The sequence below is a fragment of the Nicotiana tomentosiformis genome, chromosome 11 (genome assembly GCF_000390325.3).
Source record: "Nicotiana tomentosiformis chromosome 11, ASM39032v3, whole genome shotgun sequence".
In the NCBI taxonomy this organism is placed as follows: Eukaryota; Viridiplantae; Streptophyta; class Magnoliopsida; order Solanales; family Solanaceae; genus Nicotiana; species Nicotiana tomentosiformis.
The window spans coordinates 97,623,994-97,696,082 of NC_090822.1; the positions used below are offsets into that span (position 1 = coordinate 97,623,994).

At 40.9% G+C, this 72,089-nt stretch overlaps 2 protein-coding genes across 2 annotated transcripts; both read right to left on the minus strand.

Moving 5' to 3' along the window:
• Nucleotides 1-3,295: 3,295 nt before the first annotated feature.
• LOC138901898 (uncharacterized) lies at nt 3,296-3,976 on the minus strand. Its single transcript, XM_070189696.1, has one exon. It carries the CDS (start codon nt 3,974-3,976, stop codon nt 3,296-3,298), a length of 681 nt encoding a protein of 226 aa, XP_070045797.1.
• An 8,453-nt stretch (nt 3,977-12,429) lies between these two features.
• Nucleotides 12,430-14,341, minus strand: LOC138901899 (uncharacterized). The gene is made up of 3 exons (XM_070189697.1): nt 14,264-14,341; nt 13,102-13,167; nt 12,430-12,873 (listed from the first exon to the last, which is right to left on the minus strand). Exons 1-3 carry the CDS (start codon nt 14,339-14,341, stop codon nt 12,430-12,432), a joined length of 588 nt encoding a protein of 195 aa, XP_070045798.1.
• Nucleotides 14,342-72,089: the final 57,748 nt, after the last annotated feature.

A 72,089-nucleotide genomic window follows, 5' to 3' on the forward strand; every position in this document is an offset into this window, starting at 1 on the left:
TCTTTAGTTCTCAATCTCCGAACCTGTATGTCTAATATAGCAATGGGAGTTTCTTCATATGATAGCTTCTCTGTGACCTGAACATCGCCAACTTCCATGATTCTAGAAGGATCTCTGATACATTTACAGAGTATAGACACATGAAAGACTGGATGTACAGACTCCAAGTCTGAAGGCAAGTCTAACTCATATGCTACCTGGCCTACCTTGCGTATAATCCTATATGGTCCAATGTACTGAGGGCTAAGTTTTCCTTTCTTATTGAACCTCATGACACCTTTCATCGGTGATACTTTTAGGAATACCCAGTCATCAATCTGAAAATCCAAGTCTCGCCGTCGATTATCCGCATAAGACTTCTGACGACTTTGAGCTGCTAATAGCCTTTCCTGTATAAGTTTAATTTTCTCGACTGCTTGTTGTACCAATTCTGGTCTTACTAACGTAGTTTCCCCAACATCAAACCACCCTATAGGCGACCTACACTTCCGTCCGTAAAGAGCTTCGCATGGAGCCATCTGAATACTGGAATGGTATCTATTATTATATGCGAACTCAATAAGCAATATATGATCATCCCAGCTACCCTTGGAGTCTATCACACAAGCCCATAACATGTCTTCAAGTGTCTGAATAGTACGCTCAGCCTATCCATTTCTCTGGGATGAAATATTGTACTAAGACTTACTTGAGTCCCCAATCCTTTTTGGAAGGACCTGCAGAAGTTAGCTGTAAATTGAGCTCCTCTATCCGAGATAATAGATACAGGGACACCATGCAGTCGTACTATCTCCTTAATATAAAGCGTTGCATAATCCTCTGCGGAATATGTAGTCCTAACAGGCAGAAAATGGGCTGATTTTGTAAGCCTATCAACAATCACCCATATAGAATCGAACTTACGCTGGGTACGAGGTAAGACTACGATGAAATCCATATTGATTACTTCCCATTTCCAAGTCGGAATCTCCATAACCTGTAATAATCCACCGGGTTTTTGATGCTCAATCTTGACCTGCTGACAGTTAGGGAACTGAGCAACAAACTCCGCTATATCATTTTTCATTTCGTCCCACCAATATACTTCCTTGATATTATGATACATCTTTGTCTCTCCTAGATGGATAGAATAACAAGAATAGTGAGTTTCTCCCATAACCTGCCGACGCAGCCCTACCACATTAGGGACACATAATCGTCCTCAATATCTGAGGACCCCATCTTCTGTAATTTAAAATGATGTTTTTTCCTTCTGAGGGGTGGTATCCCTATAATGAACTAACACAGGATCCTTGTACTGGCGTTCCTTTACTTCAGTTACTAGAGAGGATGTTGCCGTATCGTGAATAGTAATCCAATATCACCTGAGTCCAGTAACCGAACTCCAAGACTAGCTAGCTGATGTATCTCATGGGCTATTCCCCTTTTTTTGGCTATAAATATGATAGGCTACCCATAGATCTACGGCTGAAGGCATTGGCTACGACGTTCGCCTTCTCCGGATAGTATAAAATATCAACGTCATAGTCTTTAAGTAGCTCCAACTATATCCTTTGACGTAAATTCAATTCCTTTTGCTTGAAGATATACTGGAGGCTCTTATGATCCGTATAGATATCAACATGAATGCCATACAAGTAGTGGCTCCACATCTTTAGTGCATGAATTACTGCGGCTAACTCTAAATCATGGGTCGGGTAATTCTTCTCGTGATTTCTTAGTTGTCTAGAACCATAAGCTACAACCTTACCATGATGCATCAGCACACAACCCAACCTAGTGCCTGAAGCATCACAATAGATAACATAACCATCGGTCCCTTCTGGGAGAGTTAGAACTGGTGCAGATGTCAATATGTCCTTCAATGCCTGGAAACTCCGTTCGCAAGCATCGGTCCATTCCAACTTTGCTCGCTTCTGAGTCAACTTTGTCAAAGGTACTGAAAGGGAAGAAAATCCCTCTACAAATCTCCTGTAATAACCTGCTAAACCGATAAAGCTACGAACCTCCGTCGGTGTCGTGGGTCTATGCCAAGTTTTACTGCCTTAATCTTTTGTGTATCAACTTGGATACCTTCACTCGAAATGATATGCCCAAGGAAAGCTACAGAGTTCAACCAAAAATCACATTTAGAGAATTTTGCATACAACTTCCCTTTTTGTAGAACTTTGAGCACAGTACGCAAATGATCTACATGCTCAGCCTCTAAACGAGAATACACCAATATATCGTCGATAAATACAATTACGAACAGATCTAAAAAGGGCCTGAACACACGGTTCATCAAATCAATGAATAATGCCTGGGCATTGGTCAAACCGAATGACATAACACGAAACTCAAAGTGCCCGTATCTGGTCCTGAATGCTGTCTTCGGAATATCTTCCTCCTTTACCCTTACCTGATGGTACCCGGACCTCAAGTCTATCTTTGAAAAACACTTGGCACCTTACAACTGATCAAATAAATCATCAATCCTCGGGAGTGGGTACTTATTCTTGATTGTCACCTTATTCAACTGTCTATAATCAATACACATCTGTAAGGAACCATCTTTATTCCTCATAAATAACACAGGTGCTCTCCACGGTGATGTACTAGGTCTGATAAAGCCCTTTTCAAGCAAGTCCTTTAGTTGTTCCTTTAACTCTTTCAGCTCTGCGGGGGCCATGCTATAGGGAGGAATAGATATTGGATGAGTATCTGGTAGTAGGTCAATAGTAAACTCAATTTCTTGCTCTGGTGGAAGACCCGGAAGCTCATCAGGAAAAACATCGGGAAACTCATTAACCACATGGATGGAATGAATGGTTGGTGACTCTACTTCCACATCCAAAACCCGAACTAAGTGACAAATACAACCCTTTCTAATCATCTTCCTTGCCTTGAGATAGGAAATAAATCTACCTCTCGACGATGCCGTATTACCTTTCCACTTCAAAAGGGGCTCCCCTGGAAATTGAAATCGGACTATCTTTGATGTACAATCAACGTTGACATGACAAGAAACCAACCAATCCATACCTATTATAACATCAAATTCTACCATAGCTAACTCGATTAGGTACGCTACGGTAGATCGACTATGAACCACTATTATACAACCTCTATATACTCGCTTAGCTACCACTGAGTCCCCAAGAGGTGTAGACACCTCAAAAGGTTTAACCAATTCAGGTTTTATTCCAAACTTACTAGCAACCAATGGAGTAACATATGATAAGGTGGAACCTGGGTCAATCAGTGCATACACATCATATGAGAAGACTGATAATAGACCTGTAACAACATCAGGCTATGACTCCTGATCCTGTCGTCCTGCCAACGCATAAATGCAGTTCTGAGGACCGCTCGAGCTAGATGCTCCGCCTATGCCTCTACCACGACTCATTGGTACTTGTGAACCTTTCCCAGGGGGGCGTACTGATGATGATGAACCAGCTATAGATCCTGCTGGCTGAGCTATGCTTGCATCACCTCTCATCGGACAATCCCTCATAACGTGGCCCAGATAACCATAAGTATAACAAACACCCAACCCCATACGGCACTGCCTGGTATGCTGCTTACCACTCTGAGCACATCGTGGCAAGGGCAGCCTCATTTGACTTGACTCATCCCTATACTGAGAACCTGAGGCCCTGAAATTCTGACCAGGCCCTGAATATGTCGAACGATCAAATCTCTTACCGCCAAACTGAGGTGGAGCGCTAGCCGACGGATGTGCTAGATACCTTGGGTATTGTGGTCTTTGACCACCTCGAAACTCACCATACGGACCTGAAGACCTCGCTTTCTTCTTCTGGACCCTATCATGCTCACAATCGGCCCTCTGCTTGTGCTTACACTCCTCTACACCCTGAGCGTATTCCTGAATATGAGTAATATCCATGTCTGGCTGAAGTGAGACCGGCATACAATCATTAAGCAAGTGCGGTTCTAACCCCATCACGTACCGGTGAACCCGATCCTCCATCTTAGATACAATAGTGGGAGCATACCTAGCCAACGAATCAAACTGGAGACTGTATTCTCTAACACTTATGTTACCCTGCCGAAGGGTCAATAACCTATCAACTCTGGCCCGTCTAAGCTCTGGTGGTAGACAATGACAAAGAAAAACTTCTGTAAACTCCTGCCATACTGCTGGAGGGGCATCCTCACCTCTGGATAATTCTCAACACTCGTACCAATTAACTCCAACATCTTGGAGTCTATAGGAATCTAGCTCAACTGACTCAGTCGCAGTGGCCTTCATTACCCTTAATGTCCTCTGCATTATATCAATAAATACCTGAGGGTCCTCATTTGGATCTGCTCCCGTGAATACCAGAAGGTCTAAATTAATGAAATCACGAACCCTCGCGCTGACAGACCTATCTGCATGACCAATACCTACTTCCTGACAGCCTGTGTGGCTACTAATCGAGTTAATAGCTGAATAACATCTCTCATCTCCTAACCCAGTGCATCTGGCTGAGGGGATGAACGTACAGGGGCGGGCACTAGGGCTGGTGCCCCTCAGAGCTCTCCTGGAGAGGGCGGGGTATGTGAAGTTTGAGATGGAATCTCACTATGAGACTCTCCCTGAGACCTGGTCATTCATGGCGCTCGACTAGTAATCTCACCAGCCACGGACTTTCCCTTCTGGGCGGTTGTAGTCTTTGGATGCATCTATGAAAATATAACTTATCGTTAGGAACATGAATTCTTATATCGCACGATCTAAGATAACAAAAGAGGATAATATCCTATATGTCCTGTAGCCTCCTGTTTATAAGTGTGGTGCACAACACACCCATAAACAAAACTCTACTAGACACGGTCTGTAGACAACCCTAGGACAGAACTGCTCTGACACCCCTTTTGTCATGACCTAAACCGATGGGCCGCGACGGATGCTCGAGTCCTACCTGTCGAACACCCTTAAGCGTACGTCTAAGATATAAACATGAATAGTGTATGTGAGGGAAACTTGCCCAAAAGACATATATAGATAGACATACGAAATACAGTGGGGCGGGCCGGCAAGGCTGCTAAAGACAAATATGTATACCCAAAACTGGAAGCCAACAAGGCCATATACTATCCAATTATACATAACTATCTACAGACCTCAAATAGAAAATACAACTGTACAAGGATGGGACTGGGCCACGTCATACCCGTATATGTATACAAGTATATCATACCAAAATCAAAAGCAGCTCCGGATCAAATGGATCACGCCAACTTTTGATGATCGGGGATTTTAAGAAGGGGGACCGTCGGCTTGCCTACCTGCACCTGCGGGCATGAAACGCAGGCCCCGGTAATAGGGTGTCAGTACGAATAATGTACTAAGTATGTAAGGTATAAAAATCAGTACATAAAAGACATAATTGAAACATGGAATAAAGAATTCTGAGGACTCACATGATTTTCTGGACCATTTCCACAAGGTGCTATGGAACATGGGTATAGTTAAGCCCAATGGAGTCGATTTTGTCACATATCTGATGACTGGTTCCGCCCGGAGATGATGGAACAAGTTGGGTGCAAATAATACAATTAATTCATAGTAGAGTCCTAAAACTACACGAACATAAGCATGATTTTAGCTACATACAGACTCTCATCACATCGGGTGCACATAGCACCCACATTTATTAGCAAATAACCATTTACAACACCTACGGGGATAATTCCCTTTTACAAGGTTAGGCAACAGACTTACCTCATTTCCAAGTCCTCTTCGAGGTCCACAATTCACACTAAAAGCCTCAAATCGGTGCCACACAATCCAAAACTTGCCAAATATTATACAAACTAATCAACATATGCTCAAAATTTTATAATTTAACCATTAAAGTAATTACCCAACTCAAATTGGAAGATTCCTAAAATTTGCCCCCCGAGCCCACATGCCCGGATTCTAGAAATATTTGTAAATAAATGTTACCCATAACCTCATGAATACAAATATATAATTTCTACCCAATTCCATAATCATTTATGTGGTCTAATCCCATTTTTATCAAAATCTAGGTTTTTCGACAAACTCCTGAAATTTCTATATTTTACATGTTAAAATCTACCCATAATCTATGTATTTAACTTACATTAGGTAGAAATTAGTCACCTTATAATGCTTGATGAAAACCGCTCTCCAAGAAGCTCAAATTTCAGCCAACACAATGAGAAAATGGGAACAATAAGCATAAGTCCCGACTTTAAGTCAAGACACTGCCTAATGACCCTTCTTCGCAATCGCGGAAGAAGCCTTGTGATCGCGAAGGCAAAGCTCCCTCAGGCCCAAAAACTCTTCACAGCGAACGCGAGGGAAGTCTCGTGATCGTGAAGGCGTTCCAAGCCTGTGTAATGACCCGACTGATCATTTTAAGCTCTAACAAGTCGTTCAACAATTTGAGGCCTTGAGTAGCTTCACTTAAGGTTTTATGACTTGTACGTGTGGTCGGAATTGAATTTCGGGAAGTTCAGAGTTTATTTGGAAAGAAAATTCTAATTTCGGAAGATTTAAGTTGGAAGAATTGACTAAGGCTTGACTTTTGAGTACACAACATCAGAATCATAATTTGAAGGTTCCAATAGGTTCGTATGATGATTTCAAACTTGGGCGTATGTTCGGGTTGAGTATCGGACAACCCGGGAGCATTTCGACGCTTATTATGGAAGGTTGGTATTTTAAAAGTTTAAGAAATTATTAAGTTTGACTTGAAGTGTATTTTAATATTATCATTGTCTGTTTGGGATTTCGAGACTTGAAATAGGTTCGTATTGTTTTATGACCTGCGCGCAAAGTTTGACATCATTCCGGAATGCTTTGATAAGAATCAGAAGCGTTCGTCTAAGTTTGAAGGTTGGAAAGTTGAAAGAAAGGTTTTGGCCGTCGATTTATAATTTTCATGTTGTTTGACGTGGTTTTGTGAGTGATATTGATGGGATTGGGTTGCACGCCGCAGTGGGTACTATTCAATCATGATGGGATCAAGCTGTATTCCATAGCATGTATGATTGACTCATGATGGGATCGAGTTGCACACCACAACAGGTATTATTGATTCATGATGGGATCAGATTGTGCGCCATAGCAGGGTTTATTAGCGTTTGGGCAGGATCCACCCCTCCGGAGTCTGACTTACCAGTAGTGAGCTCGTGTACCATATAGTGCTGAGTGACTGAGTGTGATAAGCAAGAATTAAGACAGTCAGATTGAGTACTTCGAGAGTGTGAGTACGTGAGGTTTTCATTGTGTTGCATCACATGTGACATGTATATTGACATGTAGATATAGAGATGTAATATTCCTCATATCAGTCATACTTGGCATATTTTATCTGTATCGAGCTTAATTGTTAAACCTGGAAGCATGTCTACATTTCTATACTGTGTACCAACAGATTATGAGATTTTTTGAGATATTATTGTCATATTTCCTGTTAAATTCTGCATTTGGACTGTATTGGCTAAGCTCGTCACTGCTTTCTACTCAAGGTCAGTCTTGTTACTTATTGAGTACAATGGGTTGGTTGTACTCATACTACACTATGCACTTCGTGTGCAGATCCAGGTACTTCCAGGCATAAAGGTTACTAGTGTTGGAGCTTATTTAGTTCGGAGACTATCGAGGTAGCTGCCTTTGTGTCCGCAGACCTTGACTCTCCTCCTTTTTCTTTTTGTTTTATTTATATTGTTCTACCTTTCTAGACAATGTTTCAACAGCCAGACCATGTTATTGTATAGATGCTCATGTACTTAGTGACACCAGAATTTTGGGGGATATTGTAGTAAGTCGCGGTATTTTCTTATCAGTATTTATGAGATTTTATTCTTGAACTTATATTAATATGTTTCCAAATTTAAAGTTGCGTGGTTTATTGTGATTGTCGGCTTCCCTAGTATTGCGATAGGCGCCATCACGACATGTCAGATTTGGGTCATGATAAGATGGTATTAGAGTCTAGGTTAGATAGGTCTCACTAGTCATGAACAAGTTTAGTAGACTCTTGCAGATCGGTACGAAGACGTATGAACTTATCTTCGAGAAGCTGCCAAAACCTTAGGAATACTTCATAATCTTGTCCTGCGAATTTATTGATTCTGGGAACTAAACTTCTGTTATTATATTCTCTCACATATGGTGAGGACACGTGCTACAGGATCGGGCAGACGGCCACCAGCACCACCAGCTAGGGCAACGAGAGGTTGAGTTCACGGTAGAGGCCGAGGTGCAACTCGTACAGTAGCTAGAGCAGCACCTGTAGACCCACCAATTGTACTAGATTCGGAGCAGATTCCAGATGTGGTTGAGCCAGTGGGACCAGCTCAGGCACCAACTATGCCCATTGTGATCCCAGTCCTTCAGGAGGCTATAGCCCAGATATTGACTGTTTGCACTAGCCTTGCTCAGGTGGTTTCAGTTCAGGCCGCACCATCCACTTCTCAGGCCGGGGGAGGAACTCAGACTCTCGTCGCCCGTACTCCAAAGTAGGTGGTGCAGGGACTTCAGACACCGGGGGTACTACTAGCCCAAACCGGTTGCAGTTGCTCAAGCCCAGGTGGTTCCCATTATGAGTGATGAGGAGCAGAAGAGACTAGAGATATTTGGAAGGCTTAAGCCTCCTTCATTCAGTGGGTCTGAGTCAGAGGATGCTCAGGACTTCTTGGATAGGTGCTAATAGATTCTTCGCACGGCGGGTATTCTGGAGACTAGTGAGGTCTCATTTACTAATTTTCAGCTGATGGGGGAAGACTTCAGATGGTGGGAGAACTATGAGCAGAGTAGGCCAGCCGACGCTGCACCACTTTCATGGCACGAGTTCTCCGTTCTCTTTTTGGAGAAGTGAGTGCCACCGACCCGCAGGGAGGAGTTGCGTAGGCAGTTTGAGAAGCTACCCCATGAGGGTATGTCTGTGACCTAGTATGAGATGAGATATTAAGATTTGACTTGTCACGCAATCTGGTTGGTTCCCACAGAGATGGAGAGGATTAGGAGGTTCATTGATGGCCTCAACTATGGATTGCACTTTGTTATGACTTGAGAGAATATATCAGGTGCTATGTTTGACGAGGTAGTTGATATTGCTCGGCGGCTAGAGCTGGTTCATAGTCAGAAGCGTAAGGAGAGGGATGCTAAGAGGCATCATGGTTCAGGTGGTTTCATCGGTATTTCTTCTGGGGGTCAGTTCCACCACAACAGGGGTCGTCCTTATAGGCCCACTCAGATGGCTCATCCGGTTCATTGTGGCGCATCAGCTAGCCATGGTTCATATAGTCCTCGTCCAGGTCAGTCATCTCTCAATGCTCTCCCAGCTTAGAGTTCATCTCGTGCTCCATCAGTTTAGGGTTCATCTGTGCCAGGCCCTCTAGTAGTTATTCTGGTTCTCGGGGTCCGCTTCAGTACTTGCGCCATTGTCAGAGAGGGGTTGCTTTGAGTGTGGATAGTTTGGTCATGTGAAGAGGCATTGTCCCCGGCTTTTAAGAGGTCCAGTTCAGCTTCAGATTGCGAATTCCGCACCAGTTACTTCACCACTCGCTCAGCCAGCTCCAGGTGGGGCTAGCATCTAAGTACTGCTAGCTTCTAATAGTGGAGTATCTTTGGAAGCTCGTTCATTATATTATGTACAATCAGAGTAGTGAAAAAGAAGGAAAGGGATAGCCTCACATACCTTGTATATACTTCCCAACCTCAAGCTATGAAAATGTCACGACTCCTTCGTCTACAATAAGAGAAATGATACTATCGTTATCGTTTAAGCGTCGTAACAATTATATATCGATTGCAACCGATTTTACGAGGAAATGACAGAAACTCCCCTATTTATATTACTTCCCACAAGTTAAAACAATCACCAAAACATCCCAAACAACATCAATAATAATCATATTAAGCCTCCCAAAATAGTCCACCAACCAACAGATTACTAACAGGCCTTTCGATAGATATCTCACAAGTTCTAGCTTCAGCGAATTAGCCACAACTTAGATAATCTTATATACATGTAGATTAAGAGGTTCCTTACCTTTAAACAGATTGAACAACTCCAATTTTACCTTACTTCACCTCGAAATATCCTTCCAATACTGCCACAAGAACAAGGAATCGAAACTAGCAATCAATTCGTGGTTTTCGGCACTAGAATCACTTTGGAAGACTTGAAATCACCTAGGCTTGATATTAAAAATATGATAGAGTATTTTTCAGAACCTAAACCACATAAAACAACCTCTCAAAGTAGCTGGAACCACCCAAAAATCAGCAACAACAAGAAGAACAAGAAACATACTAGCGCCACGGGATTCTCGAAACTTGATTTGTGTTGCTTGCCCTTTGTTTGGGTCTTGGATCATGAGAGAACCTTGAGAGAGAGTTTTTAGGTGTCTAGGGTCTGAATAAAGTGAATAATAATGAGTTAAAACGGGCTTAAGGTGTCTCATATATATCAATATATCTCAACCGCCTATGTGGGTCCCATAGAGAGCTGCTTGTGCAGTCTTGCGAAAATGCAAATATCTCTCTACTCCGACGTCGTATTGATGAATGGTTTAATGAGTTAAAATATAGACTCATAGATATTTAATTTAAGGTGTATATCACCCCATATTTCATAAATTTTAAGTAAAATTATGAACATAAGTTGCGACAACGTTTGTCGACTTTTGTTTCATAACTCGTTTGTCTTCAAGACTTATGATATGGATATTATATGATCAAATTACCTTAAAACACGACCTCGTGTTCATATGAAGAACCTCTAGTTTTACCCGAATATATGGGTTACAACATCCTTAATTTATTTAACTTCAAATACTTGTTAACCACTCTTATACACCCTTGTATCATTTAAGACCAATATGATTAACTTCTTATCATATCAAAGATAATGTCTTTTGGGATTTATGTGGACTAACTTACGGCATGATCTAACATACGCGATTATGAGTTGTAATACCCTCCCCACCTTAGGAACATTCGTGCTCGAATGTAAGGGTTTATCAGGAGTCTAACTCATCGTGGATTCCGACGGAAATTTCCGGCCGAGTTTCCCCTATAAAATGGACACTAACCAAATTTTCAATAAGTTAAACCAAACCTACGGTCTCACAAGGCTATACAAAGCATTATGGATATGTACATTAACTGAAGAGTATTCTCAAGCTATTGTTTACCTCATACAACAACAACAACAACAACAACAATAACCTAGTAAAATCCCACTAATGGGGTCTGGGGAGGGTAGTGTGTACGCAGACCTTACCCCTACCCCGAAGGAGTAGAGAGGCTGTTTCCGAAAGACCCTCGGCTCAAAACAAATAAAAAGACAAAATGACAAAATGATAAAAAGGAAACAATATTAGTATCACAACAACAATCATAGGATAAATAGGAACACCATGAAATCCAGAAGAAAGATGCAAAGCAAAGGGAGACAATATTAGTAAATATTAGTATCACCACAACAACCATAAAAAAAATAGGAACACCATGAAATCTAGAAGAAAGATGCAAAGCAAAAGCGATAGCTAGTAAATACGACATGCACTGAAAAGCGGAATAGTAAGCCACAACATTGCCAATAGCTATCTTAGACAAAAACCCTACATGGCTAGTCCCACAATGGTACGGAGTAAGGCACGGCTCAACTACCTCCTAACCTACAACCCTAATACTCGACCTCCACATCTTCCTATCAAGTTCCATGTCCTCGAAAATCTGGAGCCTCGCCATATCCTGCCTGATCACCTCTCCCCAATACTTTTTAGGTCGCCCTTTACCTCATAGAGCTATTTAATCTTCCATCGCGTCCTGTTTTACCCCAGCATCCTCGTTATCTTCAATCTAGAATAGGTAAGGGTATTTAGACTTCATCTCCTCTTCTGCTTCCCATGTCATTTCTTCCGTATTCTTGTTCCTGCACAATACATTGATGGAAGTTACATCCTTTGTTCTCATCTTGTGGACTTGTCGATCTAATATAGCCATTGGCAGTTCTTCATATGATAGATCCTCTGTAACTTGAACATCTTTGATAGGGATGACCCCGAGAAGGGTCTCTAATACATTTCCTCAACATAGATACATGGAATACCGGGTGGACAAATTCCAATTTGGATGGCAATTCTAACTCAAAAGCAACCTATCCAATTCGTTGAGGAAACTTGTATATATACCGCAGACTCAACTTACCCTTTTTCCCAAAAAATCATAACACCCTTCATCGGTGAGATCCTCAGAAAAACCCAATCACCAACCTCAAACTCTAGATCACGATGTCGGACATCGGAATAAGACTTTTGGATGTCGATCTTTACTTTTTGGCAATTAGGACACTGGGCTACAAATTTTGCAATAGACTTCTTCATGTTATCCCACCAATATAACTCCTTAATGTCATGATACATCTTTGTGGAGCCAGGATGGATGGAATATCAGGACTGATGAATCTCATTCATATTCTTCTCTCGCAACCCTTCCACATTAGTCACACATAATCGGCCCTGGTATCTCAGTGCCCCATCTCTTTCGATCTCGAAAGCCGTAATCTTACGTTGCCGAATGACCTCTATCAATCGTAATAAGGTAAGATATTCATATTGATGTGCTTTTACCTTTGCTACCAAAGATGATTCTACTGTATTTTGTACATCAACACCTCTATCATCAGAGTTTAACAATCTGATTCTCATATTGGCCAGCTGATGAAGCTCTTTAGTCAACTCTTGTCTACCTGCCTCAATGTGTACTAAGCTTCCCATTGACTTACGACTGAGAACATCTACCACAACATTGGCTTTATCGGGAAGGTACAATATCTCAACATCGTAGTATTTCAATAAGTCAAGCCACCTACGCTGTCTCAAATTCAACTCCTTCTGCTTGAAGATATATTATAAACTCTTGTTATCGGTGTAGATGTCAACACAGATGCCATATAAGTAGTGCCTCCATATCTTCAAAGTATATATTACTGCAGCCAATTCCAAATCATGAGTCAAGTAATTCTTTTCATGCTTCTTCAATTATCTCGATGCATAATGAATCACCTTCCCACGTTGCATCAATACGCTCCCCAAACCTATACCTTAGGAATCACAATATACCACATAACCTTCTATTCCTTCTGGGAGAGTGAGCACTGGCACATATGTCAATCGATTCTTTAGCTCCTGAAAACTACGTTCACAAGCGTCAGACCACTAGAATATGGTAGCTTTCTATGTTAACTTAGTCAACGGTGCTGATATAGAGGAAAACCCTTCCATAAACTGCTTATAATATCCTGCTAGCCCCAAGAAGTTGCGGACTTCTGAAGGTGTTGTAGGTCTCAACCAATTATTCACTTCATCGATCTTCTGAGTGTCGACACTAATACCCTCGTCAGATATCACATGGCCAAGGAATGCTACTGAGTTCAGCCAAAATTTACAATTTGAGAGCATAGCATATAACTTACTATCCTGAATGGTCTGTAATACTATCCGAAAGTGGCCCACATGTTCCGCCTCCGAACGAGAATACACCACAATATCATCAATGAATACAATCACGAAATGTCAAGATAGGGTCTGAATACACGATTCATGAGATCCATAAAAGTTGCTGGGGCATTTGTTATTCCGAACGACATCACCAAGAACTCAAAGTACCCATATCTTGTTCGGAAGGCTGTCTTCAGAATATCCTTCTCCTTAACCCTCACTCAATGATGCCCTGAACGTAAGTCAAACTTGGAGAAATACTTGGCACCCTGAAGTTGGTCAAATAGGTCGTCAATCCTTGGAAGTGGATACTTGATTTTATAGTAACCTTATTCAACTATCGATAATAAATACACATCCTTAACGACCCGTATTTCTTCCGCATGAACAAGACTTGTGCACCCAAGGTGAAGTGCTAGGCCTAATGAATCCCTTATCCAACAAGTCCTTCAACTACAGCTTCAACTCTAGCAACTCTACCGGGGCCATCCTGTATAGAGGGATAGATATCGGTTGAGTGTCAGGCAACACATCAATGCTAAACTCAATCTCCCTTTCAGGAGGAAAGCATGGGAGTTCATCTGGGAAAACGTCTAGAAATTTATTGACCACGTAGATTGATTGTAAAGTAGGCGGCTTCACCTCCACATCCCTAACGCGAACGAGATGATAAATATAATCTTTTGAGATCATCTTCCTTGCCTTAAGATAGGAAATAAACCTACCTTTCGACGTAGCAATATTTCCCTTCCATTAAATGACGGGTTCACCGAGAAAAACTAACCATCTTTGTACGACAATCAACGTTTGCATAGCATGAGGCCAACCAGTCCATTCCCATTATCACATCGAAATCAACCATTTCTAACTCAAATAAATTTGTTGAGGTTTGACGATTATAAACCATCACTGTGCAACCTTTATATACCCTTCTAGCAATCACAAAATCTCATATTGGAGTAGATACCGCAAGTTATTTACTTATCAATTTAGGTTCAATGCCAAACTTATTAGCCACAAAGGGTTTAACATATGATAATGTAGATCCTGGATCAATCAGCACATATACATCATAAGAAAACACAGACAATATACCTGTAACAACATCTGGAGATGACTTGAGATCCTGTCAACATACTAGAGCATAGGTTCGATTTTGAGTACCGCTCAAACTCGACACTGCACCTCTACCTCTACCAAGACTTGTCGACTGCTAAAAACCTCGTGCGGAGGTCAAACTAATGAGGAAGGACCAAACACAAATCCAGTTGGCTGAGCCATACCACCACCTCCTCTATTAGGACAATCCCGCATCATATATCCAGGTTGTCTGCAAGAATAGCGTGCATCAGCAACAACAAGAAGAACAAGAAACATAATAGCGCCACGGGATTCCCGACATTTTATTTGTGTTATTTGCCCTTTGTTTGGGTCTTGGATCATAAGAGAACCTTGAGAGAGAGTTTTTAGGTGTCTAGGATCCGATGAGAGTGAAAAAGAGTGAGTTAAAATGGGCTTAAGGCATCTCATATACATCAGTATATCTCAGTCGCCTATGTGGGTCCCATGAAGAGCTGCTTGTGTAGTCTCACAAAAACGCGAATATCTCTATACTATGATGTCGTATCGATAGAAAGTTTAATGAGTTGTAACCTAGACTCATAGATATTTAATTTGGTGGGTAGATGAACCCGTAATTCCAAGTAAATTGCGAGAAAATCTTATTAATATTGGACCTAAAGCTTAAGTAAAATTATGAACGTAAGTTGCGACAACGTTTGTCGACTTTTGTTTCATAACTTGTTTGACTTCAAGACTTATGATATGGATATTATATGATTCAAATACCTTAAAACACGACATCATGAGCATATTAAGAACCTCTAGATTTACCCGAAAATATGGGTTACAACATCCTTGATTCGTTTAACTTCTAATACTTATTAACCACTCTTATACACCCTTGTATCAGTTAAGACCAAGAGTATTAACTTCTTATCATCTCAAAGATAATGTCTTCTCGAATTTACATCAACTAACTTATAGCGTGATCTAACGTACACGAATATGTTTGTAACACCTTAGTTTTACCTGTTCATGTATCTACCCCGGTGGGCGATGCTATTATTGTGGACCGTGTTTATCGGTCATGTGAAGTGAGTATTGGGGGATTGAAGATTAGATTTGATCTCCTATTGCTTAGTATGGTTGATTTCGATATGATTTTAGGTATGGATTGCTTGTTCCCATGTCATGTTATTCTGGATTGTCACGCTAAGACCGTGACGTTGGTGATGCCGGGATTGCTAAGGATCAAGTGGAGAGGTTCTCTAGAGTATGTTCACAGCAGAGTGATTTCTTAACTGAAGGCCCAATTGATGGTCGGAAAGGGGTGTTTGTCATATTTGGCCTTTGTGAGGGACGTTGGTGCTGATACTCCTACTATTGATTATGTTCTGGTAGTGCGAGACTTTCCGGATATGTTTCCTGGAGACCTACCGGGCATGCCACCCGATAGGTAAAATTGATTTTGGTATTGACTTAGTGTCGGGCTTTCATCCTATTTTTATTACGCAGTATTGTATGACACCAACAGAGTTGAAAGAATTTAAAGAGCAGCTTCAGAAGCTTCTTGATAAGGGTTTTATTAGACCTAGTGTGTCACCTTGGGGTGCACCGGTTCTGTTTGTAAAGAAGAAGGATTGTACTATGCAGATGTGCATCGACTATAGGCAGTTGAACAAAGTTACAATCAAGAACAAGTATCGTTTGCCGCGCATTGATGATCTATTTGACTAGATTTAGGGCTCTAGAGTGTTATCTAAGATTGATTTGAGGTTTGGGTATCACCAGTTAAAGATTTGGGACTCAGATATTCTGAAGATGACATTCAGGACCCGCTATGGTCACTATGAGTTCCTTGTGATGTCATTTGGGTTGACCAACGCCCTAGCAACATTCATGTATCTGATGAATAGTGTATTTCATCCATATCTTGATTCGTTTGTCATAGTATTTATTGATGATATCGTGGTGTACTCATGTAGCCAGGAGGAACATGCCCAAAATTTGAAGATTGTTCGACAGAGGTTGAGGGAGGAGAAGCTCTATGCAAAATTCTCCAAGTGTAAGTTTTGGCTTAGTTCGATGGTGTTCTTGGGGCACGTGGTATCCAATGAGGGGATTAAGGTGGATCCAAAGAAGATATAGGAGGTTCAGAGTTGGCCCAAACAGTCTTCATCTACTGAGATTCAGAGTTTTCTCATCTTGGCCGGATATTATCGTTACTTCGTGGAGTGTTTCTCGTCCATTGCAACTCCTTTGACTAGGTTGACACAGAAAGGTGCTCCATTCAGGTGGTCAGATGAGTGAAAGAAGAGCTTTCAGAAGCTCAAGACTTCGTTGACCACAACTCTGATTCTAGTTTTGCCTTCAGCGTCGGGTTCTTATACTGTGTATTATGATGCTTCTCGGATTGGTATTGGGTGTGTTTTGATACAGGAGGGTAAAGTGATTGCTTATGCTTTGTGCCAGTTGAGGCCCCATGAGAAGAACTACCTTGTTAATGATTTGGAGTTGGCAGCCATCGCTCATACATTGAAGATTTGGAGGCATTATCTCTATGGTGTGTCTTGTGAGGTATATACAGATCATCATAGTCTCCATCACAAAAGTATCTAAATTTGAGGAAGCGAAGATAGTAGGAGATGCTAAAGGACTATGATATTACCATTCTGTATTATCCCGAGAAGGCTAATATGGTGGCCGTTGCCTTGAGTAAAAAGGCGGTGAGTATAGGCAGCCTTGCATTCATTTCGGTGCGTGAAAGACCACTTGCATATGATGTTCAGGCCTTGTCCAATCAATTTGTGAGATTAGATGTTTTGGAGACCAGTAGTTATAGATTATGTAGTTTCTCGGTCTTCCTTATATGATCGCATTAGAGAGCATCAGTATGATGATCCCCATTTGCTTGTCCTTAAAGACACGGTTCAACACGGTGATTCCAAGAAGGTTACTATTAGGGATGATGGGGTGTTTCGGATGAAGGGTCGGATCTGTGTGCCCAATGTAGATGGGCTGCGTGAGTTGATTCTAGAGGAGGCCTATAGTTCGCGGTATTCCATTCATCCGAGTACCACAAAGATTTATCAAGACTTGAGGGAGCACTATTGATGGAGGAGGATGAAGAAAGATATAGTGGGGTTTGTAGCTTGGTTCCTAAATTGTCAGCAGGTGAAGTACGATCACTAGAGGCCGGGTGGATTGCTTCAAAGGCTTGAGTGGAAAGGGAAGAGTATCACCATGGATTTTGTAGTTGTACTCCAATGGACTTCGAGGAAGTTTGATGCCATTTGGGTGATTGTGGATCAGTTGACCAAGTCCGCGCATTTCATTCCATTTGGGACTACCTATTCTTCGGAGCGGTTGGCTGAGATCTAAATTCGCGAGACTTTTCGCCTTCACGGTGTGCCAGTGTCCATCATTTTAGATCAGGGCATACAACTTACATCACAGTTTTGGAGAGCAGTGCAGTGAGAGTTAGGCACACGAGTTGAGTTAAGTACAATAATCCACCCTCAGACAAAAAGACAGTCTGAGCGCACTATTCAGATATTAGAGGATATTCTACGTGCTTGTGTCATAGATTTCGGGGTTTCTTGGGATCAATTTCTGCCGCTTGTAGAGTTTTCTTACAACAATAACTACCAATCGAGCATTCAGATGGCTCCATATGAGGCTTTGTATGGGAGATGGTGTCGGTCTTCGGTGGGTTGGTTTAAGCCGAGTAAGGCTAGGCTATTGGGTACGGACTTGGTTCAGGATGCTTTGGACAAGGTTAAGTTTATTCGGGATCGGCTTCGCACGACGTAGTATAGATAGAAGAGCTTCAACAATCGGAAGGTTCGTGATGTTGCTTACATGGTGTGGAGAAGGTACTACTCAGATTTTCACCCATGAAGGGTGTTATGAGGTTGGGGAAGAAGGGAAAGTTAAGCCCTCGGTATTGGGACTTTTGAGGTGCTTGAGAGGATTGGAGAGGTGGCTTACAAGCTTGCATTGCCACCTAGTCTATCGAGTGTTCACCTAGTGTTTCATGTTTCCATGCTCCGGAAGTATGTCGGTAATCCATCTAATATTTTGGATTTCAGTTCGGTTCAGTTGGATGGTGATTTGACTTATGATGTGGAGCCAATGGCCATTTTGGATCGGCAGGTACAAAAGTTGAGGTAGAAGAACATAGCTTGAATGATAGTATAGTGGAGAGGTCAGCCATTCTAGGAGGCTACTTGGGAGACCGAGCGGGAGATGCGGAGCAAATATCCATGCCTATTTGAGACTCCAGGTAGGATTCTAGACCTGTTCGAGGATGGACGTTTGTTTAAGAGGGGGAAGATGTAACGACCCAGCCGGTCATTTTGAGTGTTGGGGCCCCGTTCCCCCATTTACTGCTTATTTTGTGCTCAATTGTTGTTATGTGACTTGCCGGGGTGGTTGATTTAGTTCCGGAGATGCATTGGAATGAGTTGGGACACTTAGTCCCAAGGTTGGAAGCCTAAGTTAAAAGAGTTGATCGGATGTTGACTTATGTGTAAATGGCCCCGGAATGGAGTTTTGATGGTTCCGATAGCTCCATAAGGTGATTTTGGACTTATGAGTGTGTCCGGATATTGATTTGGAGGTCTGTAGATGATTTTGGCTCGAATTGGCAAAATTTAGAAAAATACAAATTTGGAGAGTTGAGAAATTTGGAGGTCCGTAGATGATTTTGGCTTCAATTATGACTTGTGTGCAAAATTTGAGGTTAATCGGAGTTGGTTTGGTATGTTTCGGCATTAGTTTTGAAGGTTAGAAGTTCATAAGTTCATTAGGCTTGAATCGATGCGTGATTCATGGTTTTAGTGTTGTTAGATGTGATTTAACGCTTTAATCGAGTTCGTATGATATTTTAGGACTTGTTGGCATGTTTGGTTGGGGTCTCGGGGGCCTCGGGGGTGATACGGATCATGTTCGATGCATTTCGGAACTTAGAAGAATTGCTGAAGTGTTGATACCTATGTTGCTGGTTTCCTTACACGCGATAGCAAATGGAGGTCCGCGATCGCGAAGGGTTATTTGGGTGACTGGGGAATATTTTCTATGCGGTTCCCAGTTTAGGTCTGCGATCGCAGAGCTATGGTCAGTGGTAATACGCGAACGCGAGGATCGTACCGCATTCGCGAAGAAGGAGGGAAGGTTGGCTGGAAGCCACGTGTTTGTTCATCGCGATCGCGTGGGGAGGATTGTGATTGCGTAGAGTTGAGTCCATGTGCATCGCGTTTGCTCTTGTGTTTCTGCGTTCAGGTAGGGTTAATTTTGGCATCTTGAATTTGTGCTTCGCGATCCCGAAGAATTTTCCGCTATCGCAAAGAAGAAACACCTGGGTAGAATATAACTTTTCAAAAACGAGGGTTAGAGTAAATTTTCATAATTGGACTTTGGGAGCTCGGATTGAGGCGATTCTTGGATAAATTTTCAAAGGATTGATTGGGGTAAGTGATTCTAACTCAAATTTGGTTAATATGCATGAATATATCATTGATTTCATAATTTAATTAGTGTTTTGGGTTGGAAAAAATTGGGCAAAAGTGTAGAAACATCATAAGCTTTAAATTTAGGATTTGAAGGTCGAGTTGTGATCGGAATTCAGTAATTTTGGTATGGGTGGACTCGTGGTTGAATAGGTATTCGAATTTTGTTAATTTTGTCGGATTTCAAGATGTGGGCCCGATGTTAAGTTTTTGACTTTTGTTAAAGAAATTAGTTTTTTCATATGGAATTGATTCATATAGTTTGAGTTGATTGTATCGAGTTGTTTGCAGATAGATTCGAGGCGTTCAGAGGCTGATTCGCGAGGCAATGGCGTATTGGAGTAGAGATTTGCACAACTTGAGGTAAGTAACACTTCTAAATTTGGTTCTGAGGGTATGAATTCTTGAATTACGTATTTTGTGATTAGTGTTGAGGCGACGCACATGCTAGGTTACGGGCGTGTGGGCGTATACCGTAGAAATTATAACTGAGTTGATTCCGTGGAATTGTGTAGTCATCTTATCTGAATTTATTACTGTACTCTATGTGTTAGAGAATCTGAACTGTGATTTATGTTAGAAATCATGTTTAGGCTATGTGCCGGTACTATTAGGATCTACATCGGTCGTTCTTTTGCTATTGAGTTATTTGCTTAATTTGCAGTTATATTCTCAGTCGTATTCGTCATTGTATATCATATCTTAGTCTCTGTTAGCATTTATTGTCACATCATATATCATTGTTTTGGGTTGATTGGAATGAGTGTTGTGAGCCGGAGAGACTGGAAAGATTGATGACTGGGTGAGGCCGAGGGCTTATTTGTGAGTGATATTGATGGGATCGGGATACACGCACCAGAGGGTACTACTGACTCATGATGGGATCGGGCTGCATGATGCAACAAGTATTATTGACTCCTGATGGGATTGGGCTACGCGCCACAACAGGTTTTATTCGCGCTTGGGCAAGATCCTCCCCTCCAGAGTTTGACATACTAGCAGTAAGCGCATATACCGTACAATGCCGAGTGTGATGAGCGAGAATTGAGACAATCAGATTGAGTACTCCGAGAGTGTGAGGTTTTCATTATGTTGCATCACATGTGACATGTACATTGTCATGTAGATATAGAGATGTAATATTCCTCATATAAATCATACTTGGCATATTTTATCTGTATTGAGCTTAACTGTTAAACCTGAAAACATGTCTATATTTCTGTACTATGTACCAACAGATTTTGTGATTCCCTGAGATATTATTGTCATATTTCCTGTCATTTCTGTGCTGTTAAATTCTGTATTTGGACTGTGTTGATTAAGCTCGTCACTGCTTTTAGCTCAAGCTTAGTCTTGTTACTTATTAAGTACATTGGGTCGGTTGTACTCATACTACACTTTGCACTTCGTGTGCTGATCCAGGTACTTCCGAGCACGGATGTTGCTAGTGTTGGAGCTTATTTATTTCGGAGACTATCAAGGTAGCTGCCTTGGCGTCCGCAGACCTTGACTCTCCCCCTTTTTCTTTTAGTTTTATTTATACCGTTCTACCTTCCTAGACCATTTTCACCAGTCACACCATGTTATTGTATAGATGGTCATGTACACAATGACACCCGAATTTTAGGGGATATTGTATTGAGTCGCGGTATTTTCTTATCAGTATTTATGAGTTTTTACTCTTGAACTTATATTTCTATGTTTCCAAATTTAAAGTTGTGTGGTTTATTGTGATTGCCGGCTTGACTAGTATTGCGATAGGCGCCATCACGACATGTGAGATTTAGGTCGTGACACACTAAAACTAGTATATTATTATAAAATCATGAATGTTAAAACTTTAAATATTGAACAACCAAAATATCCTCCAAATATTGATTAATTTTTTTGTCCTTTGGAAATTAACATATAAATAATTTTGTCTAGAATAAAATTGTAATTACATTTAAAACTTAATAGTTTGATTACACATTTACACTAGAACTCTGATTTCTACAAGAACTACGATTTCGAGCATTAACGTTTGGCCAACTAATTTTTGGGACTTCGAAACCTAATTGAGCTCTTCATTAATTTGATTCCCATAAGAAGTGAAATCCCCACTAACGCTTCAAAATACTCAATATATAGAGATGAAGATTTCTTTCTCATCTTATGCTTCCAGCTTCATGTGTTCTTCATCTCCACACATTAAAGATGGTAGTTTCATCTTCAGGTCATTAAAGTTAATTCTCTATTTTGATAGTCAATCTCCTTTAACGTGCTTTTATATGTTTTAGATCTTTAGGAAATAGAGGTAATGCACATACACCTATTAGTTTCTTCTTCTCTTTCTTTTCTCATGCATATAATGCACAGTTTTCCATGTACATTTTTATTTAGCTGTTTGTAAATTCCCAAAGTATAGGAATAATAGTTTCTTAAAATATTTGCCGAGAAAATAACCGTTATTTTTACTGTCACAACTTCTTAATGCAGATACGCTAGCCGAAAGCATGGGATCAGAGTAGTGAGTATTTTTTTTTCATCGATTAGTGGGTACTTACATATGACAATTTTGGTAAATTTTATATTTTAGATTATTATATGGTGTTATTTTAGTATACATTATATTGGTTGTTGATATTTATGCCTTTCTTTGGAGAAAATGGTCTTTATTGTATAGGAGTTGGACTATTTTGTTAATTACTGTATATCCCTTCATGGATATGGTCCTTAATATATGTAAAAAGTGATTATTTTAGTCCGAAACCCTAAAACTAACAGTTTCACCCAAAAAATCTCTTAAATTAACATAGAAGTCACTGGACTTTCTTTTTGGCTTTACCGGTTAAAATTTACTGCACATTTCTTAAAAGCTCAAAAGCATTTGGAAGTCTTGCAATAATACATCTCATGTAGTTAGGGTAATTGCTTGTCTTTTGCCTATCCCAACGATAAAGCCCAATAAGTTACTCAGTGAACTTAAGCAGTAAATCAATTCGTAGGATTTTCTTACCTCGTAAAGCATTTTCTTTTACAAAGAGTGAGAGAGAGATATTTGAGTAGACTAATGTGCTTTTCTTCTTCCTCAAAATGGAGGCTTTTGTTTGGATATGTCAAATTTGCAATGAATTATTAAGCAAGAAAAGATACTCAAGTAAATTATTATGTATTTAACTTTAAGATTTTAGAGGGAAATAATTTTCAAAAACAAAAAGGAAATGGGGGATGTATGTATTATTCCAACCATATGTGGCTTAAGACACCTCCCAAGATGACCTATTTGTTTTTTTCTCTTGAATCACTCTCCAGTATTGCTATTATCTTCTCATCCAATGGCCGCCTCTGTTTTCCGTCTTATCTTTGCAGCTGCCTTTGCTACCATTGTGTTGGGCCGAGGCATTCAGTACTAGAAAACTGTTGAAACTCGTCCACACCCTTTTGATCGAAATCGGTCAGAAAATAAATCAACCGATGGCGGTCGGAAAGGGGATAAATTGGTCGCAAAAGTCAACGAAAATATTTATCACAAATATACCAACCACCTTCGGTCGGAAATAGTGGTCCCACAATAAAAAAAACAAAATTTCCGACTGATGTCGGACTGGAAGTGGTCAATTTTTGACCAAGACCTGGTCATACTTGCATAATATCAACCAAAATAAGTTTTAATTAAAATTTTAAAATTATACCGACCGAAATCAGTGGGAAAGTAGAAATTATTTTTCTCCGCTTGGTTTTTAAATATAGCAAAAATTATATATATATAATTACCGACCGATTTCGGTTGGTATTATTGTTAGATTATTTGTTATTTACAATATCTACATATATTTACCAATACACACACTTGTGTATATATATATACATAATTTTGAATGTTTTATTCTCGATCACCTTATTAGTACTTTGCTCGGATAATTCATCAGTGGATCAATTGAAAATTCAATTATATTCGATTAAAACTTACTATAACACATTTAAAAATAAAGTGTATAATTCTATAAGATGTAGTGCTATAAACTTTGTTTTAATCTTCTCCGACACAATCTTGATGTCGTGTATATTGAGAATAACTATTTTGACAATTTGTTCAGTGCAGTGATGGATGATAAGAATAAGACAAAAAAAAACCCGAAGGCTAGACTGGTCTTACAAGAATATTGTAGGCGACCTGAATTACATTTGCAATCTGCGAACAATGGTAAGGTGTTCAAGCCCAAGGCCAACTACACATTCACTTTGGGACAAAGACGATAGATTTGTGAGTGGGTTGCAAACCTAAACATGTCTAAGGACTATGGTTTGAACCTGGCAAAACGTGTCGATATGGTTGAAGGAAAGCCGACTCATATGAAAAGTCATGACTGTCATATCTTCATGGAAACCTTAATCCCTATTGCATTTTGTGGTTTGCCTGAAAATATCTGGAAACCCATCAGAGAGATAAGTTTGTTCTTCAAAGACTTATGTTCTACCACATTAAGGGAAGAAAACCTATTTCAAATGAATCAGAATCAGAACATTCCTTAATTAGTAATAAGCTAAAAAGGATTTTTCTATGTGGTTTCTTTGATGTGATGGAACACCTTTCAATTCACCTTGTACATAAAGCACGACTTGGAGGGCCGGTTCAATGCAGGTGGATGTATCCATTCGAGAGCTAATGATCAAACCTTGATTTACTCTTGTAATTTTCTTTAACGTTATCGTCTAATATGACAATGTGTAGGACTATCAAAAAGTGTAAATGATTTGTTAAATAGAGGAACAGGATTGAAAGATCCATATGCAAAGCCTATCTTGCAAAAGAAAAACTGCCCTGTTTTGTTCTTACTACTTCGACAGTCATGTGCCATGTACTAGAAATAGGCCAAATCGGCACAATATCGTGATTGAGATTAATCCATTATATCCACCAATGTCCATATTCAATCAACCAGGCCAAGGTTCTAAAGATCGAACAAAAGGGCCTAAGTAGTATGGAGTACAAATCAGTTTCAAATCATGTGTTGCTAAATTGTTTGGAAGTTCAACCCTTTCTTAAGTAAGTGTTGACGAAAGATTAATTTACATGGACTATTATTTAATTTGGTTGATGCAACTTACACAATTTTCAATGTGTCGCTCGGTGACTTTGTGAGTCAATTTGGCCATGATGTTGTATATTCTATATTTGAGGTATGGTTTAAAGAGTGTGTAAGTGCATCGTACATACTTTCTCACATGTGAATATACATACTTGGTCACTTGTGAATATACTTGCTCACTTGTGATTTATTTAATACTATATGTAGGTCAATAATCTAAACAATGGTGTTAATCAATTTTTGAAAGATATATCTTGGGGACCTGCACCTACGGTTACAACTATGTCTACGTATTTTGTGAATGGTTACAAATTTCACACCGAGGAATGCTCCAAGTATAAAAAAAGCAATAACAGTGGGGTGTGTGTCAAAGGTGGTGAAGGCAACCAGGATGGGGAAAATGATTTTTATGGTGTGATCAAAGAGATTCTAGAATTATCATATTCAGGTTGGCCAAATAAGAAGATCATACTTTTCTGATGCAAGTGGTTTGACCCAACACCTAGAAGAGGTACAAATGTACACTCACTGTACAACATAATTGAGGTTAATAAAAAGAAGGAGTATGATCGCTATGATCCTTTTATAATTGCAGAAAAACATAGGCAATTGCATTATGCTCCATATCCATTGCGGAGGGATAAGGCTGATTGGTTGGTTGAAATCAAAACTAAGTATGTTGGTAGGGTAGAATTTGAAAATGTTCTAGATGTTGCTTACCAAAATGCTACCTCAAGCATTAATGACTTGGAGCATCCTCAACGCATATTAGAAGAAATTGATATAGAAGAAATAACAATCATAGAAAATGAGGACAAATAATCACCTAATGAAAATGCAATAAGTGAAGAGGAAGAATTTTCGGACAAGGAAGGATACTTCAAAGACGACTAACATGTTAGTTTTTTTAAGTGCTCTCAACTTATATAGATTTATATTATCAATTCTAACATTTTTTTTAATTCATGCAGATGACCGGTAGGGGTCGAGGTAGATTTAGTAAGGATAAGAAGCCTATTGATCATGATGATGGTGCTACACCATCGCTTCCTTCCACTCCACACTTGCATCCCTCCGCTACTGATGGCCGGAAGCTATCTTCTAGTCACACATATTTTCCACCATATCCATCTACTCATCAGACTACCTACCATTTGCCCTCCCAGCAATATTCTTACCATTCTCCACCACAGGGCCATACCCCGCTTCCTCCACATGATCCTGCATATAATTATATTGGTCCATCGAGTCACCAGTCACAAGGCCATGTGGTGATACGCTTGTCATCTACTCCATTTTATTCATCACCAGCTGGATCACATCCATCTAGATTTCAGCCAGCCGGATCACAGTAGGGGTCTGGATCGCAGTAGAGGTCTAGATCGTAAAAAAGGTGTGGATCACAACTATCTTTATCAGCGACCCCGTCTCCCTCTCCACAGAGTTCTTCTCCTAGCATTTCTAGACTTCGACTTCGGGATAGTATCGATGAGCCAGATGCCTCCCCTTCTGCGCACGCTTCAGATTCGTCGAAGGCAGATGATCCAGAGAAAGTGCGGTATGATCGTTAGACTACAAAGATAATCACTGAAACTCTTGGCCGGTTGTATGATGAACCCTATGCGACTTGGAGTGACTTCCCACCGGAGCTCGTGGAGAAAATTGTCAACCACGGTGGTCCTAAAAAGGGGATAGCATACGGCCTTCCAGAGAGATCATTTCGGCGCTACAGGGCTGGATTGCAAGGTATAGGAACTTCCGTCCAAGGCGAGGCAATTGATAGGTCGACTATCTCGTCTATAGAGAAGAAGATGGCAAAGCTAACAACAGAGCTTGAAGAGACAAAGGCTAAAGAAGAAAAGAGAGATAGACAATTTGATACCCTTCAAATTCAGCTAGAAAAGAAGGACCAACAATTTAATCTCCTTCAAGGTAAGCTGGCCAATCTTCTTGCTAGTGGTACTTTCCCCCTTCTCCGGTCTCGTGAGCCTTCCCCAGATGCTAGTCCTTCTCGTTGTGATCCTTTGAAAAATGCCGATGATGAATCTTCTAGTAGTGTAGATGGAGGTGATGCAATACAAAACACTTATTGAATGATGTTTGAACTTTTAACTTGTGAAACGTTTTGTTGTTGGGTATGATATTTTGTTAATATAGTTTAGTAGAGATGGCGATGATATTTTGTTAATAATATAGTTTTGATAGTTATTATTGTTGTTGTTATTGTTGTTGATATTGGTTGAATGAAAGCCATATAATGCTGCCATTATAAGTAATTTGTTGTTGGCAGGTGGTGTAGCTATAAAACAGTTGTATTCTGCAAAAATAATACCCAAACAATCGGTCGCCTACTGATCGAAGTCGATCAGAACTGTTCATTTGAATTTTCCAGAAATTCAAAGTTACCGACCGACTTCGGTCGGAATTTTTGAATTTAAATATTAAATATTTTAACAGTTCCGACCGAATGCGGTCGGAATTTTTAATTTTTAATTTTAAATATTTTAATCATTCCGACCGAAATCGGTCGGAATAGAACAATTTTTAAAAAAATTAATAATTAAGCTCCGACCGATGTCGGTCACTAATTTAAAAATAATTTAAAAATGTTTTCAAAATTACCAACCGAAGTTGGTCGGTATGGTTATTTTATGTCAGATAATTTGGTAAAACTGCGTTGAAATATCGACCGATGGTGGTCAATCCTCTATTGCGACCATTCATTTTTTGATGAATTGAAATCGGTCGGTTTTTGTTCGATTCTTACCGATTTCGGTCGGTTTTGATGGACGCTTTTTGACAGTTTTTTAGTAGTGATTGTTCAGGCCATAGAACCACTATTGTACCGAGGATCACAGTGTTGATACTTTGATTTTTCTTCAGAAAATTCCTTTTCTTGCTGAGGACAGAGAGGAGAATGAAGATTACATTGAAGGCAGATGGCAGTTATGCACCTCATATTTCTTTGTAAATTTTAAAGATTTTTTTTTGTCAAACCATTAGTTTTTAGGGTTTTTGACTCTCACGACCCAATTTCCCTCTATAGGATGTCGTGATGGCACATAGTCTCTAAGACTAGGTAAGCCTAACATTCATGCAGAAGTGACTGAAGCAATAATTTAAAGTCTCAAAACTTTTACAATTGTATAATATAAAATCTGCAACTCAACATATACAACTCCCAAAACCCGACGAAATATAAGTCACAAGCTCTAAGTAATAGTACTGAATAATTCTATACATTAATGTCTATAAAAGGGTAACAAAATAAAGAAATCAAGGTAGAAGAGGACTCTAAGGCCTGCAAACACTGGCAGGTATACCTTGAAGTCTCCACGCCCGGACTCAAATCACTAATGCCAAGACTGATAGGAGGTACCTGGATCTGCACAAAAGGATGTGCAGAAGTGTACAATGAGTACACCACAATAGTACCCAGTAAGTGCCAAGCATAGTCTCGGTAGAGTAGTGACGATGTCAGGTCAATGCCCTAATGGAATAAATAAAAGAGTGAACAAATGTAAGGCAATGTAATAATGACAGTACTGAAATTGTAAAAGAAGATAGCATATCAAGGTTAGCTACACGGAATTAAAGCAAATAGTGCAACACGGAGTAAGACAATTAATAATATGCTGACAAAACAACAACCAAAGACAAGTGCAAAACCGAAAAATGCCAACAAGAGTCACTATCGAGGTACCGCCTCGTAGTCTCAAATCACAAGAATAAATCACAATCATTCCTTATATCACTGCGGGAGCCTTTACATTTAGTTTTGAAAATTATTTTCCCGAAATAGTATCCCGTGTTTTAGCTCACCTTATCACACCACACGACTTCTAGTAGTTCCCCTACTAGCCATGCGTATCAAGCCCACCTTATCTCACTGCATGTGTTTCAACCCCAAAACGGTATACCACCGCATGCGTATTAATAGCAAAACGTATCATAAATCGCACCTCAAGTGCCCAATATTACAACTTGCCAGAGAACCAAGCAATAATAGTATTTTCACAGTAAAGAGCCCATGGCTCAACCACAATGTACAAAAGAGTCTCAACAATAACAGCCGGAATGATCAACTCAACAGAATGGTAATTCACAACTTAAAACCTTGCCTCAATGTGAATCACAACCTTTATATTTCAATACCAATTTCAACAATAAGATATTCCACAATTTAACAACTTCAATTAAAGAGTTCAACGATCAAATAATAAATACGGGATAAAGGAAACAATAACTTCAATTAACCATGTGGGGCAATTTGCATGTAAGAGAATAAGATAAGTAGACATGTGAAAATAGACTAGAAATGATGAGTATAACATGTTAAGGTAACTCAATTATGACTTGAAAGGAATCTAAATAGATAAAATCGGTAATTTTCACATTTATCCTATGTACACACTCGTAACCTTGCGTTCACGACTTCCACATATCACAATTATCACAACCAACACAAATCCTAAGGTGTAATCCCCCCACACAAAGTTAGGCAAGTCACTTACCCCGAAACACGCTAACTCAATCTACTAGAAGGCCTTTCCCTCGATTATCCAACTCCGAACGGCTCGAATCTAGCCAAAACAACTTCATATTATAAATATAAACTATAGGAAACTAATTTAAACAATGAAATTACGATCTTTGGAAAGAATTAAAAAGTCAACATGGGCCCGCACCTCGGAACCCAACCAAATTACAAAATCCGAACACTCGTTCGATAGCGAGTCCAACCATACAAGAGTTAGTCAAATCGCCTATTTATACTCAAATTTTAGACTAAGAAGTTTCACAAATTCTTCCCAAATTTCCAACTCCAAAACACCAATTTGATGATGAAAACAACAATAGATTCGTGTAATTTAACCAAAATCGAGTTAGGAATTCTAACCCCAATGATATCTCTGAAAATCTCCGGAAAATGCGCCTCACACCGAGCTCTCTATGTTCAAAAATGGATTATGAATCAAACCCTTGAAATTTCCCATTTTCTACCCAGCGAATCCGCTTCTGCAAGCCTGGGGTTGAACTTGTGTTGCCGCACCTTTGAAAAAACCATCACAGGTGCGGATTCTACTTAAATACAGGAGTTTTGCTTCTGCGGACCATGGATTGCTCCTATGAGCCCACTTATGCGAAGAAGGAGACCACCCCTGCGGTCCTGCCCAAAGCCCCCTCCTCCAATTCCGCTTCTGCGAAAGAAATGGCCGCTTCTGCGGAGGCGCACCTGCGCCCAGGTTTCCGCACCTACGATCCCAGCCCTGGGCTCTCCTTTTTGCTTCTATGCCTCACCTTCCGCATCCGCTATTCCGCACCTGCGGTCAATCCCTCTGCAGGTGCGATGACACCAGCAAGCCTAGGACTTCAGCAATGAAACTAAGTCAAAAATTGGTCCAAAACATATAATGGACCCCCTTTGAATATTCCAACAAGTACCAAAACATATAATGGTCTTACTCGAGGCCAAATATCACATGAAACAACATCGATTCTACGAATCGCAACCCAAATTCAAGCACATGCAACTATGAACTTCTGATTCATACCAAAACAACTCTGATTGACTTCAAATTTTGCACACAAGTCATAAATGACATTACGGACCTATTCCAAATTTTGGAATTGGGATCCGACCCCAATATCAATAAAGACAATTCCTTGTCAAACATTCCAACCTTCCAAACCTTTAACTTTCTAACTTTCGCCAATTCTCGCTGAAACAACCTACGGACCTCCAAATCAACATCCGGATACGCTCCTAAGTCCAAAATCACCATACACAGCTATTGGAAACGTCAAAACTCCATTCCGGACTCATCTACATAAAAGTCCAACTACGTTCAACTCTTTCAATTTAAAGCTCCAACTTAGGGACTATATGTCCCATTTCACTCCGAAACTCACTTGAAACCAAAACCAAACACCTCCCGCAAGTCGCATAATCACACTATAGCATATAAGAGGCGAACAATAGGGGATCGAGGCTGAAACACTTAAAACGACCAGCCAGGTCGTTACATCCTCCCCCTCTTAAAACAAATATTCGTCCTCGAACGAGTATAGAGACATACCTGAAGTGGTAAAAAGATGAGGATAATGGCTATGCATATCATGGTTGTCTCCCTAGTTGCCTCCTCGACTGGGTGACCCTTCCACTGAACTTTCACTGAAGCAATGTTCTTCGACCTCAACTTTCGAACCTGCCTGTAATGACCCGGGCCTATCATTTTGAGAGTAATAGCCCTGATCCCCTATTAACTGCTTCCCCTCTATTTTTTTCTGCTTATGTTACTTGTCGGGAGGTTTTTGTTTTGGTTTCAGAGAGTTTTGGGACACTTAGTCCCTAAACGAAAGCTTAAGACTTACGATTTTGACCGTAGTCGGAACTACATGAAGACGACTCTGGAATAGAGTTCTGTCGGTTTCATTAGCTCTGTTGGGTGATTTTGGACTATGGGGAATGCCCGGATTGTTCTTTTGAGGTTTGTAGCTGATTTAGGCTTGAAATGGCGAAAGTCAAATTTTTGGAGATTTTGACCGGAAATGGACTTGTTGATATCACGGTTGGATTCTGATTCCGGAAGTTGGAGTAGGTCTGTAATGTTTAATATGACTTGTGTGCAAAATTTGAGGTCAATCGGACGTGGTTTGATAGGTTTCAACATCGGTTGTACAAATTTGAAGTTTAAAGTTCATTAAGTTTGGATTGGAGAGTGATTCGTGTTTTTAGCATTGTTTGATGTGATTTGAGGGCTCGACTAAGTTCATAAGGTGTTTTAGGACTGGTTGGTATGTTTGGTTGAGGTCCCGGGGGCCTCGGGTGAGTTTCGAATGCTTAACGGATCATTTTGGACTTGTGAAAGATAGCAGATTTATTTGGTTTTCCTGTTGCAGGTTTAATTTTTCGCGTTTGCGAGGGGAGTTCCGCGTTCGCGAAGAGGAACTAGAGGCTGGTGGGATTTGTGCTTCACATTCTTGATGGAGGTCCCGTGTTCACGAAGCTCTAAGGTAATCGGTCTACGTGTTTGCGATGTGGTCTCGCGTTCGCATTGAGGAAGTTGGTCGACCGAGCCTCCAAGTCATTTTTCCGATGTGTTCGCGATGCTGGTTCCACATTCGTGTAGGGTCGAGTTGAGTAACCTTCGCGTTTGCAAGTAGACCATCGCGTTCACGACGAAAGATTTTAGACTGAAGTAATTTTGTGCTTCGCGAACACGAGGGTGTGGTCGTGTTCGCGAAGAAGGGATGCCTGGGCAGTATTAAAGTTTCCAAAAATGAAAGTTAGCCCTTTTTATCAAAACTTGGGTTAGAGAGCTTGGTTTTGGATGAGATTTTGAGGGATTTTCAGAGACATCGATTGGGTAATGATTCTTCACTTATTTTGGTTATATCCCACTAAACTATCACTAATTTCATCTTTTAATTTTGAATTTTGGTGGAAATTTTGGGAAAAATGGGAAAAAGTTCTTCAACTAAGATTTTGGGTTTTGATTGAGATTTTGATATCGGATTTGGATAATTTTGGTACGAGTGAACTCGTGAGTGAATGGGTATTCATATTTTGTGACTTTTACCCAATTCTGAGACATGGGCACAGGTCTACCTTTTGGGGCGGTTTTCTAATTTCTTGCTTTAGTCTTGATTTCATTAATTAAATTAGTCTATTATAGTTGTATTTATGGTATGAAATTGTTTTTGGCTAGATTTGGGCCATTCAGAGTTGGATAATCGAGGAAAGAGCATTCTTACTGATTGAGCTTGGTTCGAGGTAAGTGACTTGCCTTATTTTGTGTGGGGGAAATTCCCTTAGGATTGGGTACTATTATGATATGTGAGTAGCGTGTACATGAGGTGACGAGTACGTACACAAGCTATTTGTTGTAAAACCCGATTTAATTTACTGAGTAGTAACCTATTTTTCCTTTAATTTGAGTTATACTGTTTAAATGAGTATTAGTCTGTTTTCATTCCTAATTGAGCTATTCCAATATGTGTAGTTATCATGTTTAGTCTAATATCACATGTCTACGTGTTTTAACTGCTTATTTGAACTCTGTGAAGCATGCCTAGTTGATTCCTATTTTTCCTTGTTCTTTATCAGTATAACTGTAGAAATCTTTCTGTTAACTGTGGTATTTATCGGTTTGAGTTGTGTGTTTACTTTTGAGACTACGAAGCGGTTTCTCGGGAGTTCTCCATGTACATTTACTTTTGAGACTACGAGGTGGTTCCTCGGGAGTTCTCCTTGCACATTTACTTTTGAGACTACGAAGCGGTTCCTCGGGAGTTCTCCCTGCACATTTACTTTTGAGACTACGAGGCAGTAACTCGGGAGTTCTCCCTGCATATTTACTTTTGAGACTACGAGGCGGTACCTCGGGAGTTCTCCCTATATATGTACTTCGGGAATACGAGACGGTATCTCGGAGATCCCTGACTATTTACCCCTATGACGTACTGCTATTTTTGCTGTGTTTTCCTTTTGGTAAATTCCAGTCTCTTAAAATACTGTTATATTCCCCTGCTTTATTTATTATATACCAGTGGGCCTGATCTGACCTCATCACTACTCGACCGAGGTTAGGCTTGGCACTTACTGGGTACCGTTGTGGTGTACTCATGCTACTCTTCTGTACATGTTTTTGTGTGCAGATCCAGGTACTTCTTATCAGCCCCTCTATTAGCTGATAGTGCTTGTTGTTGTACGGATATTTCAAGGTACATCTTCCGCATTCGCAGACCTAGGAGTCCCCCTCTATTCTCCCCTTTGTCAAACACTTCCTGTGTTCCTTTTATTAAACTATGGTGTATAAAGATGCTATTTTCCTTCCATAGCTTGTGACCTACGATGTTTCGAATTTTGGGAAGACTGTGTATTTATAGAGTGTTGATTATTGTACATGCCGAGCGACATTGTTACTAGTTATTCAATTATCCAGTGCTGTTAGTTGCCAAGTTGTACTTTCATTTTGTTATTTTCCGCAATTTATTAGGCTTACCTAGTCGTAGAGACTAGGTGCCATCACGACATTATACGGATGGAGTTTGGGTCGTGATAAGTTGGTATCAGAGCTCTAGGTTCATAGGTGTCGTGAGTCACAAGCCGGTTTATTAGATTCTCGTGGATCGGTACGGAGACATCTGTACTTATCTTCGGGAGGCTATGGAACTATTAGGAAACATTATACTTATTTGATTCGTTGTCGTGCGAAATTTATTGACATAAAAAATTCTAAACTTCTGTATTCTATTCTTTCTCACAGATGGTGAGGACCCGTACCGGAGGATCTGATGACCAGGAACCCACGCCCTCTGCTAGAGCCGCGAGAGGCTGGGGCCGGGGTAGTGGTCGAGGATGTCCACGCGGTGCAGCCAGAACACCCGCACGAGTTGCTATAGAGAAGCCCCCAGTAGCTCCAGTTGGAGGGCAGACACCTGAGGTACCTGTTGCTGTACCAGCCCTCCAGGAGACTCTAGCCCAGTTTCAGAGCATATTCAGCACCTTAGCTTAGGCTAGATTGATTCCACTTGCTCTTGCCATATCTCAGGCCAGGGGAGGAGCACAGACTCCCGTTGCTGGTACTCCAGAGCAGCGGTTTCAAGTCTACCATGTTCTAGAGATTATACCGATGCAGTCGGTAGCTCCAACTCAGCCCGAGATTAGGGCAACAGTTTATGAGGCGGAGCAGCTCATAGTTGAGAGGTACAAGAAGTACCACCCTCCTACCTTTAGTGGATTGGTGTTAAAGGATGCCCAGGGTTTTCTGGAGGAGTATCCTCGTATTCTCCAAACTATGGGCGTAGAACAGACGAGTGGGTTTTCTTTTACCACCTTCCAGCTTAGAGGAGCAACCTATCAGTGGTGGCATGCTTATGAGTTGAGTAGTCCGCATGAGGTAGCTTCACCTACACGAACTCAGTTCTCGGACATGTTTTTGAGAGAGTATGTCCCTCAGAGCCTCAAGGACTCATGGCACGCGGAGTTTGAGCAGCTGCGCCAGGGTGCTATGACTGTGTCAGAGTATTTATTTCAGTGATTTGGCCCAACATGCACCGGCTTTGGTTGCCACAGTTTGAGAGAGGGTTAATCGGTTTATTGAGGGACTCCACCCCAGTATCAGGATTAGTATGGCCTGGGAGTTTGAGATGGATGTGAGTATTGCTAGGAGAGTGGAGGGCATGCTCGCTCGGGATAGAGAGGAGAGGGAGGCCAAGAGGTCCCGAGAGTTTGGCACTTATAGTGGTACTCGTGCCCAACTGCAGTTCGCCATGGTAGGGGCCATGAGAGTCTCTCCGTCCATTCAGCACTTCCAGCTGCCAGTGGTATTCCGGCCCCATCTAGGCCTCATGAGCCTTATTATATACCGCCAGTATCTAGTGCACCTCCTGCTCGGGGTGGTTTTAGCGGTCAGTCCAGTAGACCTGGCCCGAGCCAGTCACAGCAGCCACGCTCTCCGAGAGCTTATTTTGAGTGTGGCGATACTCGTGATATGGTGAAGGATTTCCCCAAACTTAGGAGGGGTGCACCTCCACAGAATTCTCAGGCACAATGTGCTCCACCGGGTTCTCAAGCTATGACTCCAGCACCATCTACCGCCCCACCTGCTTAGCCAGCTCGAGGAGGAGGTCGGGGAGGTCGAAGTCGCCCTATAGGGGGAGGCCAGGCCAGATATTATGCTCTTCCGGCTCATACAGAGCCAATTTCTTCAGATTGTATCATTACAGGTATTGTTTCGGTCTTTCATAGAGATGCGTCAATATTATTTGACCCAAGCTCTACATATTCCTATGTGTCCTCTTATGTTGCCCCGTATTTGGGCATATCTCGGGATTCTTTGAGTTCCTCTGTTTATGTATCTACTCTTATGGGGGATTCTCTTGTTGTGGACCGCCTGTATCGGTCGTGTTTGATTGCTCTTAGTGGTTTGAGACTAGAGCCGATTTATTATTACTCAGCATGGTAGACTTTGATGTTATCTTGGGCATGGACTGGTTGTCGCCCCATTATGCTATTCTTGATTGTCACGCTAAGACCGTGACGCTGGCTATGCTAGGTTTATCACGATTAGAGTGGAGAGGTACCTTAGAGTGTACTCCCAACAGAGTTATTTTATTTCTTAAATCTAAACGAATGGTTGATAGAGGGCGTGACGCGTGTCTAGCTTATGTGATAGATATCAGTAGTGATACCCCTACAGTTGGGTCAGTCTCAGTAGTGAGGGACTTTTCAGATTTATTTCCAGCTGATCTTCCGGGCATGCCGCCCGACAGAGATATTGATTTTGGCATTGATTTGTTGCCGGGAACTCAGCCCATCTCTGTTCCTCAGTATCGTATGGCTTCTCCTGAGTTGAAGGAATTGAAAGAGCAATTACAGAAGTTGCTTGATAAGGGCTTCATTTGGAGTATGTCACCTTAGGGTGCTCCTGTCTTATTTGGGAAGAGGAAGGATGGTTCTATGTGGATATGTATTGATTACCGCCAGTTGAACAAAGTCACAGTGAAGAACAAGTATCCATTGCCTCGTATTGATGATTTATTTGATTAGCTGCATGGTGCAGTCATGGAGGAATTTGAGAAGTTGATGCCAGTTTCGGCTAGTGTGGAAAAACAACAAGAGCAGCGACAGAAGATGTTTCTCGTTCTTACCCTCGCTGGACTTCCTAATGATCTTGATTCAGTACGCGACCAGATTTTGGCTAGTCCGTCTGTCCCGATAGTTGATGAATTATTCTCTCGATTACTCCGCCTTGCTGCAGCACCAAGTCCACCAGTGATCTCATCACAGATACTTGATTCCTCTGTTCTTGCATCCCATACAATGGATGTTCGGGCATCTCAAACTATGGAGCATAGACGAGGAGGAGGTCGTTTTGGAAGATCTAGACCCAAGTGTTCTTATTGTCACAAACTCGGACACACTCATGAAATGTGTTATTCCTTACATGGTCGTCCACCCAAAAATGCTTACATTGCTCAGACCAAGACTCCAGGAAACCAAGGATTTTCTTTATCTAAAGAAGAATGTAATGAGCTCCTTCAGTATCGAGCAAGTAAGCAGACATCTCCACAAGTAGCCTCAGTTGCTCAGACTGATACTTCGGTTTCTGGTAATTCTTTTGCTTGTGTTTCCCAATCTAGCACTCTTGGCCCATGGGTCATGGACTCCGGCGCTTCTGATCATATCTCTGGTAATATATCACTTTTGTCAAATATTGTATATTCACAGTCTCTTCCCACTGTTACTTTAGCCAATGGATGTCAAACTAAGGCCTCCTCTACCTTCGACCACAGAGTTTTCATCCATACCAACCGTTGAGGAGTCTAGTGTTGTTCCCCCTAGTTCCCTGGCCACAGGAACACCACTCTTGACTTATCATCGTCGTTTGCGTCCTCCATCAGGCCCAACTGGTTCTCGTCCTGCACCTGACCCTGCTGCGGACCCTGCTCCTAGTACACCGATTGCACTTCGGAAACGTATATAGACCACACTTAACCCTAATCCTCATTATGTCGGTTTGAGCTATCATCGTCTGTCATCTCCCCATTATGCTTTTATATCTTCTTTGTCCTCGGTTTCCATCCCTAAGTCTACAGGTGAAGCGTTGTCTCATCCAGGATGGCGACAGGCTATGAGTGACGAGATGTCTGCTTTACATACAAGTGGTACTTGGGATCTTGTTCCTCTTCCCTCAGGTAAATCTACTGTTGGTTGTCGTTGGGTTTATGCAGTCAAAGTTGGTCCCGATGGACAGATTGATCGACTTAAGTCCCGTCTTATTGCCAAAGGATATACTCAGATATTTGGGTTCGATTACAGTGATACCTTCTCTCCCGTGGCTAAAGTGGCTTCAGTCCGTCTTTTTCTATCTATGGCTGCGATTCGTCATTAGCCCCTCTATCAGCTGGACATTAAAAATGCCTTTCTTCACGGTGATCTTGAGGATGAGGTTTATATGGAGCAACCACCTGGTTTTGTTGCTCAGGGGGAGTCTCGTGGCCTTGTATGTCGCTTGCGTCGGTCACTTTATGGTCTAAAGCAGTCTCCTCGAGCCTGGTTTGGTAAGTTCAGCACGGTTATCCAGGAGTTTGGCATGATTCGTAGTGAAGCTGATCACTCTGTGTTTTATCGGCACTCTGCTTCAAATCTCTGTATTTATCTGGTAGTCTATGTTGATGATATTGTTATTACTGGCAATGATTAGGATGGTATTACCAATCTGAAGCAGCATCTCTTCTAGCACTTCCAAACTAAGGATCTAGGCAGATTGAAGTACTTTCTGGGTATTGAGGTTGTCCAGTCTAACTCAGGTATTGTTATTTCTCAAAGAAAATATGCTTTAGACATTCTTGAGGAGACGGGGATGATAGGTTGCAGACCTGTTGACACTCCGATGGATCCGAATTCTAAACTTATGCCAGGACAGGGGGAGACGCTTAGCGATCCTGCAAGCTATAGGCGGCTGGTTGGAAAATTAAATTATCTCACAGTAACTAGACCCAACATTTCCTATCCTGTGAGTGTTGTAAGTCAGTTTATGAGTTCTCCCTGTGATAGTCATTGGGATGCAGTTGTCCGCATTATTCGATATATAAAATCGGCTCCAGGGAAAGGGTTACTCTTTGAGGATCGAGGTCATGAGCAGATCATTGGATACTCAAATGCTGATTGGGCAGGATCACCTTCTGATAGACGTTCTACGTCTGGATATTGTGTTTTAGTAGGAGAAATTTTGGTGTCCTGGAAGAGCAAGAAACAGAATGTAGTTGCTCGGTCTAGTGCAGAAGCAGAATATCGAGCAATGGCTATGGCAACATGTGAGCTAGTCTGGACCAAACAACTGCTCAGGGAGTTGAAATTTGGTGAAATCAATGGGATGGAACTTGTGTGGGATAATCAAGCTGCCCTTCATATTGCATCAAATCCAGTGTTCCATTTATTTCTTGTTATTGAGTTTTCGGCTCTATTTCTATAATCCATGCTTAATTATAACATCGTTATTTATTATTAGCGCATAGTAAGTGTCGAAGTCAACCCCTCGTCACTACTTCTTCGAGTTTAGACTAGATACATACCTGGTACATGTTTATGTAATCACGCTACACTTTTGCACTAATGCTGCAGGATTTGAGGCAGGTGCATCTGACTATCAGTCCGGCGCGCATCCTTGATTTCTTCGAGACTTAATGGTGAGCTTCCTTCAATTATTTATCTCTTATTTTATTTAAACTTTTATTTCCTATTTATGCACTAAATAAAAATTAGTTATTTCTAAAATGTTAAAAGAAACAATCACACGGTTAGTTCACTGTTGGCTTGCCTAGTGGTAACGTTGGGCACCATCATGGCCTATAGGGGGGATTGAGCCGTGACAACATGGTATCAGAGCACTAGGTTCATATAGGTCTCACAAGTTATGAGCAGGCCTAATAGAGGTTTGCGGATCGGTGCGAAGACGTCCGTACTTATCTTCGATAGGCTATATAGTGTTCGGAAATTACTCTTTCTTCATATTCTATTGCGCAGTTGATGTTATACTAAGTATTTTTCTCTTATTCTCTCACATATGGTAAGAACGCGCACGGAGAATGTTCCAGACCTAGGAGGAGCTGCTCCTCCTGTTGCTAGAGGTCGAGGCAGAGGCCGGGGGAGGGCACCAGCCCGAGGTAGGGGACGAGGAAGTCCCAGAGTTGCCCCATCCATGCCACTAGAAAATCCAGTAGAGGATCCCATTATTGAGGAGAAGGGCTAGGTGCCTACAGCAGAGCCAACCCTAGTAGATTTCATGTCAGCACCGGGCTTCTAGGAGGTCATGGGCCGTATGCTATGATTCATGGATACTATGACCCAGACCGGTTTGTTTCCAACAGACCCAGCCATATCTCAGGCTAAAGGGGAAGTACATAACCATACTGCTCAAGCGTATGGGTTTTCCAAAATTGATTTATGTTCAGGCTATCATCAGTTGAAGATTCGGGAGCCAGATATCTCGAAGACTGCTTTTAGGACTTGGTATGGTCACTACGAGTTCCTAGTGATGTCATTTCGGCTGACCAACGCCCCAACGACATTTATGCACGTGATGCATAGTGTGTTCCGACCCTATCTTGACTCATTCGTCGTTGTGTTTATTGATGACATTCTGGTGTACTCCCGGTCTTGGGAGGATCATGAGCAGCACCTGATGACTATGCTTCAGACCCTAAGAGAAAAGAGGTTATACGCAAAATTTTCAAAGTGTGAGTTTTGGCTAGACTCAGTGGAAATCTTGGGTCATGTAGTATCTAGTGATGGGATCCAGGTGGATCCGAAGAAAGTGAAAGCAATACAGAGTTGGCCTAGACCATCATCAGCTACGGAGATCCGGAGTTTTCTTGGATGGGTGGGGTATTACCGTCTTTTTGTAGAGGGATTCTCATATATTGTTGCACCTATGACTAGGCTAACCCAGAAGGGTACTCCGTTCAGGTGGACAGAGGAGTGTGAAGAGAGATTTTAGAAGCTCAAGACAACTTTGACTACAACCCTAGTATTGGTATTACCTACAGGTTCGGGGTCTTATACTATATATTATGATGCATCGCATATTGGTCTCGGTGTGGTATTGATGCAGGACGGTAGGTTAATTTCCTACACGTCCAGACAACTGAAGGTGCATGAAAAGAACTATCTTGTCCACAACCTTGATCTAGCAGCTATTGTTCATGCCTTGAAGATTTGGCGGCACTATTTGTACGGTGTCCCTTGTGAGATTTACACCGATCACTGGAGTTTGCAGCATCTATTCAAACAGAACGATCTTAACTTGCGTCAGCAGAGATGGTTGGAGCTACTAAAGGATTATGATATTACCATTTTGTACCATCTCGGGAAGGACAATGTGGTGGCCGATGCTTTAAGTCACGGGGCGTAGAGTTTGGGGAGCTTAGCATATCTACCAGCAGTAGAGAGACCATTGGCATTGGATGTTCAGGCCTTAGCCAGCCAGTTTATTAGATTGGATATTTATGAGCCGAGTCAAGTATTGGCTTGTGTGGTCTCCCGGTCTTCTTTTTATGATCGTATCAGGGAGTGTCAGTATGATAACCCCCATCTTCTTGTCCTTAAGGACACGGTCCAGCACGATGGTGCTGAGAAGGTCACTATTTAGGATGATGGTGCATTGAGGATGCAGGGCAGGTTATGTGTGCCCAATGTAGATGGACTTGATTCTTCAGGAGGCTCACAGCTCGTAGTACTCCATTCATCCAGGTTTCGCGAAGATGTATCAGGACTTGAGGTAGCATTACTGGTGGAGGGGAATGAGGAAAGATATAGTGGAGTATGTGGCTCGCTGTCTAAATTGCCAGCAGGTGAAGTATGAGCATCAGCGGTCAGGTGGGTTGCTTCAGAAGTTAGAGATTCCGGAGTGGAAATGGGAGCGGATCACTATGGATTTCGTTGTTGGACTCTCACGGACTCAGCGGAAGTTTGATGCAGTTTGGGTGATTGTGGATAGGCTGACCAAGTCAGCTCATTTCCTTCCTGTGATGACTACCTATTTTTCCGAGCAACTGGGTCGAATTTATATCCACGAGATTATCAGGCTTCATGGCGTACCTATATCTATCATCTCTGACCAGGGTACGCAGTTTATATCACGGTTTTGGAGGGCTATAGAGCAGGAGTTGGGTACTCGAATTGCGTTGAGCACAACATTTCACCCTCAGACGGACGGACAGTACGAGCGCACTATTCAAATATTAGAGGATATGCTCCGTGCGTGTGTGATATATTTTGGAGGTTCTTGGGATCAGTTCTTGCCACTTGCGGAGTTTACCTACAACAACAGTTATCAATCGAGCATCCAGATGGCACCGTATGAGGCTCTGTATGGTAGGCGGTGTCGGTCTCCTGTGGGTTGGTTCAAGCCGGGCGAGGCTAGATTATTGTGTACAGACTTGGTTCAGGATGCCCTGGATAAGGTGAAGGTGATTCAGGATCTACTTCGCACAGCCCAGTCCAGATAGAAGAGTTATGCGAATCGGAAGGTTCGCGATATTGCATTCAGTTGGAGAGCGGGTCTTGCTCCGGGTTTCGCCTATGAAGGGTGTTATGAGGTTCGGGAAGAAGGGAAAGCTGAGCCCAAGGTTCATTGGTCCATTTGAGGTGTTGCGTCGAGTTGGAAAGGTTTCTTATGAGCTTGGCTTACCTCCCAGTCTAGCAGGAGTTCAACCGGTATTCCATGTTTCTATGCTCTGGATGTATCACGGTGATCCGTCTCATATGTTGGATTTCAGCTCAGTCCAGTTGGACAAGGATCTATCTTATGTTGAGGAGCTAGTGGCTATTTTGGATAGGCAGGTTCGAAAGCTGAGGTCAAAGAACATTGCTTCCGTGAAGGTTCAGTGGAGGGGTAAGCCGGTCGAGGAGGCGACTTGGGAGACCGAGCAGGATATGCGCAACCGTTATCCTTATCTTTTCACCACTTCATGTATGTCTCTATGTTCATTCAAGGACGAATGATGTAACGACCCAGCCGGTCGTTTTGAGAGTAATAACCCCGATCCCTTATTAACTGCACCCCCGTATCTTTTTCTACTTATGTGGCTTGCCGGGAGGTTTTGTTTTTGGTTTCGGAGTGTTTTGGGACACTTAGTCCCTAAATGGAAGCTTAAGCCTTAGGATTTTGACCGTAGTCAGAACTGCATGAAGATGACTCCGGAATGGAGTTCTGTCGGTTCTGTTAGCTTCGTTGGGTGATTTTGGACTTAGGGGCGTGCCAGATTCTGTTCTGGAGGTCTGTAGCTGATTTAGGTTAGAAATGGCAAAAGTCGAATTTTTGGAGATTTTAACCAGAAGTGAAGTTTTTGATATCGGGGTTAGCTTCCGATTCTAGAAGTTGGAGTAGGTTCGTAATGTTGAATATGACTTGTGTGCAAAATGTGAGGTCAATCAGACGTGGTTTGATAGGTTTCAGCTTCGGTTGTAGAACTTTGAAGTTTCTAGTTCATTAAGTTTAGATTGGAAAGTGATTCGTGTTTTTAGCATTGTTTGGTATTATTTGAGGGCTCGACTAAGTTCGTAAGGTGTTTTAGGACTGGTTGGTATGCTTGGTTGAGGTCCCGGGGGCCTCGGGTGAGTTTCGGATGCTTAACGGATCATTTTGGACTTGTGAAAGATAGCAGATTTTTCTGGTTTTCCAGTTGCTGGTTGTCTTTTTCGCGTTCGCGAGGGGAGTTCCGCGTTCGCGAAGAGGAACTGGAGGCAGTTGGGATTTGTGCATCGCGTTTGTGATGGAGGTCTCTCGTTCGCGAAGCTCTAAGGTAATTGGTCGACGCGTTCGCAATATGGTCTCGCGTTCGCGTTGAGGAAGTTGGTCGACGGAGCCTCCAGGCCATTTTGCCTTCGTGTTCGCGATGCTAGTTCCACGTTCGCGTAGGGTCGAGCTGATTAACCTTCGCATTCGCAATGAAATATTTTTGACTGAAACAATTTTGTGCTTCGTGAACGCGAGGGTGTAGCCGCAAACAAGGGTTAGCCATTTTTATCAAAACTTGGGTTAGAGAGCTCAGATTTGGACGAACTTTTGAGGGATTCTTAGAGACATCGATTGGGTAATGATTCTTTACTCGTTTTTGGTTATATCACACTAATCTATCACTAATTTCTTCTTTTAATTTCGTATTTGGGTGAAAAATATGGGGAAAATGGGAAGAAGTTCTTCAACTAAGATTTTGGGTTTTGATTGAGATTTTGATATCGGATTTGGATAATTTTGGTACGAGTGAACTCGTGAATGAACGGGTGTTCATATTTTGTGACTTTTACCCGATTCTGAGACGTGAGCCCGGGTCGACTTTTTTGGGCGATTTTCTAATTTCTTGCTTTAGTCTTGATTTTATTAATTAAATTAGTTTATTATAGTTCTATTTATGGTATGGAATTATTTTTGGCTAGATTTGGGCCATTCAGAGCTGGATAATCGAGGAAAGGGCATTCTTACTGATCTATTGAGCTTGGTTCGAAGTAAGTGGCTTGCCTAACCTTGTGTGGGGAAAATTCCCTTAGGATTTGGTACTATTGTGATATGTGAGCGCCGTGTACGTGAGGTGACGAGTACGTACACATGCTATTTGTTGTAAAACCCGATTTATTTTACTGAGTAGTAACCTATTTTTCCTTTAATTTGAGTTATACCGTTTAAATGAGTATTAGTCTGTTTTTAATCGTAATTGAGCTATTCCAATATGTGTAGTTATCCTGTTTAGTCTAATATCACATGTCTACGTGATTTAACTGCTTATTTGAACTCTGTGAAGCATGCCTAGTTTATTCATGTTTTTCCTTGTTCTTTATTAGTATAACTGTAGAAATCTTACTACTAACTGTGGTATTTATCGGTTTGAACTGTGTGTGTACTTTTGAGACAACGAGGCGGTTCCTCGGCAGTTCTCCCTACACATTTACTTTTGAGACTACGTGGTGGTTCCTCGGGAGTTCTCCCTGCACATTTACTTTTGAGACTACGAGGCGGTTTCTTCGGCATTCTCCCTACACATTTACTTTTGAGACTACGAGGTGGTACCTCGGGAGTTCTCTATGCTTATTTACTTTTGAGACTATGAGGCGGTACCTCGGGAGTTCTCCCTATATATTTACTTCGGGACTACGAGACGGTATCTCGAGAGATCCCCTGTTGTTTCCCTTGTGTCGTATTGCTATTTTTGTTGTGTTTTCCTGTTGTTAAATTTCAGTATCTTAAAATACTGTTATATTCCCATACTTTATTTATTATATACCAGTGGACATGACCTGACCTCGTCACTACTCGACCGAGGTTAGGCTTGGCACTTACTGGGTACCGTTGTGGTGTACTCATGCTACTCTTCTACACATGTTTTTGTGTGCAGATACATGTACTTCTTATCAGCCTCGCTATTAGCTGAGAGTTCTTGCTGTTGTACGGAGACTTCAAGGTACATCTGCCGCGTTCACCGACCTAGGAGTCCTCCTATATTCTCCCTTATGTCAAACACTTCCTATATTCCTTTATTAGACTCTGGTGTATAAAGATGCTATTTTTCTTTTGTAGCTTGTGACTTACGATGTTCCGGGTTTTAGGAAGACTGTGTATTTATAGAGTACTGGTTATTGTACATGTCGAGCGGCAGTATTACTAGTTATTCAGTTATCCACTGCTGTTAGTTGCCAAGTTTTCCTTTCATTTTGTTATTTTCCGCAATTTGTTACGCTTACCTAGTCGTAGATACTAGGTGTCGTCACTACGTTATACAGATGGAGTTTGGGTCGTGACACTGCCTGTCCAAAATGGTCACCGGCTCCTCGACATAAGACAAACCCTTGTCCAACTGGACTGAGCTAAAATCCAACACATCAGACGGATTACCGTGATACTTCCGGAGCATGAAACATGGAATACTGGATTAACTGCAGCTAGACTAGGTGGCAGTGCAAGCTTGTAGGCCACCTCTCCAATCCTCTCAAGATTCCCAAAACGTCTGATATACCTAGGGCTCAATTTTCCCTTCTTCCCGAACCTCATAGCACCCTTCATGGGAAAAACCCGGAGCAAGACCCGCTCCCACCCCATGAATGAAATGTCGCGAACCTTCTGATCTGCATAACTTTTCTGTCTAGATTGGGCCGTGTGAAGCTGATCTTAAATCAATTTAACCTTTTCCAAAGCATCCTGACCGTAAATATTAAATAGCATATGAAGTCGTACTTATATTGTAACATCTTAAGAAATGAGTACTCAATGCCAAAAAAATAGGAGGAAGGTTTGTCTAGAAAAAAAAATCCAAAACAAAATTTGAAGATCACGCAGAAGCAAATAAATCCTCCTTGAATTTATACATTTATAAATTATGGGGGTGTCACGACCCAAAATCCAACTAGTCGTGATGGCACCTAACCCAACTCGCTAGGTAAGACACTTAACAACTATCCAATTTAATGAGATTTATTTAGAAAAGAAATATTAAGCTCGTACACAATTCCGAAAAATAGGCATGGTTTTCAAAGATATCAGTAAAACTCAGTTTTTTTCACCAAATCACCAAAAATATGAGTAAGTGTGAAAATCGTAATTTTTCCCAAAAATCTTTCAACAGTAACTAAGATGTTTCATTTTCAGGTAGCAGGAGGAAAGTACATCTCTATACCTACATGTCAATATGCAAGTGAAATCATGAATGTCACCAAAACCAGGTAGCATGAGGAAATGCATCTCTATGCTTGTATCTCAAATACGCATGTCAAATGCAATGCATCTCAGTGATAAACTTATGTACTCACACTCTCAGAGTACTTAATCTCACTATCACGTATTCTCTCTCATCATGCTCAACACTCAGCACACTTAGTCACTCAGTCACTCAGTACTGTACAGGGCAGATCTAACCCAATGCAAATGTATCTAGGGAAGATCCAGCCTAAAAATCCATAGCAACTGCGCCCACTGTGGATGTGCAGACTCCGGAGGTGCCGATCCAACCCAAGTGCTATAATAAGACAAATCCTAGCATGAATCAATAAAGCATGTTGCGGCGTGCAACCCGATCCTATAAATATCACTCACAATAGGCCCTCGGTCTCACTCAGTCATCAATCTCTCCAGTCTCTCGGGCTCATAATAATCATTATAATAAGCCCAAACAGTGATGATATGATGTACATATAAAGGATAACAAGGACTGAGATATGATATACAAATAATAGTTGTGACTGAGTAGAAATTTCAAATTAAGCAATTAATTCAACATGTAACACAATCTCAGTGGGTCCCAATAGTACCAGCATGTGGCCTAAGCATGATTTCTAACATGGATCAAAGCTACATTACTCTAGCACATAGAGATTTCACGGTTACATATAAGACTAGGTAGCTACACAGTACTACAGAAATGACCGAGTCATGAATCACACGGTGCACGCCCATACGCTCGTCACCTAGCATGTGTGTCAGCTCAACACCAAACACATATCACGTATATTGAGGGGTTCATAACCTCAGCACCAAGTTTAAAAGTGTTACTTACCTCGAACAAGCCAAATCCAATACTCCAAAAATGCCATTTCACGCGTACCGACCTCTAAACGGCTCGAAAATAGCCAAAAGTAACTCAAATACATCAAATAAAACCTAAGGAAACAATTCCAAATGATAAAGATCGAATCTTTACTCAAAAGTCCAAAGTCATCCAAAAATTCAAACTCGGGCTCGCGCCTCGAAACCTGACAAAACATACAAAATCCAAAAACCCATTAAATTACGAGTCCAACCATACTAGTTTCACTCAAATCCGACTCCAAATCGATGTTCAAAACTCAAAAATTCACTCTATGAAAGTTTAGACAAAACCCCTCAATTTTATCTTTGAAATTCATAATCAAATTATCAAAAACGAAGATAGATTCACGAAATATAATTAAAACCGAGTATGGAAAACTTAACCCAATCCTTGTGATGAAATTTACCTCCAAAATCACTCAAATCCGAACTCCCCAACTCAAAATGTGAATAAAATAGCCAAGCCCTCGATATATAGCTTCTGCCTAGGCATCTTTGCTTTTGCAAAAAAATTAGCCTCTTATACGACGTCGCTTCTACGACAGCACACCCACTTCTGCGGAACCAGCTGAAAACTCATCCCTCGCACCTGCGGACAAATATCCGCTTCGACATTGCAGGTGTGACCCATCATCTGCTCCTGCGCAAGACCTCACTCCTGCACTCCATCCCATTGTACATGTGCATCCGCACATGCGCTAAATCTCCGCTTTTGCGATCTTCCTCACCCAGCTTCTTCTCGCTTCTACGATGAATAACCCGCATCTATGAATTCGCTTCGGCGACCAAGACTCCACAGATACGGCTACACCAGTACCAGCAAATCTTTAACAATGCAACAAGAGGAAAAGTGATCTAAACCACGTCTGTAACTCACCTGAGCCACTTGGGACCTCGTCAAAATATACCAACAAGTCCCATAACATAATACGGACATACTTGAGGCCTCAAATCACACATAGTGCTATCGAAACGACGAATCGCACCTCAATTCAAACTTAAACAAACTTTGAACTTCCAACTTCCAAAACTCACGCCGAAACATATCAAATCAACCCGGAATGAACTCAAATTTTGCACACAAGTCCCAAATGACATAATGAAGCTATTCCAATTCTCGAAACCATAATACGAACCTGATTTCATCAAAGTCAGCTCCAGGTCAAAACTTATGAACTTTTTAAACTCTCAATTTTCTAACTTTCGCCAATTAGCGTCGAATCCTTCTAGAAATATTCAAATGAAAATCCAGGCATACGCCCAAGTCCAAAATTACCATCCGGACCTAATGGAACCATTAAAACCACATTCTAGGGTCAAATAGACAATAGTCAATCTTGATCAACTCTTCCAACTTAAAGCTTCAAACATGAAATTCATTCTTCCAAATCACTTCCGAGTAACCTGAAAACTAAAACTGATGATTCGCACAAGTCATAATACATCATACAGAGCTACTCATGCCCTCAAACTACCGAGCGAAGTGCAAATGCTCAAAACGACCAGTCGGGTCGTTTCATTCTCCCCCACTTAAATATACGTTCATCCTCGAACGTGCTAAGAGTTATTCCAAAGCCGTCAATCACTGTGTAACCTTACCATGCACATACCCGGGAGTGATCCCACATCACCCTATTTCATATAGGCCCGACAACACAACATAACTGAAGATCATTACTTAAACTTTATCCCGTAAAACATAGAATCCAATTTCCAACATCCGGAATTTCCTAAAAGACCTGAACCTCACGTCTACACACTATATAAGCATGAACAAGCTGTATCAAGCCATAAACATAACCCAAGATGTAATCACATGACATACCACATGACTCACATACTCGTAGCAAAATATCTGATCACAGTAGCTGCTCAAAACAACCCAATACATGTAATAAACCTCATATCAATCAAAACCTCGTTCTATAACTTTCATACACTGCCGATGATGAAAGAAACATGCAGAAAATCATAACCATTCATCAGATCAACAAGTCAAGGAGATCTCTCTCCTTCGACAAGAACTATAGCCAATTTCTAAGCCGACTTCTGATATTATCCTTCTAAATATACCGCAATCAAATTCGATAGCACTCATTCTAGGTCCGACGAACCCATCTTATCAAATACAACCGCCCTACTGACATGCCATGCCAATTCAACCTAGAACCACAACCGTGAAATCCGTGCACCAATACGCAACAATTCAAATGCACCCAAAAATAGGAAATGACTCAGATAAGAGAACCGTCCTACAACCTCAACAAGTACCACCACAACGCAATGCTAAGAACCCATCACACATAGTAGGACCAAGACACATGAATCTAACACAATGGATCATATCCTATCATAACCCAGCTGCAATTACGTGACCCATCCAAACACCGATCCATATGAAATACCTTGATCCCCAATACTCAAAATCAACAACTGTAGGCAATTTGACACCAAGTACACAAGTGCATGACCATAACCATGGAGAAGAAAACAAGATAGTATAGCATAGCTCAGAAAGACCATGACCAAGGCACAATCAACCATTCCACAACCCAATCACCATCTCGCTTGAATCCCGCTATAAGGCCTGAACAGAATCGCACCATGTGTGCATATAACCAACGAATCACAACCCCTCGTAGCATGGAAGAGTAATGCATAGAACATATCAGATACGAGTAAAATCAATTCTAACCGAATGGCACATCCCTCAACAATAGCAATACGGAGTCAACAAATCCGACCCGTTGTAGAATACACATCCTCATTGGGCCTACCAATGGGCCCCAAATTGATTTTGGTCATCCATAGATAGATAAATAGCCCTCCAAAAGTCCACAATGACCTAAATATGACACATACTATCATGTGGATGGCTTGGCCACATTTTCACAATCCACAACCACGAAATAGACTATTTTTGAGAACTCTCAATCTCTAAATTCCCAGAACGCACGAGTCGCCATATCTGGTCCCAACTCCACCGCCTGAACATCTAACACATCACTTATACACGATCATCCCATGAGGAATACTTCTATAATTATTTCGTGTCACATAGCAAAATCTGAATATCAGCAGTCGATCAATCAGGTGAGTACCACAATACCAATGAAGCATCCGTAAGTCAAAACTCAGTGCGCCTTCTGAGATGCGCACCCTCATCAGGCAATACCAAGTAATTATATAACTCATCTAAACATTGGAAACCATCCATGCTGTCTAAGAATTTACGATCTTCCCTTCAAAACTGACTCGTGATTTGGCACATGCAAATCTCAATCCCACATAACACACCACATCCATCATGCCATCATAGAAAAAGTCCAAGAATCTCATAATCAACTCTGAGTCACAAGAAAACTACATACTCAATTAGCCAGGAACTTTCTATTTGATCTCATCTAGGAGAAAATCACAATACACAATATGTTACTTACGCTAGTAGGAAATATACACCTCGAACCGTGGTAGACATCCTCGAGAGCACTTTGAAATCGATTTACACATAATCAAGCCATCAGAACTGAATCTCTCTAACTCAACTAAGCCACGCGAGTTGCCAAACCTAAGAGTACTGCCACAAAACACCTGTAGAACCAAAAGAACCGACCATACCATTACCATATTGATCCAGCCTACTACCAAGCTACCCTATTTCTCCGAGCTCCTTCTGAATTACTCTGAAGTTGACACTTCTCCTTGCTAGAACACCACTATCCTTACCCATAGCTCACCACAAAAGATTCTAGCATAAGACCACACCCCCCCTAAGGCCCATACGCCATTGCATTCCCTCTTAAGCACACCAAAAGTACCACAATCGAGACACCCATTCTGAAGAGACCCTCTGTGAATCCAATATTGTTTTCTTCACCTTCTTAATACTAAAATGTAGAATCCATAATGATATAGAGATACTGCGAGTCCCGACACCAACCAACGCAAATTTCAGATATTAGTTATATACAAGTCCGAAAAATCCTCAAATTCCACATTTGAATCTTAAACTCTTCAGAACCTCCTAGAGAGTCATCCACTCTGCTCAAATCTCAACTACACTGCCCAACGGGCCAAACGACCTATGCTCAATTAGCACGACCACACCCCAAAGAAGTAACCCGCCTTAGTATAACCGAGCAAATTTCTACACCATACGCACTACATCCGTCACGAATAACAACTCAAATCATTCCATGATTTCCATATAACCATAAAGTGTAATATAACCCGTATCTAGAAATTTCCTTGCTTAAGTCATCCTTAAAACTAGCCTCTGCAAGTCATAACTAATTCACAGTATACCTCAAACCGAAACCAACACAACACATAACCATGCAATCAAATCGTCGATAGTAGACTCCCCCACTTGGCTCAAAGCCATAGATCAAAACACTCGATAACTCACAATGCCCATACTCTATTACTGCCATAATTCCGCATCGAAATTCAACTCAATCCTTCATAAGCTCATGTAATACAAACCATCTAATACCTCAAATCATCTGCAAATCTTGTATTCTTCCTCGTGACGGTCAGGTCAACTATTACAACCTATCCAAACTCAAATCGCACAACTATAACCTATTGGTAGAAAAGAAAGCCTCCACACAACATCATAAGGATCACACATCCGTAGATTACCCTGCAGGTTATAACCCACCTACTTAGCCTCAAACTGACATTTCTTTATACCCTTTCACAGCCACAACTACTATACCATCACTTAATCTTCCTGAGTCAGAACCTATCAACAAGACATGAAAATCTAGTTCGTTCCACAATTAAACAACATGAAAAGATCCTTCAATACACTCATAACTCGAGGTTATATATCACATCAAGACAAAATTCAAACACCCAATAGTCCTTTTTACATCTCAAGCAAACTTTCTCATCACATTCAATCTGTCTGAACACATCCCGCAGTCACATCATACTCATCATATAGCCATCCAACCACTCCTCGAGCTACCAATTCCACTAATATGGACATTACCGGACTTATAAGTCCAAAAATACGTGCTCACACAACTAAAATCCCCATGCTCAAGCTGCAGTCAAAACCCGGCCTTAAGTCCTCCAGACTGGCCCATCATCAACACACAGAAATTACATCTCGCACCCTATCCATTGAATCACAAGCAGTCGATGTATAGCTAATACCGAGTGTTCACATGCACATACGAATGCGTGGAAGGAATTCAAAGAGTTACGCTTCAAGCTGAATCAATGTCGCACGATAAGGAAAGAAAGATGAAAAATTTATCCTAAATGCCATGCGGCCTCTCGAAGATAGGTATGGACGTCATAATACCGATCTGCAAGACTCTACTAGACATTACTCATGGCTTGTAGAACCTATGAACCTAGGGCTCTGATACCAACTTGTCACGGCCCATAATCTAACTAGTTGTGATGGCACCTAACCCAACCCGCTAGGTAAGACACTTAACAACTATCCAATTTAATGATATTTATTTTGAGAAGAAGTATAGTATCCAACATCAGCATCCGACCCCATGAGTACAACCGACCCCAATGTACTCAATAAGTAACAAACCTAGCCTTAGGTTGAAAGTAGTGACGAGATGGAAGAAAGGTCGGGGTCCAACACCAATATCCAACAAAAGTTCATAATAACATAATAAAAGTGCTGAAAGAAACAACTCAGAGATAAAATACTCAGCTCGTTCACAGTTCCGAAAAATAGGCATGCTTTTCAAAGATATTAGTAAAACTCAGTTCTTTTCACCAAATCACCGGAGATATGAGATAGTTTGAAAACCATAATTTTTCCAAAAAATCTTTCAACAATAATTAAGATGTTTCATTTTCAGGTAGAAGGAGGAAAGTACATCTCTATACCTACATGTCAATATGTAAGTGAAATTATGAATGTCACCAAAACTGGGTGGCATAAGGAATTACATCTCTATGCATGTATCTCAAGTACACGTGTCAAATGCAATGCATCTCAGTGATGAATTCATGTACTCACACTCTTAGAGTACTCAATCTCACTATCTCATATTCTCTCTCACCATGCTCAACACTCACCACACTCAATCACTTAGTACTGTACAAGGCAGATCATGCCCAAACATAAATAAATCCAGGCAGATCCAGCCTAATGCAAATGAATAAAGGCAGATCCAGCCCAAAAATCCATAACAGTTGCGCCCACTATGGATGTGCTGACTCCGGAGGGGTTGATCCAGCCAAGCGCTATTATAAGCCAAATCCTGGCATAAATCAATAAAGGTTTTTGTGGCGTACAACCCGATCCCATAAATATCACCCACAACAGGCCCTCGGCCTCACTCAGTTATCAGTCTCTCCAATCTCTATGGCTCACAACAATCATGATAATCAACCAAATCGGTGATGATATGATGTATAAATAAAGGAGAATAGAGATTGAGATATGATATGCAAATAATAGCTGTGACCGAGTATAAATTTCAAATTAAGCAACTAATTCAACATGTAACACGACCTCTGTGGGTCCCAAAAATACCAGCATGTGGCCTAAGTATGATTTCTAACATGGACCACAACTCAATTACTCTAGCACATAAAGATTTCACGGTTACAGATAAGACTAGGTAGCTACACAGTACCACAGAAATGACCGAGTCATGAATCACACGATGCGCACCCATACGCCCGTCACCTAGCATGTACATCACCTCAACACCAAACACATATCACGTATATTTAGGGGTTCATATCCTTAGCGCCAAGTTTAGAAGTGTTACTTACATCAAACAAGCCAAATATAATACTCCAAAAATGCTATATCGCATGTACCGACCTCTGAAAGGCTCGAAACTAGCAAAAAGCAGCTCGAATACATCAAATAAAGCCTAAGGAAATAATTCCAAATGATAAAGGTCGAATCTTTATTCAAAAGCCCAAAGTCAGCCAAAAAGTCAAACCCTGGCCCGCACCTCGAAAACCTAAAAAAACTTATAAAATCCGACAACCCATTAAATTATGAGTCCAACCATAGTAATTTCACTTAAATCCAACTCCAAATCAATGTTCAAAACTCAAAAATTTACTCTATGAAACTTTAGACAAAACCCCCCAATTTTCTCTTTAATGTTCATAATCCAATTATCAAAAATAAAGATAGATTCATGAAATATAATCAAAACCAAGTATGGAATACTTACCTCAATCCTTCTGATGAAATTTGCCTCCAAAATCACTCAAATCCGAGCTCCCAACTCAAAATGTCAATAAAATAGCCAAGCCCTCGATATATAGCTTCTGCCCAGACGTCTTCGCTTTTGTGAACAAATTAGCCGCTTATGCGGCGTCGCTTCTACGACAGTACATCCGCTTCTGCGGAACCAGCTGAAAACTCGACCCATGCACCTACAGAAAAAATATCTGCCTCTGTGATATCGCAGGTGCGAGCCATCATCCGCTCTTGAGCAAGACTTCGCTCCTGCACTCCATCCCATCGCACCTGCGCATCCGCACATGCGCCTAAATATCTGCTTCTGCGATCTTCCTCACCCACCTTCTTCTCGCTTCTGCGATGAACATCCCGTATCTGCGAAGTCGCTTCTGCGAACAAGACTCTGCATATGCGGCTACACCAGTACTAGCAAATCTTCAACAATGCAACAAGAGGAAAAATGATCTAAACCACGTCCGTAATTCACCCGAGCCATTTGGGACCTCGTCCAAATATACCAACAAGTCTTGTAACATAATACGGACGTACTCGAGGCCTCAAATCACACATAGCGCTATCAAAACGACGAATTGCACCTCAATTCAAACTTAAATAAACTTTGAACTTCCAACTTCCAAAACTCACGCCGAAACATATCAAATCAACCCGGAATGAACTCAAATTTTGCACACAAGTTACAAATGACATAATGAAGCTATTCCAATTCTCGAAACCATAATATGAACCTGATATCATCAAAGTCAGCTCCTGGTCAAAACTTATGAACTTTTCAAACCTTCAATTTTCTAACTTTCGCCAATTAGCGCCCAATCCTTCTAGAAATATTCAAATGCAAATCCAGGCATACGCCCAAGTCCAAAATTACCATCCGGATCTAACGGAACCATCAAAACCCCTTACCGAGGTCAAATACACAAAAGTCAAATTTGGTCAACTCTTCCAACTTAAAGCTTCAAAGATAAAATTCATTCTTCCAAATCACTTCTGAATAACTTGAAAACCAAAATCGACGATACACACAAGTCATAATACATCATACGGAGCTACGCATGCCATCAAACTACGGAGCAAAATAAAAATGCTAAAAATGACCGATCGGGTTGTTACAAGGGCACTTGTCCCTAATCACATCATTGAAACACTCCTATTTCTTATAAGCATCTTTAGTTTCTTCACAATATCTAACTTGATTGAGCCCACATTCTTTAATTTAACTATTTAAAAGAAATAATCATGTACTATTAGATAAAACTACAATTCTAAACACTTCATTTACTAATATTGAATACTTTAAAATCAGTTACTAATATAGAATATTGGATCATATATTTTTATAAATACAAGTTTGATAAAATGATGGCATCAAATAAAAATGATTCAACTAGCAAAGAATATGAGAACAAGAACATATCTAAAATTCATACGTATGGAATCAAATAAAAATAATTCATCTAGCAAAGAATATGAGAACAAGAACAGATCTAACATTCACTGATTTCTTACTTCATCTCGAAAACGGACAAAACCTTACAATAAGAGATTTATGTCCCTCGTTAAAAACAATATTGTCAAGCCCAATGATGATAGTAATGTTAAAGATTGCTTAACAAATAAAATTTTTATATAATCAAATAAAAATACGAGTTGTACAAAATATATAATGGAAAGAGCAATCTTAGCTAGCAAAAATCAATATCAATCAATTAAATGAGATATTGAATGCCAAGTTCCCCGATGACAGCATTCGCTTAAAATGATACCAACAACTATTATAGTATTACCAATAAGAATACTTACATTCTTATCCCTGTGCCATACATGCTCCTTGTCATAAGATAATAACTTAATAACTAGATGGATGAAGCAACACCTCTTGACATAATAACGCGAAAAATATCTTTTATATGAAGCTATAGAAAGAATTGTTTATTCGCCTTAACTTTTATTATTAGCGAGGAATATACATGTAAAGTATGTACATGGAGACATATATAAAGCATTTCCGGAAAGAGAGAGTGCGCGAGATGGATATATATATATATATATCCGTCTCGCTCTCTCTCCGTATCTACTCTTTCTTTAGCCCTATTTTTCTTCCTTCGATTTCCTCTCTCTCTTTCTCTTCTCATATCTTTCTCTCTTTTTTTTCTTTACGAAATTCATGAGTGAATTTCAATCGTTTGACTATGGAGTTTTAACTTAGCTATTTCCTTTCCTGTTGCACAGATGGTGTTTGAATTAAAATTGTCAATCAATAAATTATGAAAGTATTAAGTATTGTCTATCACTGACAACCATTAAATATTTCGAAGCTTTGAATTCGAATTTTCTAAAAATATTATTTGTTTAGATGGTGTGTTGTTGATAATAATTAGGGATATTCTTTGGAGTTTATATCTCAATTTTGAGGGTGTTTGATAAAGTAGAGTTAGCTTATTAATCGCGAAGATTCATGGTAGAGTTGTTTGGCCGTCGCAGTCCCTTGGTGCCTTTTCTTTTCACTGCACTGTCAGCTTGTTATTGAACAGTATTATTTTTTTCAAACGCACACGCAAGTATACGTGGTCGTACAAGCAATAAAGTGATAAATCGAGTGTCAAACCCACAAAGACTTGTATTAACTACCCACTAGTTTTACCAAGATTATTATTCAGTCGAGCCAATCAGGGTTCGAAGATGTGATTATACTAAGCAATAATTCTAAAAAGTAACTAATTAATCAAGAAACAAAATAGTTGTTGTGTATTCAGTAGAGACGAATATTCCAAGGTTGTGATCGATTCACCCATCCTATTGCGTTTTAGTGAACTCTCCTTTTCATATAATTCACTCATGGTTGCTAATTGTTTGAACAATTGCTCTCGTAGTATTATCCTGAATTACTACTCGCCTATTCAAAATAGATTAACGCCTATATTCCTATGGAATCAATCTATTAAGAACGCATTAAAATTACGATATCCAATTGAGCATGGTGACTAGGTATATTCCTATCCTAACCACAAATCCGCCCCCACTCAGAGTTAAGATCATGTCCTCTTCAATTCTTCTCTAATCTAGACGTAGCTTTCCCAAGCATAGCATAGATAGTAAATAGAACCTAACTGTTGGCCAGACAATTAAGCAACTAATCACAGAATTAAAGAAGCAACCACATATTAGCAAATTATAATCAAGGTTAAGTGAACATAAAAACAACAATATTCATGCCTAATTCACAACCCCAGAACTATGGGTTTTAGCCACTCATGATAAGATCAAAACAAATTCACAAGTGTTGAATAATTGAGAATATTAAGAAAAGATGATGAAAATTGAAATATCCTCGCTCCCGGATGTTCCTTGTGTGTATTGTTTCCTCAAAGTGGCGTCTCCCCTATCAAAATAGGCTTATACGAGTTGGGGAGGTCTTGGGCCAAAATAACCTTGTCCTGAGCGAACTAGGAGAATTTTCCCATCACCAGCGCCCAGGGTAGCATGGGGCGGTAGCCCTGGCACTGGGATCTTTTTCATTTTGATTTCTGCGCCACAAGTAGTGCCACACGCTAGCCTGGGAGCTACTCTGTGGAAATTTTTTCATTTCGCTCCTTTTTGCCTCCAATCTCGCACCTTCGTCCCCTATTGCCTCCGGATAATTTCTACACATAAAAATACCATGAATTAGCACAAATCATTATATTTTACATCCAAAATCTACAAAATATGAGAAAAATGCGAGGCGATATGCATAAATATATACATATTTTAAGCTAAATATCAATACCCCAAACTTAGACTCTTGCTCGTTCTCGAGCAATGGGACTCTCAACTACCCCCCCGAACAACGTACATGTCTCAACTAGAGAGGATCAATTCAATTTTTCAATCATCTACTCTACCTTTGACTATGATCGACTCCGGCAATCAAGCATGAATATACAAATTTCACATTCTTCCCATTCTAAAGTTACCCAAGTATAAACATTTAAATCCAATCAATTCAAACAACTTATCCATAACCATCGTACCTCAAGAACTGACTTGTTACCACTAAGCACTCTCAACTCGCGCACTCACCTAACAAGCGAAGTTAACAACATTACCAATCTGTCATGAGATCATGTGCCCTCACCAACAATCAAAAGAGTGAATATATAATAGTCCACACATTCAAGTATGACCTTGAACATAATTTAAAGACATCACACAATTTGAACAAAAGTCGCTCACTCTCGCAAAGAATTCATGTGCATCCCATGGTCGTTGATAAGCTTGCCCATAGTGTACACCTCTACTAACCTAAGCTAGCCAAGTCTAGGATCAATTAGGACTTTATGGGTTGTAATGTAGGCTAAGGGATGGGTAAGATACATTTAGGAATAGTGACTAACCCTCCTAAAAACTTTAACACACTACACTAAAAAATCGAGCATATATTCTTCTCAACCAATTCACTCGCCACAAACCACATACGACATAGCCCTTTTTTCAATTAAGCACTTCTATATTTCCACTAGCACCAATTAGTAAGATTAGGAGGTGTGTGTGTTTTATACATTATTTGAATTTTTGTTTTCTATTTTTTTTCTTCTACACACACTCCATACATTTGGGTTCATCGGCTAGTAGCCTTTTTTTCCCACAACTTTAGTGCACCTTAAGGGCCCTTCCATGGTTCCACTCGAAAGTTACTTCCCAATATCTCACCTTACTTCTTTTAGAGACTAAGTGTCGTCGGAGGTAAGGGTTCAACAAGCTCAAATTAAGAACAAACTAGGGATACAGCTTGTACTATGGATGCCAAGGAAAAGGTCTATAGGCTCAAAGGGCTAGCAACAGAAAATTTTTATTTGTAAGTGACAAGCACATCTATGAACACACAATAAACGCCTACATCATCTCCTAGACTAGCACAACTTAATGATTTCGCTTCGATTAATACATGGGGCAAGTTCTAGACTATGCAGCATAGCACAGAATAACACAAATCCTCATACACACATTGTACATGACTCAATCAAGACAGTTTTGTTCAACTCTCAAGTAAAGCAAGCATATATAGTTGAGAAATTTTAAGCAATATTGCACTAGATGACATATAAGTCAAACAACTGAGAAAATGCGTCACAAATTAAGCTATTTTTTGTACTTAGGCATCAAAAATCAAATCAAATGTATGGGAAGACAGATCACATGCCATTACCTAATGTGCCAGCACCAAACATGTCAATAGGTACCTTAGAGCAACTCACTTTTCTTCCTATCCTACTCCTAAAAAGATACAGTACCCGGTTCAAGATACACCATTGGAAAAGAACCGACGCCCAAAGAAAAACCAAGAGATACTATCTAACTATCCTAAAAAAATCTTTTTGGTATTTTTAACATCCCTCAAAAAAATTATCTATAAGATCCATTGTCGGGAAAAGTCCAAGCCTTTTCTGATTTTTTTTTCTATTTTAGTATTTGTTTTCTACAACTAGACTATGTCTACTACGGATTCCTAAAAGAAAAACTAATTAAAAGAAACAGATTTATACATTTACTTCACAGAAAGTAGTTCTCCCACCCCACACTTAGCATATGCATAGTCCCCGATGTATGTAAGAATTTAAAGCAAAGTAAGGTGGAAAGAAGAAATCCCTGCTAGTCGGGGCCATGCTGGTCATACTCGGATTTCTCATCCTCAAAATGTCCCCCAGCCGCAGGTCTGGGCTCAGCATCATTATTTTCTCCCAAGGCACCAAAGTTATTGGCCCCGTGACGTCAGCATCAATATCATCCTCATCGTCGGAGCCTTTGTGGGTATTCTCATCCTTTGACGGGTGAACCAGACTGCCAGGTGAAATCCCTAATATCTCTTTTGAAGAACTAGATAGATCATTGCGTAGATGCATGCGCTCCTCATCCGACACGCCTAACCTACTCATTATCACATTCAGGGAGCTATAGAGATACCTGTTGAAGTTTTCATCCCTATTATTCCGCACCACATGGCTCAGCATAGACATAGGCTCCAACAAGGATATAATGTCCATCAACCCCTTACTAGCCTCCACAACCTCATCGTAACTGGGGTATTCAGGTACTTCCTGGGAAAACATGTACTGCGTTAACAAGCTGCCAAAGAAGAATCTTTTGATTTTCTGCCCAAATCGTGTGTGGGCCATCTCTCTTAACATGATCTCGCCCACATTGATGGGTTGCCCAGTCATCAAAAAAAATATCAAACACACTCTAGCCCGAGTGCATTCATTGTTGTGCTCAACAGGTATTAGTCTGGCCTACACGAAGTTTTGCCACACCTTGGCAGTCTTGTTAAAGTCAAAGCGAATCATCTCAGATGGGTGTCACCCTTAGTTCTTGTCCACTTTGCATTAGAATCAATGCCATATAGAGTGTGACGTATAGCCTGGTGGCTTGGGCGTTTGGCAAACTTGTGCATCCTTCGCGAGATAGGGCAGTCAAATACCAAGAATTTTCATAAGGAGTCCCTATCCAGTGACACTTATTTTCCTCAGACCCACGAAATGAACATATACCTATTTCAATTTGCATAGAGTTCCCTCACCATGCTCAAATTTGCATGGCCCGAGGCACTCCATGAACTTATCCATCTTCATTTCTCTCAGTCAGGCTTGCACATCCAAGAAGTTCTTCTCCAGAGTTTTCACGTTGAATCCAATTTCCGAGACGTACCACCCATATGGATCAAAGCTATGATACCACTCGACGGCACCCTTCCAAACCAGATCCTAATGGGACCTTGGACCCAATGGTTTTTTCCTCGATCCATCAGCAACCTGCTTTCCTTTAGCTTGCCGAGAGGATCCTTCCCCTTGCTTGCGCTTTTTAGGAGCGGGAGCAATGGTTGAGGACTTCCCCACTCCTTTGCCCTTGTTTGCACTGTCACGGTCCATATCTACCTACAACACAATAATCATGAATGTGAGAATGAATCAAGAAATCCGCCTAAGATTATCGTGAGAGTCAAAGATGACCCCAAACTTAAAACTGAAGGCTATATGTAATATACTCACAATATTGGTTTAAAGTGCACAAGAGTTGCACCACAGAACGATGGGTACTCAAGATTTCCCCATGCCACACAAATCAAGTATTCGAACATGGTGAAGTGACTTAGCAAATACACTATACTAGCTAATCCTAACAAAGTGACACAACATACATAATACAAGATACATGGTGTGGGTGGCATGGTTATGGCATGTGAACATTAAAGACAAGCTTTGAGATATGTAAACCCACACCCAAACACCCCACACTTAGCTAGATATTACATACAACTACACTCGGCTAATCAGTCTTCACCGGTGCACAATTTACCCTTTCAAGCATTTTATCAAACACATGGTGGACATTAAGTTTGTGCAACTCATTACAATGGTGGAACATGGAAGACCTCCCAAATTTTAAATGAAGTAGAGGAAATTGTAGTTTATAACTCCGTATACAACTCAACAACTAATTTTTGACAACCAATTTCATACACATTAGGGCCACCCACCATAGAAAAGAGTTCTAAGAAACAACATATGGTAGGGATGGGGCATTTGGGAGGAGGGATGGGTATTATAATCTATAAAAAAAGGGAGGAGGGAAACATACCTGGGAGATTGTAGATGACTGCAAGAGGGAAAAAACTCAAAAAATTGAGAGGGGGGGGGTAGATCTGCGTTTGAGAGAGAGAGAGAGAGGGCAGTGAAGACGGGGAGAGAGAAAACGGGGTTTGAGGGTGTTAAAGTTGTTTTTAATTTAAGTAGGGATGGGTTGGGTTATTGGCTATGGGTTATAATGTGAGGATAGATGGGTATGTGGGTCGGGTTTTAGGGGTAGTTGTTTTAAACAATAAGGGAAAAAGGAAAAAAGAAAGAAAGAAAAAGCAATTTACCTGGTCCTCCATCCCAGCGCGTCGCACTAGGCCTGACGCTGGGGGGAGAAAACTTTATGTTTTCTGTGCCACAGGTAGCGCTGGGCGCTGGTTCTCCGATTTACTTTTTTATTTTTATTTTTATTTTATTTGAATGAAATCCCAGATCCCCCCCTCCCCCTAGCACTTTATATATCTATTTTACATATCCCAAACCATTCTACCTATTATTTCTATGCCTACAAAGGAAAAAAAAACTCTAGTCTACTCTAACCTAAAAAGAAGTTTTGAAAAGCTATGATATGAAAGCAATAAAAATCGGGTTGCCTCCCAACAAGCGCCTTATTTAACATTGCGGTATGACGCATGGCCTCGCTTACTCATCAGCGAGTATTACCTTAGACTTCTCACAATCAATGACACCTCCCAAATACTGCTTAACTCTTTGCTCATTCACTAAAAAATTTCTTTCGCCATCTAAAGAGGACAACTCAATTGCACCATAAAGAGTGACTCTCACCACCTCAAATGGACCTGACCACTTCATTTTTAACTTCTAAGGAAACAACTTAAGCCTAGAATTGAACTATATTTCCGTTTGGACATGCTCAAAGCTATATGGCTTGATACGCTTGTCATGCCATCTTTTTGTTTTCTCTTTGTAAAGCTTAGCATTTTCATAAGGGTACAGCCTAAAATTGTCTAACTTATTCAACTGGAAGAGCCTCTTCTCGCCTGCGAATTCAAAGTCTATATTCAACTTTATAAATGCCCAGTATGCCTTGTGTTTTTGTTCAACCGACAAGTGACATGCCTTCCCATAAACAAGCTTATACAGTGACGCCCCAATTGGTGTTTTGTATGAAGTTCTATATGCCCATAAGGCATTATCTAACTTTGTTGCCCAATCCTTTCTATTCACACTCACTATCTTCTCTTATATCTATTTTATTTCTCTGTTGGACACCTCAAATTGTCCACTTATTTGCAAATCATATGTTGTGGCAACTCTATGGCGGACCCCATATTTCGCTAGAATTTTATTCAATAACCGATTGCAAAAATGTATCCCTTCATCACTAATCAAGGTACGTGGAGTCCCAAACCTCGAGAATTTGTTTTTCTTCACAAAAACATCTACCACCTTGGCATCATTGGTTGGCAATGCGATCGCCTCTACCCATTTTGACACGTAGTCAACCGCTAGAAAGATATACTTGTTTTCTCTAGACAATGGGAACGGTCCTATAAAGTCTATCCTCCACACATCAAAAATCTCTACCTGCATGATGTTATTCAAAGGCATCCCATGCCTCTTTGTGATTGTTCCTGTTTTCTGACACTGGTCGCACTTCTTAACAAATGCGTGGGCATTCTTGAACAATGTTGGCAAATAGAACCCAGACTGTAGCATCTTTGCAGTTGTCCTATCGCTTCCATGATGGCCCCTATAAGGCGAGGCATGGCAATCATACAACACTAATTCCAACTCTTTTTTAGGAATGCATCTCCTCATCAACTGATCAACACACTGTCTGTACAAGAATGGCTCATCCCAGTAGTAGAAGTTTACATCATGTAGAAACCTCTTCCTGGCTTCAGATTCAATTTTAGAAGAAAGTACCCCACTCATAATATAATTCACATAGTCCGAGAACCATGGGGGAGGGTCATGGGTGATGGCAAAAAATTTCTTATCAGGAAATACCTCCTTAATTTGTCCACCTTCCTCCACGTGCTCATAATTTTCCAACCTTGATAGATGGTCGGCTACTTATTTTTTTTTGTGCCCTTGTGATCTAGTATTTCTATATCAAATTCCCGCAAAAACAAAAACCCAGTGCATCAATCTATCCTTGGATTCTTTTTTTGTAAATAGATGCCTAATTATTGCATGATCGGTATGGACTATAACTTTTGTTCCCACCTAGTATGCCTGCGATTTCTCAAAGGCCCGCACAACGGCCAAAAACTCGCATAGTCAAGAGTCTTACTCGCATAGTATATGGAGTAAAACATCTAGTCCTTCCTCTGGCCTAACACTACCCCAATAGCACGGTTGCATCACACATTAGCTTAAACGGTAAGGACCAATCCAGTGCTACAATAATATGGGCAGCCACCAACTTTTCTTTGAGCTCCTCGAATGCCTTCAGGCAGGCTTCATCAAAATTGAAGACCACAACGTTTTCAAGCAACCTGCATAAAGAATTAGCAATTTTTGAAAAATCTTTAATAAAGCATCTATAGAAACTCGTGTATCCCAAGAAACTCTGGACACCCTTAACAGAGATTGGTAGAGGTAATTTTGTAACTGCCTCCACCTTCGCCTTATCAATTTCAATGACAATCTTTTACACTCTATGTCCCAACACGATGCCTTCTTGTACCATAAAATGGCACTTTTTCCAATTTAGCACTAAATTTCTTTCTTCACAACGGGCCAACACCTTGCCCAAATTCCTTAAACAATAATCATATTAATACCCAAAGACTGAAAAATCATCCGTGAAAACTTTTACAAATATTTCCACCATATCAGTTAAAATGGCCATCATGCACCTTTCGAAAGTGGTCAGTGCATTACAAAGACCAAATGACATTCGCTTGAAAGAAAAATTACCATAAGGACATGTGAAAGTGGTCTTCTCCTGATCCTCTGGGCATATGACAATTTGGTTGTACCCCGAGTAACCATCAAGGAAGCAATAATATTCATGCCCAACTAATTAGTTCAACATCTAGTCAATGAATAGAAGTGGGAAATGGTCCTTTTAGGTTGCTTTGTTGAGCCTTCTGTAGTCAATTCAAAGTCTCCACCCTATCACGGTGCGAGTAGCAATTAGCTCATTTTTCTCATTCTTTATAATAGTCATTCCCCCATTTTAGGCACACATTGCATTGGCCTCACCCAGTTGCTATCAAAAATAGGTAAGATGATACTTGCATCAAGCCACTTAATAACTTCCTTCTTCACGACCTCTTTCATAATAGGATTTAATCTCCTTTGTTGCTCAATATTGTGGCGGTGTCCATTTTTCAGAAAGATTTTATGCATGCAAAATGATGGACTGATTCCTTTTATATCAGTAATTGTCCACCCAATAGATTTTTTATTCTCACGAATTAGCACTCTGAGCAGCTTTTCTTCTTATACATCGATCAGGCTGGATGAGATAATCACGAGCAATGTTTCAGAGTTTCCCAAGTAAGCATAGCGCAAGTGTGCTAGAAGAAGCTTGAGCTCTAGCTTTGGAGCTTCTTCAACAGATGGTTTAGGAGGGGTCAGAGTAATAGGTCTGTCTAACTCCTCAAATCCCCCAAGCCCATGTACATATTTGTAAGACATGTTAAGGACTTGCTCAATTTCTTCTATCATCTCATCTTCATTGTCTTCTTTATCTCCCATTAAAGCTCGTTCAAGAGGATCTATGGGACTCATATAAGGCACCAATGATGTCACATCACTTTCCACCATAGAAATCATGGATATCTCTTCATAGTATATCTCTTCATAGTGGGCTGGCAATCTGAGTGCTTTATACACATTTAATACCTACACTCTATCACCCACTCTCATTGTCATCTTTCCTTCACATACATCAATAATAGCTCGGCTCGCGGCTAAGAAAGGATGCCCCAAAATAAATGGGACTTCCTGATCAGGCTCATAGTCCAAGATAATGAAATCTCCAGGGAATATGAAAGAACCCACTTGAACTAACACATCTTCAATCAATCCTTCAAGATGAGCAAGTGAGAAATTATCCAACTTTAAAATCTTTATGGTTGGGCATGGCTCACCCAACCCCAACTGTCTGAACACAAATAGAGACATCAAATTGATGCTCGCCCCAATATCACACAAAGCTCGCCCGACTGCGTGCTTACTAATCAAGATTTGGATAGTGAAACTACCTAGATCCTTCAATTTCTGAGGTATCTTGCTTTGAATTCTTGTGCTATAGTATTCTGTGAGTGCCACAATCTCTAACTCTACCAACCTCCTCTTATTTTCCACTATGTACTTGATGTATTTGGCATATTTGGGCACTTATTGCAAGATGTCTACCAGCGGAATATTAATTTGCACCTGCTTCAAAATATCAAGAAACATTTTATAAGTAGCATTAGCCTTCACTTTATGCAATCTCTGAGGGAATGGAGGTGGTGGCCTTGCAACTAATAGTGGGGGTTGCTTTTCCACCGCCTCTTCAGCTGGCTTGTCTGAGTCCTTTGCTTTTTCTGATTCTACTTCTATGGTGGCCTGTTTCTCAATAAAAGTCACTTGCCTTCTCTTTTTTTATGGGACTTCTTCTAACTGTCTCCCATTCCTCAATGACACAATATTATTACATGCCTTAGTATTAGCCTCAGTGTCGCTTGGAAGAGCTCCAAATGGTCGAGTATTTTGGGCATTGGCATGTTGCCCCATTTGTCTCTCCAAATTTTGAATAACTGCAGAATGGACTGCTGCCTGAGCCTGCTGATCAACCATCAATTTCTTTAGCATCTTCTCAATATGACTCATCGAGTTGTGTAAGTTATTCAGTGTGTGGTGGTCTATATTTTTGTTGAGGAGCTTGTGGCATGTACTGATTCTGAGCACCATAGTTTCTACCCCAAGAGAAGTTTGGGTGGTTCCTCCAGTTAGAATTGTAAGTGTTCCCATACTGGTTTGTCTGGCCCCTATTTGCATTACCTATAAAACATACATACTCTGGATTAGCTTGGCATAAGTCACTCGTGTGACCCTCTCCACACACTTCACAAAATATCTGAACCTGTTGCACTGGGTCATCTTATTGACATGGTTGGCCAATGTGGCAACCTGCGCTGATAATGCAGAAATAACGTCTAACTCAAGGACCCCCGCAAATTTTTGTACTGTGTGTCTGCTTATCTCTCCTTGCCAATCAGGTTTGCTTTTGGAGCATTTGTTCAATAAGGCATAAATTTCATCAAAGTTTTTCTCCAACACTTGACCTCCTGCTATAGCATCAACAATAATTTTTATCTCTAGATGGATCCCTTTTATGAAGGTGTGATCTAACACTTCATTTGTCTGGTTGTGATGAGGACAATCTCTGAGTAGTCCCTTGAATCTCTCCCACGTTGAATATAGAGACTCCCCTAATTTCAGTTTGAAGGCGTCTATCTCACTTTTGATCTTTGCAGTTTTGCCTGAAGGGAAGAACCGTGCCAAATATTTCCTCACCAAATCATTCCATGATGTAATAAAATTATCTGGTTCCGCCTTCAACCACCGCTTTGCTTCACCCAACAGAGAAAACGGGAACAATGTGAGCCTCACATAGTCTGGAGTGACTCTGTTAGTGATATAAGTATCACTTATCTCCAAAAGTTTAGGATGTGTTGTTGTGGATTCTCGTGTGAAAAACCGATAAACTGCTCATTCGCATGTAGTAACTGGATCATGCTCTGTTTTAGCTCAAAGTGCCTAGTGATTCAGGGCTTCACAATGTTGAAGGTGACATTAGCAATGTTGGGCATCGCCACATCCTGAACAGCCATATGTTGCTCCTCTACCATGTTCATAGGTAGTAGAACAAGTGCCTGAATATTTTATGCATCCCTTGCTTCCCTCAACCTCCTGTGAAATGTTCTCTCTGTTTTGGGGTCAAAGCCTTGTAGTTATCCTAGCTTCTGAACCTTCGGATTCAATCAAAGTTCCTGAGAGCAGAGCAACCAATAAGAAACATTAGACTTGGCGAAATAAACTACTAAAGTAAAAGCTAGAAAGTAGTCAATATTCAAGTCCCCGGCAACGGTGCCAAAAAACTTGTTGCTCCAAAACGCACATGCAAGTATACATGGTCGTACAAGTAATAAAGTGATAAATCGAGTGTTGAACTCACAGAGACTTGTGTTAACTACCCACTAGTTTTACTAAGATTATTATTCAGTTGAGTCAATTAGAGTTCAAAAGTGTGATTATACTAAGCAATAATTCTAACAAGTAACTAATTAATCAAGCAGCAAAATAGTTGTTGTGTATTCAGTAGAGACGATTATTCCAGGGTTGTGATCGATTTACCAATCCTATTTAATTTTAGTCAACTCTCCCTTTCATACAATTCACTCATGGTTGCTAATTAATCAAACAATTGCTCTCGTACTATTCTCCTAAATTATTACTCGCCTATTCAAAGTAGATTAATGCCTATGTTCCTATGAAATCAATCTATTAAGAACGCATTAAGATTACGATATTCAATTGAGCATGGTGACTGTAATGACCCGACCAGTCGTTTTGAGAATTAGCATCTCGTTGGGTGGCATAAGGTCTCAAGCAGCTTCGTATTATGTTTTATGACTTGCATGTGTGGTCAAGTTTGGTTTTCAGATGATTTTGTTTCAATTTAGAAGAAAGATTCTTGATTTAGAAGCTTAAGCGGTAAAAATTGACTAGAGTTTTGACTTTTGCGTAGACGACTCCGAAATGGAATTTTTATGATTCCAATAGCTTTGTATGGTGATTTTGGACTTAGGTGTGCGTATGGAATTGGATTTGGATGTCCAAAGGGTAATTTGAAGTATTTCGGTAAAAATTAGAAAGTTGAAGTTTTAGAAGGTTGAGAGGTTTAACCGGGATATCGGAGTCGGAATGCGATTCCTAGAGTTATAATAGGTCATTTATTTTATTTGGAACTTGCATGAAAAATTTGACGTCATTCCGGGTTGATTTGATATGGTTCGGCACGAGTTTGGGAAGTTGGAAGATTTAAAAATTCATAAGTTTGATTCAAGGTGCGATTCGTGGTCTTGGCATTGTTTGATATGATTTGAGGCCTCGAGTAGATCTGCATTATGTTATAGGACTTTTTGGTATATTCGGACGAGGTCCTGAGTGGCCCAGATGATTTTCGGATGGGTTTCGGATTCGTTTCCATGTTTTGGCAAGTCTGCTTCTGGTGTGTTGCACTTGTGCATTTTTGGAGCGCAGATGCGGAGCCGCTTTTGCTATGTTTCTGTCGCTTCTGTAATGTCGAGGCCTGGGAGGAAATCACCCAGATTTGTTGACTTAAATTGTGTTAGAACACTTGTACAAGCATACACATAAATAAATCACCCACAATGGTTTAAGAAGATGAATGTTGATGTTATTGACCATCTACATGTACTCCCGTGTACTTGCCTTCTGTGTGAGAGTTATCGTGTTGGCACATAAGTTATCCGTGTAGTCAAGAGTCATTGTTATTGTTGGCATGTGAGTGGTCCGTGCAAATATTAGATATTGTCACTCTCTTGGCACGTGAGTCGTCCGTGCTGTTATGAATTGTAATGTGGGCACAAGATGCCAAGTGATTAGGGTTCACGAATTGGGACCCGTGATTTGTGATTTTGAGGTTTGGTACCTCGTGAAATTTTTTGGATAAACCTAGTGTGAAAGCGGTTGTTCTTATTGAGTTGTTACTTGTTTTCCTTAATTTGGTTTCACCGGATTAAAACTGTGTTTAGTTTACTCTATAGTGTTAGTACCTGTTGTGTCTTATTGCTAACTGTTGCTTTTAGTTCCTATTACAAACATTGTATTATTATTGTCATCATGCCTAGATTTATATTGATATTGTTCCTTGTTAGTTCTACATTTATACTTGTTCAGGTTGTTCAGTCCAGTGGGTGTCTTGACTGTTCCTCGTCACTACTCCACCAAGGTTAGTCTTGATACTTATTGGGTACTACTGTGGTATAATCATGCTACGCTTCTGCAAATTTTTGTGCAGATCCAGGTGCCTCGAATGTTGTTGATTATTAGCTAGCTGGTCGAGCAATGTTGTGGAGACTCAAGGTAAATCTATCACCGCGTTCGCAGGCCTCTGAGTCACCTTCTCAACTTCATCTTGTACTGTTTATTTCTCTTCCGGAACAGTTGTATTTAGGAATTTTCTAGCAAAGTCAGTAGAGCTTATGACTTGTCCTACCTGTTTTGGGGTTGTAAGTTTTGTATAGAGATTTATATTTCATATTTAACTATTACTGCTTGAATATTATCTATTAATTCAATAAGTGTTAGGCTTACCTAATCCCTAAGTCTAGGTGCCATCACGACATCCTACGAAGGGAAATCGGGGTCGTGACAATTTGGTATCAGAGCTCTAGATTCATAGGTGCTACAAGTCATAAGCGTCTTGCGGATCGGTACAGAGACGTCTGTACTTATCTTCGAGAGGCTATAGAACTATTAGGACAGTTTCACCTCTTTCGTTCATACCGTATGAGTTTATTGATCTCGGAGTTTGAGCTTTTGTTATTCTCACATATGGTGAGGACACGAGTTGTAGTTACTGATGACGCTACCCCCGGAGCTGGTGTTGCTAGGGGCCGGGGCAGAGGTAGAGGTTGAGGAGGAGCATGTGCTGCAGCTAGAGCACCTATTAGAGCAGTAGTTGAGGAACCGCCAGTAGCTCCAGTTGGGGGACAGGTACCAGAGGCGCTTGTTGCTATCCCAGGACTTCGGGAGACTTTAGCACAGTTCCTAAGCATGTTTGGTACATTGGCTCAGGCGGGGTTTATTCCGGTAGCACCAGCTACTTCACATACCGGGGGAGGAGCTCAAACTCCCGCCTCCCGTACTCCAAAGCAGCGAGTCCACATTGGTCAGGTTCTAGGTGTCATGCCGACACAACTAGTTATTCTAGTTCAGCCCATGGTTAGGGCAGCAGCATTTGAGGAGGAACAGCTTAGACTTGCGAGGTTCAAGAATTATCACCCTCCTACTTTCTGTGGTTTGACTTCAGAGGATGCACATGGCTTTCTAGAGGAGTTCCACCGTATCCTCCGCACTATGGGTATTGTGGAGACGAGTGGGTTGCTTTTACTACGTTCCAGCTTAAGGGAGCGGCATATCAGTGGTCGCAAGCGTACAAGTTGGGTAGCCTGAACGATGCAGCTTCACTTTCATTGAGATGTTCTTGAGAGAGTTTGTTCCTTAGATTCTTTGGGATGCATGGTGCGTGGAGTTTGAGCAGCTGCACCAGGGCACTATGTCAGTGTCAGAGCATGCTGTTAGATTCAGTAATTTGTCCAGACATGCACCTGCTTTGGTTTCTACAGTCACAGAGCGAGTCTGTAGGTTCGTAGAGGGGCTCAATCATGATATCCGGTTCAGCATAGCTTGGGAGCTAGAGTCGGGTGTTTCATTTTAGCAGGTGGTAGAGATCGCTTGCTAATTAGAGGGCATGCGGGGTCAGCAGAGAGAGGACATGGAGGCTAAGAGGCCTCGCAGACCGGGAGGATCTACTGGACTCTATTTTAGAGGCAAGGTATGACATGGTAAAGGTTTTGTAGGTCATCCATTTCAGTTTACACATCAGGCTTCGCATGATATTTCAGGTATCCATGGGTCTCAGGGTACCCGTATCGGACAGCTTCCATAGCCACGTCATCAGAGAGGTTGCCTTGAGTGTTGAGATACCACCAATATGGTGAGAGGTTGTCCCATACTATGGACAGATGTGCCACGGCGGGGTGTTCAGGCTATGAGTTTTGCTCCAGTTGCTGATATCCCTACTCTGCCATCTTGGGGTGCAGGTCAGGCGAGTAGAGGGCACCCATGAAGGGGATACCCAGCTCGTTGATGTGCTTTCTATGATAGAGCTGAGGCTGCTACACCAGATGATGTTATACATGAATGGTTTTTTTTTGTTACAGAGGAGCGTCATTCTTATTTTGATTTGGTTCTGCTTATTAGGGTGAATCCTCTAATTTTGTTTCACATATAGGTGCATTTTGTGATTTTGTACTTTGCTTATGTGGTTACCTTGTTGGGAGATT

Coding starts and splice junctions, on each gene's coding strand:
- LOC138901898 (XM_070189696.1), bottom strand. CDS start 3,976: ATGGAGGATCGGGTTCACCGGTACGTGATGGGGTTAGAACCGCACTTG.
- LOC138901899 (XM_070189697.1), bottom strand. CDS start 14,341: ATGGTTGATTTCGATGTGATAATGGGAATGGACTGGTTGGCCTCATGC. Junction 13,168..14,263: donor TTGATTGTCGTACAAAGATG/GTTAGTTTTTCT, acceptor CGTAGTTTTCAG/GAGCTAAAGAATCGATTGAC. Junction 12,874..13,101: donor AAGGAATAGAAGGTTATGTG/GTATATTGTGAT, acceptor ATCTTCAAGCAG/AAGGAGTTGAATTTGAGACA.